General features: G+C 36.4%; 3 protein-coding genes and 1 long non-coding RNA gene across 9 annotated transcripts in view; all 4 read right to left on the reverse strand.

Annotated features, from left to right (window-relative positions):
- Window positions 1–15,743: 15,743 nt before the first annotated feature.
- On the reverse strand, window positions 15,744–19,571 carry LOC109579831 (uncharacterized). 2 transcript variants are annotated; one of them, XR_007421812.1, is made up of 3 exons: window positions 19,450–19,571; window positions 17,101–18,818; window positions 15,744–17,038 (listed from the first exon to the last, which is right to left on the reverse strand). It is a non-coding gene; the product is annotated as an uncharacterized LOC109579831 (long non-coding RNA). The 2 variants fall into 2 exon arrangements; XR_007421811.1 differs by lacking the exon at window positions 19,450–19,571 and adding an exon at window positions 18,885–19,421.
- Window positions 19,572–26,458: 6,887 nt separating this feature from the next.
- On the reverse strand, window positions 26,459–30,532 carry LOC125776552 (UDP-glycosyltransferase UGT5-like). Of its 2 annotated transcripts, XM_049449243.1 has the most exons (4): window positions 30,006–30,532; window positions 29,733–29,939; window positions 27,673–27,932; window positions 26,459–27,600 (listed from the first exon to the last, which is right to left on the reverse strand). In XM_049449243.1, exons 2-4 carry the CDS (start codon window positions 29,779–29,781, stop codon window positions 26,542–26,544), a joined length of 1,368 nt encoding a protein of 455 aa, XP_049305200.1. In that variant the 5' UTR covers window positions 29,782–29,939; window positions 30,006–30,532; the 3' UTR covers window positions 26,459–26,541. The 2 variants fall into 2 exon arrangements, with proteins under 2 accessions (XP_049305200.1, XP_049305199.1); XM_049449242.1 differs by having other exon boundaries at window positions 29,733–30,532.
- Window positions 30,533–30,686: 154 nt separating this feature from the next.
- On the reverse strand, window positions 30,687–35,920 carry LOC105230262 (UDP-glycosyltransferase UGT5). 2 transcript variants are annotated; one of them, XM_049449240.1, is made up of 4 exons: window positions 35,777–35,906; window positions 35,461–35,722; window positions 31,987–32,246; window positions 30,687–31,915 (listed from the first exon to the last, which is right to left on the reverse strand). In XM_049449240.1, the coding sequence occupies exons 2-4, from the start codon at window positions 35,702–35,704 to the stop codon at window positions 30,857–30,859; spliced, it is 1,563 nt and encodes a 520-aa protein (XP_049305197.1). In that variant the 5' UTR covers window positions 35,705–35,722; window positions 35,777–35,906; the 3' UTR covers window positions 30,687–30,856. The 2 variants fall into 2 exon arrangements, with proteins under 2 accessions (XP_049305197.1, XP_049305198.1); XM_049449241.1 differs by lacking the exon at window positions 35,461–35,722 and having other exon boundaries at window positions 35,724–35,920.
- Window positions 35,921–54,593: 18,673 nt separating this feature from the next.
- The window catches only part of LOC105230323 (uncharacterized), a 187,572-nt gene continuing 170,076 nt past the window's right edge, over window positions 54,594–72,089 (reverse strand). For all 3 annotated transcript variants that reach the window (XM_049449239.1, XM_049449238.1, XM_049449237.1), the window contains 5 exons: window positions 71,943–72,089; window positions 66,136–66,357; window positions 62,934–63,218; window positions 61,457–61,581; window positions 54,594–59,988 (listed from right to left, as the gene is read on the reverse strand). The exon at window positions 71,943–72,089 is cut by the window's right edge and continues 16 nt beyond it. In XM_049449239.1, coding sequence (XP_049305196.1) covers window positions 59,035–59,988; window positions 61,457–61,581; window positions 62,934–63,218; window positions 66,136–66,357; window positions 71,943–72,089 — 1,733 coding nt within the window. In that variant the 3' untranslated portion in view covers window positions 54,594–59,034. The remainder of the gene's footprint in view (window positions 59,989–61,456; window positions 61,582–62,933; window positions 63,219–66,135; window positions 66,358–71,942) is intronic.

The raw sequence follows: 72,089 nt of genomic DNA on the forward strand, positions 1-72,089 counted from the left end.
ACGCACTTTGTGTTGACAATAATGCTACCGCAGTGAAAGGTAAATTCAAATTTAAATATTTTATTTACATATGCATACATGTAAGTGGAGATGTGTATTTGGGCAGATATGCGTGTACGAGTATTTGTATACCACAAAAATGTCGCTTGTAGGCAGTGTGTGTATAACATGACAACAATGCGTAAGTACCTGAATATAATGTACATATGTATGACGGCGTATTTAATGTATGTGAAGGTATATGAATGTAAGTGAATGTGATTGCTCTCAGTAAATATTGAAATATACACCAGGCAAAAGATTTAGGTTTGAGAATTTAATAACAACTGCTACACAAATATATTTGCTATCATGCTGCAATTAACACAGACTAATGGACCGCGTCTTCAACATGTGTATATTCACGGAAACACCAATTTGTCATTCTGAAAATTTTCAAACAAAACTCATTTCGTATTAGATTCGTCTGAAAACTGCCAAGAGCAGTCTTTTAAGTGCTGTGTAGCCTTTACATTCATATATACATATGTATGTACAGACATCAAGTCACTTATAAATGAATTGGTTTGTTGGGTTACTAATATGTTGCCTGCGTGCATAAATATGGCCCTTGTGGCCCTTGTGTATTTATATGAATTAACATGAGGCTAACGCAAAGGTGGTTGGAATGCGCACTCGCCACGTTTCAGTGATCACTTTAAACTGGCGTTAAATTTCGCGTTTCCAACTCGTTGATTAGTTGCAGGCATACGCACTTATGACAACTTAACTGCTGCAGCCAAGTGTTGTGCTATCTTGCAAGTGGAGAGTAGTGCGCGAAGCCGAAACCCACTAAGCAGAAAAGTCTACTTAAATGGAATATACAATCATATAAGCTCATTGCAAGTGAATTAATTTTTTTCTTGAAATTCTCAACAATAACAACAATATTATTTTTTATTTGTATTAAATGTCGAGCGGACTGTGTGACTATTGTTTAATTGCCCGTCACTCTGTTGACCTGGATGACTAAAAAGCACTGACACCCTTGCGCAGCGCAGACTGCACACCGTTACTAGTAGTCACCAGTATTTTTACTGCGCTTTCCGCCCTTTTGACGGCACTCTGTACTCGCCAATAACGACGCTTTGCCACTCGTTGGCAATAACTGTGCACCTTTGGTTAAAAATGGGTCGAGGTCAGACCCACACTCACACACAGTCATCTAAAGCGTGTTTACATATACCCTTACGCACTCGCAGTTACGCTCACTTGCGCAGCTAAATACTTGTGTAGACGCACATACATAAGTGTGTGTGTGTGTGCGCACCTGAGCTTGCACATAATTAACGCAAAGTTCTCGAAAAGGTGTTCTAATGTTCAAATTGATGGCGGCAAATGCAACAGCGTGGCATTAGAATCACTGCACACCATTGGCTATAAGTTGCTGGCATTTTTTAAGCATGGAAAACTGTACGAAGGGTAATAGGGAATATGAAAATATGCAGATAATGCTACATAAATATATTTGCTACGTTTTTCAAAAGAAAAAATGAAGAAAAAAATAATACAAGGAATACAATGAGTACAGAAAAGAGACTTCAGATTTTTTCTCGAAAGCTCCTAGTAAGATATAGTTATATAGAGGCAGTGTGAACTTCTTGTCGGGCTTTCCGCATAAGTACCAAAGTACTTCTTCGGCTTCTAAGCTATAATCATCGCTCATTAACATTTCTCTTGCATAAGAGTTAGAACGAAATATATAGTTGAATAATTGTTCTCTTTAGTAGCGATTGTTCAAACACTCTACCTTTTCAATTAGCTGTAAGCGATTTCGAAGCGATTGCAAAATTCTTACAACGTGCCATTAACTTTCAGTGATTGTAGAATTTCGGACTTTCGGGTATAATTTTGTTTTAACAAAATACGAAAATACTTTTTCGACTACCAATATCATATGATTTTCTAAGATATATTGATAATCAAGGAAATCATAGATGAGCATGAGTGGTCTAAACGGAAAATACCTGCTGTATTGTATTTTTTCAGAATTGATATAAATAGTTCATATAAATCAATAGCCAAATGGCAATAAAATTCTTATACTAAATCAAAGACGATTGAGAAATTCATCCAGTTTGGGGCACAATAAGTGCCGACGGGAGAATTATTTTTTCAGATTTTATTTTCATGAACAATAAATGTTTGAACGAGAAAGTCGTTTACTGGCTTTTATCATTGATTAACTAAAATATTTGTATAAATAAAGCAAAGCTTAGTATTAGGTCTCTACAGTGAATACAATATTTAAATGGATATTTAAAATAAATAAAATGTTAATGTGAGTGACTAATGTGAGAGTGAAAATTGGAATGGAAAAGAAGTGAGCACAGCGAAAGCAAATTGAATAATACGAGTATATTAAAGAAGAACACACACTTCACAAACGCAGCCGCTCCTCTTTATAAGTATGTATATGTTTCATATGATTATTTCCGGTAAGCGCAGCTCAACTCCACGCACCAATAAATGGGTAATGTGCCAGTGGAAACTTAAGCTGAGTGCAATGGATACTCGATACGTATAAGAGATCAGCCAGAGCTGCCTTCCCACATACGTGCATATAAATATACTATACTATAAAGTGGGTAAGTTGGTAGGAGTATGGCCGAGAGGGCAGTAAATGTTGCATGAAGCAACCACTACTGGCATACACTCATACGCTGTTACATGTACGAATATTTTTATAACTGCGCCAGAGCGCGTTGGTGTGCTTTTCCCAGCTTCACTGCACTAATGAACGAAAAGTGCAAAATGCGAAGGTGGACTGATAATTTAATTATATACAGCTAATCTGATTTACATGCAGCCCACAACGGTAAAATTATTTGTGAGAGCGATGTTAAGGCAGAAGATGCTGCATGTGTATTTACGAGCGTATTTATTTCACCTTTGTGCATCGCTGGATATAATCACATAAAATTATGTTCCACGCACTTAACAAGAGTGCGCAGTATACAGTGTGTCGGAGTGGTATCTTCACTGTATGACATACTGCGTACGAGATACTGATCAAAATAACGGTTTGTTTTACTTCTTAGAAACGGATGTTCAGTTAAAGCTTAACAAGTTATATGCAATAATACTCCAACCACAAATCGGCAAATCTAGAAATGTAACAGATCTCTGAAAACTTCCTCAAAGCTTCCCAAATTGAAATGTGTAGTAAACCCAGATTTTTTTTTGGATGCCGCAATGCAATTTTTTCACTTTTTATAAGTAATATATATATAATTCACATGTTGTATATATTTCCCTGCAAAAAGTCACCTCGACTTTTTCTTTATATTAAACGTGACTCAAAAGTACTCACTTTTCTTCGGCACTGCCTCAAATTTGTATGTATATTTATAGCTACGTTTGTATGTGTGCTACTGTAACGGGTTTCTGCATCTTTAAGCAAACAGCTGTCCTCATTTGCAACTGCAAAATATCAACTTAAGCAGAAGTGCTTCCAATTGCAATTAAAGACAACATTTCGCGTTGTTGAGTGGCTAAATGTAAGTAAATAAGATAATCAAGTATGTATATAAATGCAAGTGTATGTAAATACACACCAATGTGCATATGCAGTTGTAGATTGCAAGCTATATATGTAAATGCCACCTTCTCAAGAAAATGACGTATGACACTTGAACTCATTATGCGCCAACCGTTGCCGCTGTAAAAATACATTTTTAATAAATACTTAAGTAGGTTTGTATGTGTATATTATGGCTTTAATACCTTTGTAAATACAAATTATTTTTAATTTATTTTATAGTGTGTTATTCGTAAAAGCAAAGTGGCGAAGTGAAACATCTGATTACATTACAACAGATTTTTAATGTCGTGAAGTGTGCGGCAGCTGCCTATCAAACCTCAGACACTTCGTATTTACAGCTACTGGCACTTTAGTGCACCCTTCACCTGCCGTTCAGAGCTAAACAAGGCAAATTTATATGCAAATATTTACATACATATATACATACATGTGTATGTTGTTTAATGCGGTGTAAGAGCCATAAGGATCACTGACATACATACATTTATATATAGAATAGTTATACATGTATGTAGGTACAGTATGGTATACCCAAATACACTTTATTTGCATTTACTTTGCGTATCCTTTCACCCACTTAGTGCTTACTCAATGCACAATGTGTATTTTATTTGTTGTTGCTGGTGTTTGTACTAACAACTTGCATTATTGTTTTTGCATTTACCTATACATACAAGCAACTGTCGTATTTGTTAGATTGCATTTCATTGTGCATACACACGCAAATATATGCATGTACGGGTGTATATGTATATTAGGGTGACAAGTTTTTCCCAAGTCAATTCTTTTCGCAAGTGTGCCATGAAATTTCATCTTTTGCATAAAAAAGATCCAAAGCTTCCTTAGTAAGAATGATCAAAACGGAAATTTATGCAAGATAACGAAACCAAATACGCTCGAAGCTGGTTAAAAATTGATTTTCTGCGGAAAAGGTTGATATTTTTGATTGGCCAGCTCAGTGTAGGTATGAACCACCCTGGTGTACATGTATACACACGCACAAAAGCATTATTTATGTGCGTGTGTTGCTTTTATTTACTCGGGTCTTCGTTGTTTGAGCTTTGTTGTTGCACATTTTGGTAAATTAGCATACTTTCAGGAGTCAACACCGAGTGCATTAAATGTATGTTTCTAGCTGTGTAAGTATGTTTGAATTTTAGTTGTGTTGCATTTGCGCACATTGTACGTCAGCGCAAGAAGCAGAAGAAGTAGAATAGCAAGCGTGCAAGTAAGGAGAGTAATGCTGCCAAATAAATACAATTGCAAAATAAACAACTTCCAACAAGTCTATATCCGTTAACTGTTACGGAGTAGATACGATTGTTAGTGAATGCATAAGCAACAATGGCTGTAAGTAACGTAAATGGCGGCGGCAAAAACAATGCAGCTAAGAAAGCCAAACAGCTACGAAGAGTGCATCCGCAGCACTAAAGCATGAAGAGTTTTATATACATATGCAAGTATGTATGTTTGCGCTCTGCAAAAATTTGCTATGCTCAATAAGGGCGGCGCAAGATAACAATTCAAAATAAGTAAGAAAATACTCATATTCAGATGACTCCTTTAAATCATCACGGCCAGATCTGTCCTTTAAGAAATTTGTCTTTATTCGCAGCCACAAATCATCAGATTGAACAAAACTATAATAATTTCATTCCCAGTCGTGTTGCATCCAAAGCTTTTACTTAGCTTTAAAGCGAGCTTTTTTTGAATCCAAATATAAGTAGCTTTAAAACTGTTAACTCCTCTTTAGTAGTTGTTAAATAGTTCAAGTTGTACTCTGATAATTTGTGCCTTGTTCGTTTCTTTTCCGAGTGAAATCTTTTCTGTTATAAAACTGAAAGCTGTATTTTCGACATATAAATGTATTTATATGTTGTTTTAAAGTTAATTCTCTTGCCATTCCTAGCTCAGTTCCATGCTATCCGCTTTTTATTTCTTTTCTTCTCAGTCGTATTTAGTTCTATGTAAAATTTAAATTTACTCTTCTTCGAAATGTATTTTTAACGCTACTCTTTGCCCTCGGCCATTACTACTTCATTGTTCGTTTGATCTTGTGCTTGTTTTTATTGTTGTGTTGTTACTTCTCACCATTCAACTTACGCACTAACGCATAGCGGTAGTCATAGTTTTTCTCCGGAAATAAAGAATTTCATCCATTTACAATAAATATAATATAAAAGCTGCACAAACTCGGGCATTAACTCTATCTTTTTTGCACAATAATATAACTAAAGTCCTGATACAAGAGAAAATTAGTAATTTCTGAAACCAAGTTCTAGTCTGCTGAAGACATCTACTTCGAGGAATTAAGCGATTTCTATTACATGAAGAAATCGGCCTGCTATAAGTTACTGGTTTTACATCTAATTTCCTTAGAAACACAAACAATAGCATAACAGGCGAATTGAAAAGTCCTAAGCCGGACAGATAGAGTGCGCTACTAAAATTAAATCCATATGATTTTTAGTTAGTCTTAACCTTCAAAAGGCGATTGTATAAATTTGACAGCTGTCGGATTATTAATTTGTGAATTAAATCATTTTGTGTGAAAAAACTTTTGTTATTGTGAAAAAATGGTTAAAAAGGAACTTCGCGTGTTGATAGAATATTGCTTTCTGAAGCGAAAAAATACGGTTGAAGTAGAAACTTCGATTTATGTCGAGTTTCCAGGCACTGCCCAAGAAAAATTCACCAACATGGATTGATATGCTAGGTGTAGACGTAGTGAAATGAACAACGAAAATTGTGAACGCAGTGTGCGCCCGAAAGACGTTGTTGCTGACGAAATTGGTCCAGATAGCAGACACTGCAAACATATCAACTGAACACCATATGAGAAAGCTCTGGGCAAAGTGGCTGTCGCGACGTCGACGTAACTCGCGTGCTCACTTTTGACCAACAAAAATTACGAGTTGATGACTCTGTGCAGTGTATGGAGATGTTCAATGGCAATAAAGCCTAGTTTTTTGCGTCGATATGTGGCAATGGATAAAACATGGGTCCATCATTTCACTATGAAGTCCAGTCGCCCATCCATTACATTGTACCCGGTCCAAAGCGTGAAAACACGGAACAATGGGCTTGCAAGGTTATGCCATCTGTATTTTAGGATGTCCATGGTATTTATTTTTTATTGACTAACTTAAAAAAGGAAGGACCGTCAGAACAGCGACTATAACATAGCGTTAGTGGACCATTTGAAGGACGAAATTCCCGGAAAACGTTCGCATTTGAACAAAAAGAAAGTGCTGCTTCACCAAGATAACGGACCGCGCCACAAGTCTGTGAAACCTAGGGCAAAAATCCATGAATTGGGCTTCAAATTGCCTCAGCATACACCATATTCTCCAGCGACTATTTTCTGTTCTCAGATCTCCAAAGGATGCTCGCTAGGCTTCTTCGAATGAAGAGGTGATCGCCGAATTTGAGGCCTATGTTGAAGGAAAGGACAAATCATCCTACAAAATGATTTCGAAAAGTTGGAGGGTTGCTATAATCAACGTACATATAACCTAGAAAGAAACTCTGTTGAATAAAAAACAAAGTTTGCCAAAAAAAATGTTTTACTATGGAGGGACATATCAATTGACCTGTTAATATTCCTATCAAATATCGGTGCTTACTAATGATAGTACCAAGTTAGAATCGTAGCAAGACTTAGTTCCATTTAGAGCCACACAAAACCAGTACGAACACGCTTCAATTTACTCCTCTAATAAAACTTCCAATTTAACAGAACCAGTGAAGAAATTGGTTAACTGAAGCCATCAAACACCACGCCGTAGAGACAACAACGCGCACATATGCGCAGCTCTTACAGTTGCTGTTGGCATCAGTGGCTACCAAGCTGCGACTGGTGCCATCACCACCGTAACCAACATTACTACAACACAACAACTGATAGTGAAACTGTAGCAATATCAGCAGTCAAAGCGTTGCAACTGCTCACCACAGCAACAACAACTGGAAAACACAGCAGAGCTTCAACCAAACGAGTAATAAACCAACGACCAATGAACGACTACCGACGACCATCAACCGGCAGGCAACGAGTGTAAAAACAATACATTTTTGACATTCGCAACGAAGCGAAAATTAAAACAACAACAGCTACGGTTTGAAAGGCAAACAAATCTACATTCAATATGTACACGATGGAGCTGACAAACTCACAGATTGCATCAACCAAAGTATCGAATATCCGTTGTGTGGCACGGAAAAAGTGATGCGCCAAAAGGTACAGAAATATTGTGTCATCTGCTTATTGCGACAATGGTCGCGAACGAGAGAATTTCTTTTAGAACTTTCAGTTAAATATTTATTTTTTAAAATTTCAAGCGCTTGAAAATTTTGGGCTTTTTCGGGATGAAAAGATTATACAGGAGTAGAGTAGAGTATACATCCCAAGTTGTTAAAAAGGGTTGTTGGGCAAAGGTAAGATCTTGAAAGTTTAAGGGTGGTATGTAATGAAATAGATTACAATGATTTACATTTTTTAATAGTCTGCACCAAAGGAATGAGAGATCAAGGACCGACCTAATAATCGGTGTGATATTACTGCACTGGTGTTTCTGTTATACACCAAGGTATTGAAATACTCAATTGTCTACAATTTGCGTTTGTAAATCGACGACTTATATACTCTTTGGGCAACCTTTTGCACTGTTCCGGCTGCACATATGGTACTTTAGATTAATACTATAGTTATGTGTAGATCCCCATATAAATGCGACACGTCGAGTTTGTTAGTGCAGTACCGCTCTCCTTTACGCTGGTGAAACAGCCGCAATATGGCTGGCAACGGTATATTTATGTGAACACAAACGTTTCTGCAAACGCAACACTTTAACAATAACAGCGGACAAAAGGCAAATCCTCGTACAACAACAATCCGAACCTCTACAAATGTCTGTGAGTTCGGTCTGTTCCTAAAAGGCGGTATATAACTAGTTTGAGACTAATCTAATCTCATAGCACACCCGTTTTATACTCGAGGGAAAAAATGTGGCATTCTCGTTCTTTCTGTTCATGAATTCAGTTCTTTAGTCCTTATGGAAATATAATAGTTCCTTCGCCGAAAAACACCAGTTTTTTAAAAAACTCTTTGCATCAAATAAGCTCTTTGAGTCTTCTAAGGTGATAATATTGATTTGAGCCAATTCGTCTGTTTCATCAATAGTATGAAATCCAAAATATTGCAACTCAACCTTGTTGAGGCAAGTAGTTCTATAAGCCTCGTGATTTCCACTCTGACCGCGTCAATACTAGTTATTGAGTAGCGCTTGAACGAGATCCTATTGCTTAGCGATAGACCCCTCAGATGAAGCTCTAACGCATTCTCAGTCTGAATAAATAGATTCGAGCGTGCTCTCGCTGCCTCTTTGTTCAGACTCTGGGACCATAAACTAGGACTCCCTCGATGCGAAGTAGACATTTTGTACACGTGAGAGCGTGTGTTTCGCTACATGCTCATAACTCATATGCGTTCGCAAACGCATGCAATCAAGCAAACTGACTTTGCGCAGCCGTTCGCAGAACCTGGCAATAACCCGTAGTCCTGCCAGCTGCCCAGTGAATGTGGACAATTGTATAAACTATACACGCATATACCATACATGTGTCAGTGTTTGTGAGTCGTTGCAATAACAAAAGTAGCGCTTGTAGCAATGGTCGGCGATTGTTTAAAGCGAAACGTGGCAAAACGTTAAGTTGCGGGGAGCAATGCATGGAATTCCGCACAAATGCAAGCAGTTAACACATGCGACGTGCTGAAACAGAGTTACACAGCGACGTGTTTCATTTCGCCGGCTGGCACGTTACACACACACACGAATGCGTAGTTGCGGCAGTGGCGTTGGGAGGTGGCCTGGGTCAGAGGAGTTGCACCACAATTACAAAATACCACAAAGCGTTCATTTCAATCGCTCGCAATGACAACGACCATGCCGCGCTTGGCCACCACTGTGCTGCGTTACCTCTTGCAACTATAGATACTATACATATGTTTGTGTGTGTGTGGCATTATCAACCGACAGCCAGTTTGTATTAAAATGCGTTGCATTGTCCTGAAATGTATACACTTGTACTGACAATGTGTCCATTGTGTTCGTTTGGACTTGCGGCAAGTGTGTGTGTGTGCGTGTGCGTGTGTGGTGGCTGGTGTTGACAATGCAGTTCGCTTGCGGAAGTTGTTAGAGCGTAATAATGTGATGGCATAGTTGATTTTCTTACAATTAAAATGCCATAAAACGAAATTAATTTCAAATGTCTAAATTTCATATGCTAAAGAACATTGTTGTTTGCTGCTTTGCTGTTTCGTTATAGTTTGCATTGAAACAGGCAGTATATGGGACCAAATTGGAAGCGGTTTATTGTTGGTGTACATAAAAATCCGTACAAATATTGCATTTTAGAAAGGAATAAATTTAATGCATGTATATTTAGATATATTTATTATTTTAAGATCACGGTTTTGTTTTTAAGCTCGGTGTTGGTGATTGTTGTAAGTATATCAGAGAACTGCAACGAGTATTGATAGCGATGTCTGATTTTGGTATCCCCGGGAAACTAATGCGGCTGACGTTGAGCAATACCTAAAGGTTCGTCAAGATCGGGAAGGACCTCTACGAGCCATTCAATATCTTGCGACGTTTCAGACAAGGCGACCTCCTTTCGTGTGACTTTTTCAATTTACTCTTGGAGAAAATAATTCGAGCTGCAGAACTAAACAGAGAAGATACCACCTCTTATAAGAGTGTACAGCTGCTGGCATATGCTGATCATATTCATGTCATTGGCCTCAACAACCGCGCCGTTGGTTTAATTGAGACGTAAAGTCCTCTCTCGACGAACAAAAATAAAAAAAGTCACTCATTATTCCCGTCCTGCTATGCATATGATGCAGAGACATGGACAATGACAACATCTGATGAGTCAACGAGTTGCGAGTTTTCGAGAGAAAGGTTCTGCGAAAGATTTATGATTCTTTGCGTGTTGGCCACGGCGTATACCGCATTCGACGGAAGAAAACACTCCAGCTTTGGAAGTATTCGACGCAGTACCCGCCGTTGGAAAGACCGGGTGAAGAAGGACCTGCTTTCGCTGGGAATCTCCAATTGGAAACGACTGAAGAAGAAATCAATGCAAAGCCTTTATATGGTTACCGAATATTGATTTAATCTTTTCCGGCAACATTTGCATATATTCGAAATTTAAATGCTAACTTTCCCAGTGCGTTTTAGTATACTGTGTGACTGCAACAAATTATTAAGGAAATAACTTCAAAAGTCAATGACTTATCGAAATCCTCTCGGGACAGCTGGTTGTTTTATTTACACTCCGATTTCTGCATATAACAGCATATTAAGTGCAACTGTTCACATAAGCTACAGTTCTATAGTGTTTAAGAGGCATACAAATGGCGTCTAGACACCAGCACCACATGTGGTCTACACCTGTGAAATAAAAATGATCTATGTGAGTAAAGAACAAATCTAAGGCAATTGTGTTGATGGCAGAAACAAAAAAGCATGATTAAAAAAGTTTAAATTTTCGGAAGTTCGCACAATGCCAAGCTGTGAGCAAAGACTTACTGCAAATCGGGTGCAGTTATTAATGTAGTATTTTAAGAATTTGCGTTAAGTTAACCTTTGACCTGCAAGTTGGATTTTTTTTCTAATGATAAGGAAATATTTTTCCATCAGATATTTCTAAAAGTTAAAAACACGAATACTGTCTTAACCAACACCGTTTAAAGTGCCGTAAATTAGCAGCACTGTCCACTTGTTCCTAGGTTTTTGCCTAAAAAATCATATCTATACTTGAAAGTACTAAAATACCAAAACTTTAGCTATAGAAATATCATAGCATTCAAGGTGTGTATGTGTGTGTGTGTGTTTGTGCTTTTATGTTGGCCGGAAGTCATGTACTTTCGCGCGCGTTTGGGCACCGCTAAATGCGCTGATGATTTTCCGCCGCTTTAATTCAATGTTTCCTGTTTTGTTTGCGCTGTCGCTGTTTAAGTAGTTGGGCTTCTTCAATAGCTAAGCATTCGCTAAATACCACAGTACAAATTTTTTTTTTTGTGATTTTACAGTTAACTTAATTTCCAATGCGTCGTTGCTGTGGTAATGGTGAAATGTTGAATTTTCTTAGTTTTCGGAAGAGCAAGTTCTTGCAACGCGGCGGAAAGAATGTGCTTACTTCTTTTACAAGCTAAGCATTTGCATATTTTATTAGCTCACCAATACATACACAGATGTGCACACGCTTCGTATTCTGCATGCTATTTAATTCATTATGCTGTCATGAAGTTGCGGCTGCTTATTTGTTTTATTTTATTTTTTATTTTCAAGAGATCTGCTAACTGCCTACCCATAGCACGACGGTCAGGCCGCAGGCAGGCAAATAAAAATGTTTGCCAGCGGCTTTTGATAAGCCGAGGTGGGCACATTGTAGGTTCTAGCGTTTGGTAGCACAGCTTTTAGGCGCCGCAGCTGACGCTTTGCCCTCGAGCCAGTGCGTGTCAGTGTTATGACTGCTCCGTTTTTGGTGCTGCAAATAAAGCACTTATTTCTTTCATTATTTAAATGGTTTTTTATTCATCTTTTCTTTTGCTCGGGCACTTGAAAAATTTAAATCAGCCTTGAGCTAGTTGCTCGCACATGCATGCCCAAAAAAAACAACTTTTTGTTGGTCGGTAAGAATTTAAGTGAAGCAAAATAATACATAGTAGATTAATGCGTGGGTCTTAAATTTGATGTGCGGCTTTCTTGGTAAAAATAACCTAACAGCTGCTTACAAGGTTTTGTAAATCATATCGCGATCAAAACAAGATGGTCTGACCTAACAGGGTATTAGAGAAGAGCAATCCGATGGCATTCAATAAGGTGCTGTGCTTCAGGTATTTCTAACAGTGGAAAGACATTAGTATTGCCTTAAACAGCACAATTTAAAATGTTTGGTTTCTGCCTAAAAATCATATCTTTACTTAAAAGTACTGAAACACCAAAACTTACTTAGCTGGATGAATTGATTTAAATCTATTATGTACTCAAGTATAGTAGACCGACGAAAAAGCGGCATCTTCAGCTATAAAATATGTAATGAACTACATATATGTTAAGGGAAATATACTTGTAGGTAGAATGAAGCCTTTCATACATTTAGTACTTTGTTGTTGCAAACTGATCAGTTTTCGATTTTTACGAAACAGCAACCGTTAATAACGTAAGAGCCGAACTGCCTGCCTGTTGGCAAATATATATATTTCTTCTCTTTATCTTCATTCAAAAGATGCGTCCAACCAAAGTTTGCTGTTTGAAAATTTTTCATCCATTAATATTAAAAAAGAAACTCACAGAGATGTGCTGCGACGTTCTTCGAACTCACCTATGTTAAAACGCACCTATTTCTCTATTCTCTTAGTGTGAGCGATATCACAGCCGAACTTAGCCAATGAGGAAATTAAGCACACATACCGCAGCAAGACATAGCTGGTGTCTTTAAGAGCATTCATACACCCACACATTATCACCGATTGTCCCACAATCTTACCGTTATTCCGGAATTACTTATTTTACTTCGCGTAGTTCGGTATTACTTTATTTTGTTGCAAGCGTAGAACGTTGGTATTTCCAACACTCTTTTTTGTGGTAAAACGTGACCGCTTTCGTATAAGAAAATAAGAAAAAGTTAAGGCGAAATAGTTTGTGAAGAAAATAGAAGAACTTATGCGTGCAAAGCAGAAAAAAAGCAATAAGCATCGCTTAACAACCTGCTGTACTTTCTTAAGTTGGTGCAAAGTGTCGAAACAAAAATTAAAACCGAAATAAAAGAAATTTCATTTTTTCTTTACCTTTTGCTTGTGAGTGCTTCTCCTTTGACTGCAAGGATATCCAACAGCTGTTGCCATTTCCTGATGCCACAAAGCACGCTCTAGTGGCGGTCAGCCAGTCGCGTTCATTGCTGTTCATGCACGTGCACCTGCTGTGCACCAGCTCGCGTTGACACAATCATCGATTTTGTTTGTCTCCACCGTCCGTGAATTCGCTCGCTCTCAAGGTTTCTTTTAGTTTTAGCACTTGCTTTGAACTTTATTTTCGTATTTTTTTTAATTCTTAGCGGTTTTTAATTTATCTACGTAATGTACTTTATTTTTTTTTTCCACCCTTGATGATTATTCTCATCATTGCTTTTACGTAAGTTTGAAAAACGGTTTCGTACTCTATACCTCTTTCCTGTTTTGGGCTTAAATAAGATAAATTGAAGTAGTCTGCAAAGTATTGGTAGCTATGTGAAGGCTTGCTTACCCTTAACTAGAATTAATACTATTCATGACTTTAACAGTGTTTGTTTTATTAGAAGAACAGGACTTCCAGACATAGCGAACAAAGTTCAACCAGCAAAGTTGATCGTTGGAAATATCAATAAAGGAAAGTACTAACGACGAACTTTTGGGATAAACATCTTCGAGGCTCTGTTCCCCAAAAAAAGGGAGATCTATTTAAAATTCTTCTGTTTTTTCTAAATTTGTCCTCAATGAGCCTTCCTTATATTATCAGAATATTAAAAAAAACGATTTTTCGCTACCAGGTAGCTTATGACTGTTATAATCCATTAAACCTATATTCAGATACATCAAAATTCTACTACGTACGAGTAAGCGGCCATATTTCCAATGCTTAAAAAATTATAAGTGCAACAGCACATAAGATCTCGGGTTTGAAGATATATCTAATAAAGAACGGGCTCCTTTTATTTAATATTTAATCTGTTGACCAAATGTGGCATTTTAAGCCAACAATCACCAAATTCCTGCCCAAAATTATAAAAATTCTCCTTAAAACTCAAATGCGTTACTATCGACTTTCTTTTTCTAATTTAAGCATAATTCTTGCCTCACCCACTACCACTTTAATACCTGCACTTCAACAAATCAGCCTCTATAGAACACCAAACCGAATCTCTCGTTCACACTAGCCATTTCGACGGTAGCTATCACGTTCACCCTGAAAATGAAATGGACCATTCAAATTCTTAAAACCAACATATCTATGGGCAAATTGTTTTACGCTTCATCTAACCCATATTTTCGACCTAAAATTATTGCAGATATTCTGCGTAAAGCTGCGTAAACAACAACTGCGAACCCCAACACAAGGTAACTGAACAATAGCAAGAACGTCGCCATGACTATATCCCCTGGATGAAAAATTTATTTTAAATCAGATTAGTAGATGACCAATGTGTGATGTGCTTTGATGAGATTTGTTGTGGCATTCTTTGCCAAGTTGATGGATAAAAGAAAATTGATCAACCAAAAATTTTAAAAGGTAGATTTTTTCTATTAAGCTCTCCGAAAAATGTGTAAGTCTTTAACAAAATTTTGTTCTGATTATGGTATTTTAAAGTGTTTGAAATTGCTTTCATGTACAGAAGGTCTACTCCACTTCATACAACCTTTAAATCGTACTGCCTTAAATACATTCAAAGCTGGAGTTCTTGTGTAGGTATATTCGGAAGAATCGAGGTACAAATTCGCTGAACTACCTGACACCTTATTGCCATTTTTGATATTTTTACCTTTAATATGATTTTTGAAGTGTTATTTGTGTTTTTTTTTTTCAAAGGTAGCTAATAGCAAGCATTGTGGAACGATTTTATAAATTCAGAGCGAGGTAATTTCTCTTTTACTGCAAATTCGAACTCAAATTTCCATAAGTTAATTGCTGCCCACATAATACATCCCTCGCTTTGCACTGATCCGAAAATGAAAAAGTTATTTCGAGAAGTAAATGTATAAAGGTAGGCGGTATATTGATCTTCATGTTTATTATTTTAGCCGAAAGGGTTTTACGTCGTTATTGTTGACATAAAAAGTTGCCTCAGAGCTTAGAAGGGATAGGAATAAATGTAAATTAAAGACTCACATATACATATATCAATGTGAATTGTACATTTGGTACAGAAATATATATATATATATATATATATTTATATAACTCAATTTGTTTCATATGACTAGTATTAGCATATGATTTATCTTCAAATATGCACTCAAGTGGCTGTAGGCATTTTATTGAATTTTATTCAAAAAATATTTCTACACTCAAGCTAATAAACGTTCATAATTATACATACATATGTATAAATCAACTCAAGTAGTTGCAGTTAGTTACCGTTACTTTAAAATCAGATTTATTTCATGCTTAAAGTATTTTACTATTTTCTACATAATTTTTTCGTTAAGAGCTCTTCATAATCAATTAAATTTGCATTTGACTCAATAATACAGATTTACCGATTTTTCCGATTACTGAGGAGTTTTGGGAGTATAAATGTATAGAAAAATTATTTAAATTGTATAAAGTATAACGTCGTTAGGACCTCAGCGCTTACAACTCGGAAAAGCAAGGCACATTTGTTTGAGTATACGTTCAGCACACTGATCCACTGAGATTTACCAAAGTAAACCTGTGATAGAAAAAATTTCCAAGTTATTGTATAAAATTGGTCGGCTTCGCTGGTTACCTTTCACTGTGAAATGGTTGGCGGTGCCATTGTGAGAACAACTTGACCACGAGACGGTTTTAAAGTCTGTTAAAGCAAAGGCGTGGCCACATATTATGGCGAATAACAAAACGATTTCTGAATACAAAAAAATCGTTTGTCATTCTAATTGTTATTCAAAGAATTTTCAGTCCATGTAGTACTATATGTACATACGTACAGCAGCATGCCTTTTATATTTCGGAATTAGAGAACAAAAAAATAAAATAGTCTCAATTAAGATCTATATATTTCGGCATGTGTTTGAACCAATTTTCGAATCACTTTTGCTGATATGATCGTGGTGTGGATACCATGCGTTCTAAACGTTTCAACCGCCTCTTCCGATGTCGCAGCACATTTATTCTTAGTTTATCTTATTCGTATGGCAATGAAAATTAGACGTTCGATGCCAAGTCAGGCCTTTACGGTGCTTTACTCATTGGATCGATGTTTTAAGTGTTCAAAACAGCGGCTGATTCAGGCGACGCATGAGAACTCGCATAATCGCGGTGAAGTGTAATCTGTCGTCGGTGGTTTCGGTGATTTGTTGAAGGACAATTGACAAGCAAATGGTTGTGTACCGCTCGGAATTTACTGCTCTATATATTTCTAGTGATATGGTTTCGACATATTACGTTTTTCTAATAAAACAGGCAACCATTTGCTTGGAAATATACTTTTGCTCGAACAGCTTTTTGGATTAGGCTTATTTTGAACACCCATACAATCGCCTGTTGTTTACATTCGGGCTCATATATACATACGTATAAATTCACGAGTTATCGCCTGTCAAATTATCATAAACGTGTGTCGAAGCACAGTTATCGTATTTTTTTTACCATTTCTCGTTCTTGTTCAATCGACACGAGCCTTTTTTGAATTGACAAATTCTGTGGGATCCTACGAGAAAACAAATTTCTATTAATTGAAATTTTAAAGCAATATTGAATGTATGCTAATACAATTAATGTCTATAGTTGTGTAAATCTCACGATAGGTCACATGACGATCTTGCAAAATCCAGTTTGCCACAGCATCAATAGTTTCCGTAAGCACAACAGATTTTGAATGTCCCTTTAAGAAATTCACATCGAAATGATTTACGACTTCGATTGAATTCATCATATTGTCGATAAACGTTGATCCTTGATGGGATTTCATCACACAAAATTGAATGAAGTTCACAGATGCGCCGTTACTGAGGTAATTCACATCGAAAGTGTTAAAAAATAATAGCGTAAACATATTTGCGATCTAATTTAATTTTTTGGCTATAAACTTATAGTAACTTAAAATATTCATTTCGGCCAAAAAATGAAATTAGATCGCGAACTTGATGTTTCAAGTCCCAATATATAGAAGACAACCTACGTAATTCTTTATGAAATCACCAATACCAATAAAAATATATATATTCAGATCCCATATCAACAGACCAGCAATTGTGAGATTTCGTGGAGCATAACTTAAACACAGCATTTCCGTGGCATTTTTCATACTTACCAACACACCCCCTTTAAACATTTCCACAGTGACCGCCGCTTGTCCAATGCACAATAACATAAATGTCGTTATTCACATTGTGTCGGTTCGCCTGTCGATATTCGCGATTTCGACATGCGCAGAGGGTACATCAAATCTTCAAGTGCAAGGCAACAATACATGCATGATGAGTTGCTCAACTTCCTGCGACACTTTCCTAACACTTGCAATCGCCTGGAGGTCATGTCACTGCTATTTGCACGCCGACAACAATGCCAACAACAGCAGCAGGTAGTCACCGCTGACAACATTGACATTGTTGGCTTCCTCTTGCACTACAACTTTCCTTGTGTCATCATTTATCGTTGCTTTATGGCGTACTATGCAACGACACTGGCGCGCTGTTGTTGTCAGCGCGGCGACTACACTTTTGCGGTTTTACCTTCCTTATTTCGCGACATGTTGCATTGTTGTTCGTGTTGTTTGCTGTCGTTGTTTCTGCCATGTTGACTCTAATAAAAATGAATTATCACCGTGTTCGCCGTTTCCATATATATTCGCGAGCTCTTACTGCGCTCTAATGCTCCGCTACACGTATGGCTTTGTAACTGTGTGTGTGTGTTTCAACAATTTTTTATTTGTTTTGACACTTTTCCTCTTTTCCACTTGCCAATTTGCTGTATGCAATGCTTTATTACCGCTTTTGCGTCACTTACCAATACTATTCGTTGATTTGTTTTCTCCACTTTGCTATTTCTTACTCCATTTTAGATTAAATTCTTGTGTGTTTCGTGATCAATTTTGTTCACACTGTGTTCAAACAATAAATTTCAATGGCAATCACCAAAGAGTGTTGTTTGGCACGTACCGGATCGGTATTTGGCGCTTATTTTGAAATAGTTCATATCAAGTAATATGGTTGTTAGCGTTGTTTTGCCACATTCGTCAGCATTTTTATGAAATTACACTGAGTGGAAGTTATCACTTCATTCATAACAAATTCATTATTTCACATACCTCAGGTATTTCTTCAGCGTTTTAGATGGAAATCGTGATGTTGCAAATATCTTTGAAATCAGTCTGGAAGCGGTTTCAAAATCGTGTGTTGTCAGCCGTAGTTCTTCGGTATGAGTGCAGTCTATTCAAAATCTCTGTCAGTTGACTTCAGTGTCAATATTTTATTCAGTATCCTTAAATACTACAAATACAGAGAATACTATAACTAATACTCCGTTCCAAACGAAGTGAGCTTTTCTCAACCTACTTTGCTATATAATGGGCTTCTCTGCCTGCCGCTTTAAAGTTTCTGTTTATACTCGTATACGTTTAGTTTGTTTATGAGTACAGTTACTAAATAAATAATTAATCACTCGATAAGTCGATAAGTTATAACTAAAAGGCAGCTGCGGGTAAAAGTTATTTGTTTGAATACTTGTAGTTATTTACTTTTCGTAGCAGATGTCAAAGGAATTTGCCAATGTATTTATATAGAATGTAGGTAAATCAGTCGAATGCACTATTAAATTAAACAATCGCTTGCGATTTGATTGTTTTTGTGTACATACTCGACGCTGCAAATCGACAAAAGTGCTAAGCAAATAATTAATATGGTACACACAATTAATTATCTATGCAACATTGTAAATATTTTGTTGTAATGGATATACTGCTATCGACAAATGTGCAAAACTGTTAATTTCAAAGTTTCAATTCCGCGTAATCTCGGTAAGTGCTCCAAATAGTAAGAATTTGTTCAGAATTTTAAATTTCTGAAAACTACCAACATAACTTCTATTTCTGCTTTGGCGTGCTTTTCGGTTTCGGCTCACCTTTGCCACGTTATTCCTCCGCCGATTGATCGTCTGTTTGCAAGTCGAGCGCATAAACCCAAGACTCATTGTCAGTAATGATACATTTGATGACATACTAATAGGCGGAAAGTATTATTTCTCAGACGTTAACGCGACGCAGTTTTTCGAAAAAAAGTGGGTGATTCTGGAACCAATTGTGCTTTCACTCTTCTTAGGCCCAAAATATCTTTCAAATTTCAAATGATTTTCAATGATCCTTCAGATATTTCAACGATGATCTCTGACTATTAGTCGTCGATTCTCAAGCTCCAATACTATTTATTTTATTGGCGTGTTGATCATCAGTTCATGTTGATGGCCGTCTCGACCCTCTTTGAATAATATGTACCAATCAAAAACACTTGCTTAAGACAAACAATTATCACCGAAAGCCTTTTGGAACATTCAGAAGGTTTCAACTTACGGAAAGTTGATTCTGAACACAAAATTTAATGGAATTGCTTTATTGTATAATTTCAGTCATTGTGAAAATCGCCGAATGCACTTTATGTACTTTAGAAAGACTAGCGTATACTAAACACTAATGACAGTCATACCAACCCAGAATAAATTTATTTCGATGAATTGGTTTTCGCCCGAAATTTGAACTAAAAAGTCTTACTATTTTTTGCCCACAGAGTACACTTCCTATCGACAAATTTTCCTAAATGCCCTTACGTCACTTTCAAAGTGAACTCTCTGATTAATTTCAAGTGGACAACCTGCAGTTACTAGATATTCGTATGTATGTATGTACAAATGTGCATCAATGCATATATATAAGTATGACGCATTTTGTTTGTCGTTTCGTTTTCTATGAGCCGCTATTTATAGCTGTAATCGCACTCGCATTTGTACACAGATATTACAGCTGTACATATGTATGTGTGCTTGCATATGCATTCAGTCATTTATTTGCTCATATTGTTTACAAATGCAATAAAACTTTAGTCAAAAGCACGATATGAGGCACTAGCAATGCATGTGTACACTTATAATGTCTAATATGTACTCACATACAATGTATTTATTTATTTATCTATTAAATGAAAAATAATAATACAATTATTATCTTACAGAGCAAGAAGCACTAGCTGTCAGGGCTTACGGCTTACTGCTCTAATAAAACTATATTTTGTTAGAATATTAATATATTAGCCAGTAAAAGGTAAATATAAGATCAATATTACTGTCAGTACAATTATTAAAATAATTGATGTTAGTAAAAGAAGTTATTTGGATGTAAGATAACTTGGAATTAGAGAATTAAATTTACTTTCTAAGGCCATTTGTGGACAACAATTCGGCTACCTTGTGGATGTTTTCCTCAGAAAAAACCTTGAGCGTATTTGAAATGGGCTGGTCGTCAAATAGTGCGTTTCTAGTTGCACTAAACTTAGTGCATTCATCGAGAAGATGTTTAACTGTAAGTGATGGATAAGTGCAGAATTCGCAGCGTGGTCTATTTGAACCGTCTGGCAGGTATGAGTGCGTGTCCATAGTATGCCCAATCCGAAGTCGAGTAAAAGCAATAATGTCGGCAGGTGGACGGAATATGTGGCTGCATGTTTGCCGTATTGAAGTTCGAGTAATAGTTTTGCACACTGTTCCAAGAATTTGTTTTCTGTTCTTTAAGGAAGTTATTGACGAGTAGGAAGATATCCTTCGTCACCATATAATTGAAGGTAAATAATGGCTCCCTAGCTACGGATTTCGCTTTCAGATCCGCTAATTCGTTGCCAATAATTCCAGCGTGACCAGGAATCCACATAATTTTGATTTATTTGCCTTTTTGTATAAGTTTTGGGCGCATTTTAGAAATTAGGGGTGCCTTGTTAGTAATATTCATGATACTAGCAATAGTTGACATACAGTCTGTGCAGATTATCGTCTTGTCGTTAGATTCTGAGGCTGCTAGTACTGCGTTGTATATTGCAACCGCCTCTGCCGTATACACCGATCCATAATTTGGTAGGTGCCCTGCTATTGCTGTCTTCCCATCGGCTTGGACCACAGCGAATGACGTGTGGTCCTTTGACTTTGACCCATAGTTGTAGTACATTTTCCATTCGTTCCGAAAAAGATCTCTGTATTCTTCAAAAAGGCGCTGGAATACTGTTGGGCTTGTCGTTGGCTTGGTGTGCTTTGTTAAACCGAGAAGGAAAGATGAGTAGCTTAAGTCCCAAGGTAGTGAACTGACGGGAGGCATAAAAGATGGTTTCGAGTTTATTCCTAAAATTTTAGCGTATTCCAGCACTCTGTGCAATGTTGGCGTGCGTCTTGGTGTTTTATTACATATCTTTGTGATAGTGTCATACATAATACTATTTCTGCAGAGAAAGATCTTTAGGATAACCCTCATAGTGGTATATTCAATTCTTTCTTATAATGTAGGCATTCCAGCTTCGGCTAAGATGCATTGAATCGGGCATGTTCGAACAGTTGCATGATGCGTCGAAGAGATCAGTTTTATATTACTCTCTGCACTATTTCCTTATATTGGTAAGCCATAGTCAATCTTCGATAATATTATAGCCTTAGTAACATTAATTAAAGTATTTGGATGGATAAGGAAGTATTTAGAAGATAAATATTTAATAATATTTAACTTGACAGCTAGGCTTTTTTTTAATGGTGGAGTTTTCTTCATATCGTATGAAATTCTATCTGCGCCAGGAGTTTTCTCTGACAGAGAAGATATTGTGCTTTCGAACTCTAGATAAGTGATCTCTGATTCTATTATTTTAGCTGGTGACTTAAGCTGATTGTAGCTGCGACTCAGAGTTTCATATTTTTTATCTACATATAAAAGCGGAACTAAAGTTCACGTCGCTAGAATACGTAGACCAAGTGGAGGCAAACTGTTCAGCTATCGCCTTGGGATCGAATATTGGACCAGTTGGGCTATTACGAGTAACAAAATGTATATTGACTTGGGAACGAAGAACCAGTTAGCATTTTAATGTCCTACCAAATCTTTTTAGGATTAGAACTGGGATTTATTTCTGTGGTAAGTTTTTCGAAGCACATTCGTTTTGCTTCTTTAGTTTTTTTACGAAAGATACATAACATTTGCTTTCTTGTATAAAGTCAGGTTGTCTTCTGTTCTGGAACGCTTGTATTGTCTCCAGTTATGCTGTTTTAAATTTCTTAAGCTCTCCAACTCCTTTGACCAGTATGGAACTACTTTTGTATGGGGTTTGAAACAGTTTGCGGGATTGAAAGGTGAGCTGCAGACCTTAATACTTTCTTTCGCCTCTTTATCAACATTTTGAGATACCGAGATTTGATCGCAGAACAGAATTGCCTTTTGCGTGTATTTAGACCAGTCTGCTTTTCCTGTCAGGAACTTTGGTTTAGGAAAGGTCTTTGCAAAGGATGACGTTCAATTTCGGTTACTATCGGGTAGTGGTCACTACCACACAAACTGTCAAGAGTTCGGCTATTCACTTTTGGAGCTATATTGGTAAAGCAAATAGATAGGTAGACGTGTGTAAAATAATTATGAGTTGAAAAACGAGTCGGGGCACCATCGTTCAATAAGGATTCAGAATTAATCCTCTTTGGTTGGTTCGGGAGAAGCCCCATAATGGAGACCACGAATTCATATCTCCAACCATTACGGGCTTGGGTACTAAGGAGAGAATTTGCTGAAGCTCAGCAAGCGTGAAATTTTGTTGTGGGAGAATATAACGGGTGATTTTTTTGAGGTTAGGATTTTCATGCATTAGTATTTGACAGATCACGTGGGATTTCAGACATGGTGTCAAAGAGAAAGATGCTCAGTATGCTTTGACATTTCATCATGAATAGACTTACTAACGAGCAACGCTTGCAAATCATTGAATTTTATTACCAAAATCAGTGTTCGGTTCGAAATGTGTTTCGCGCGCGTGTTTTGTTCAGCGATGAGGCTCATTTCTGTTTGAATGGCTACGTAAATAAGCAAAATTGCCGCATTTGGGGTGAAGAGCAACCAGAAGCCGTTCAAGAACTGCCCATGCATCCCGAAAAATGCACTGTTTGGTGTGGTTTGTACGCTGGTGGAATCATTGGACCGTATTTTTTCAAAGATGCTGTTGGACGCAACGTTACGGTGAATGGCGATCGCTATCGTTCGATGCTAACAAACTTTTTGTTGCCAAAAATGGAAGAACTGAACTTGGTTGACATGCGGTTTCAACAAGATGGCGCTACATGCCACACAGCTCGCGATTCTATGGCCATTTTGAGGGAAAACTTCGGACAACAATTCATCTCAAGAAATGGACCCGTAAGTTGGCCACCAAGATCATGCGATTTAACGCCTTTAGACTATTTTTTTGTGGGGCTACGTCAAGTCTAAAGTCTACAGAAATAAGCCAGCAACTATTCCAGCTTTGGAAGACAACATTTCCGAAGAAATTCGGGCTATTCCGGCCGAAATGCTCGAAAAAGTTGCCCAAAATTGGACTTTCCGAATGGACCACCTAAGACGCAGCCGCGGTCAACATTTAAATGAAATTATCTTCAAAAAGTAAATGTCATGAACCAATCTAACGTTTCAAATAAAGAACCGATGAGATTTTGCAAATTTTATGCGTTTTTTTTTAAAAAAAAGTTATCAAGCTCTTAAAAAATCACCCTATACAAGTAAATAATCGTAAATTTAAATTCTATGGATATCTGAATGTCTAAAGAAGCTATATTTGAATGGATTTCGAGGCATTTATGTGGAATGTCTTTTCTTACTAAAACGGCAATACTTTATTTGTTTGTTAAACTCTGAGGTAAAAGAAATAGCTAACTACTTATTTGGTACAAAAGCTTCTTGTAAGGCAATGAAGTGTGGTGAGATTTCTTTAATGAGAATTTCAAGTTCAGTGTAATTGTTGTAGAAGCCATTTATGTTCCATTGAAATTTATTGAACATAGAGCGAATAGGACAAAGAAGAATGAATTAAATTTCGTCATCGTCTAAAGTGGGCATAATTTGATCATAGTCTGGGTGACTGTATTGTTGAGTAATTAATGGGTTGGTTTGTGGATTCGCTGATAAATGAATGAGAGGAGTTAGTTGCTTGAGGTGTGGAATTATTAGCAAAGCTGTTAAGAGTGTTGTGGGAGGAAGACTTGAGAGAAACAAATGGGAGAGATTGAGGGTTTACTGGATTTATTGTGTTACTTTTCTCTGGAACATAATTTAGTTTTAGAGCGTAAGAAGAGGTTCCTGAAGTGTTTAAGTCGTTGTTGGCGTTTGGAGTAGGATATGTTTCAGCAGTGTTAGTACTCTTTACAGTGTCAGTGTGAGAAACTTCAGAGGAAGTTTTATTGGATTCTTAAGTTATATGAATGGAATGTGCTGTAGTTGTGTTGAGTTGTTGTAATTCTTTGATTCGTTTCGATGATAAATCAATTGGTCGCAACATGCCTTACGGTTCGACTCAACTTATTGGGGATCCGAATATTGTAGCCATCTGTTTATATGAAATGATCTTAGTTCTTCAAATTATATCTCGGTTACTTTTGTATAGAACTTAGAGAAGATTAAAATTTGTTCATGCTGACGTAATGCGAACCTTTATTCGAATGAGGTCATACAGGTTACTAAGCTGAGCACATTAATGGTATGCCAGATGGAGGCTAATCAAAAGTGCATCTATAGCAATCGTTGTCAGGCTTTTAGAGGCATTAAATTTTTATAATGACCAGAACTTTGCTTATTACATTCAAGGTCAAATATTATGTAATAGAAAATACCAAACAATTGTTACGATTTCATTATTTTTCAATAGAAGGAGAAAGAGCAATAAATAGAGTTTTTGTTACACTTTAATAATATTTTTTCTAAGATACACATGAATATACCAGTACATATACTTCTCGAACATATGTCTCAAAATTGCTTTAATTCATACTTTTGTCGAACTTGAGCAGCTTCATAAATAGAGTCCCCACAGCAACATTAAACAATTTTATAATATACATATATTTATTTAAAATTATAAATTGTCTTTTACACACCCATGGTTTCTAATAATTTCATTTCACTCGCGCGTGCAATAATTTAAAGGAAACTACACTTTTAGTATTGATTTTCAGATTTTAAAATCAAAAACAAACAAACGACACACGGGCACACGATGCATTCCACCATAAAGCACTGCGAAGAACCAAGCATGAATTTGTATGCAAATATTATTTGGAAAAGTTCTCTGGCCTTGAAGCGAATGAGATGAACAATTGCTGGAACAACAATAGCAACTAAGGCGAATGCAAATAGCAAATGCCTGTGGGTATAATAAAAATCAATGCTTTAATACATTTTTATTAGAGCGAAAGCGCCGCACAATCGCCGCTCGAAATAATATGCTGTCAACACGAATCAAACGCTCCACTGACTCTTTCTGGGGTCATTCAGCGTCAACTGTGGCCAGACTTTTGATATTTGGTAATGCATGAAGGCAAATTTCTCTGCCCGTAGCCGTGCTGGGAGTTTGCTGTTCGGTAGACTTATTGCACTTTGAATTCCAATGAAATATGACGGCGGGAGCAAGGCACACAGGTTGGCCTGATTGATGATAATGCAGCATGGCTTTGGTTGTGAGTTGGTGGGAAAACTTTGCGCACTAAATAAATGGGATTATGCAATTTGAAATTTGAAACAAAAATATATGTTCTAACACAAAGTTATTATTTTGGCAGTCAGGTGTGTTCTCGAGAGCTTGTTACTATTACGCGAAGGTATGAAGATGTGCGCCCAAAAATATATAAATTCATATAAAAATTAAAATGATATACTAGAGGAGACCATAAGCCTTTTAAATGCATTCAATTTAGTAAACCAATTTATGGTATTTTGTAATATGCCATTAAGGCACTTCGTCCACACTGGTGGGTGACTAGGTGAAGCTGATACAGTACTAGAGTATCAAGATTTTTCAGCCAGTATACTTATCCATCAATATGCTTTGAGCTTTCCGAATACTTAAATAAATATTTCTAGTAATTTTTTATTAAAAAATGTTTTATTATCAAAAACATAAACAACTGATTAATTAACAACAAACAACTTAAACTAATTCTCACATTTCAGTGCGTCTTCTTCTTGATATCCTTACGCGCAAGCACAAATTGTAACCAACCCCATACAGAACGTATCAGCAGCAAGATCAGCAACAGCACTGAAGTCAGACCACCAAATATGATCAACATGCTATCAATACTATGATATTGTATGAAGCTCAAATCTTGTCCGGCGCAATGTAAATGCCTTGCACCCTTATGCCGCACCACATATTCCACCCAATAAACTGCCAAGTCCAAAGGATTCATTGGCTGATCGCGATATTGCGCTGATATATCCGCTACACGCTTCGTATAGCTCTCATCATTCAACATACGTTCAATGGCCGACTGGAATTTCTCTTTCGTTAAACCATTGTAATCAACCCCTATACCATAGCCGCCAGTTTCGGCGCGATTCATATTGAGAAACTGATCGGCGAAGATCGGTATGCCAATAAAAGGTTTGCCATGATAAATGGACTCAGTGGTACCGAGTAAACCGCCATGCGTAATGAAGAATTTCACATTCGGATGTGCCAAAATGTCGCTCTGTGGGAACCATTCGCTGATATAAACATTATCCGGTTTACCTTCAAGTTTTGGATTTTCGAATTTCCAAAGTACACGCTGTTTTAAGCCACGGAATGTTTCAAGTATTGCCTGACGTTTATCCAAAGACATAAACTCACTACGCAAATAGGAACCCATTGAGAAGTAGATTACTCCATGATTCGCTCCGTTGATAAATCGTTCTAAATCGGCTGGTAGTGGTGAGCGTGTTCGATTGATGTGCATGCCTCCAACTTCGATCTGATTATGGACATAAGGGCGTGAGAAACTCAGCGAGACGTGCTGATTGAGCAGTACTAAGGCAGCGTTGCGACGCACCTCGTACATATCACGTTTGTTGTTGGGAAAATATTCCTTATATATAGCTGCTTGTTTTGGCAAATAATATAGATCGAGCGACATACGTTCGAAAATGCCAAATACAAAGTTAATCGCACGTTGCCACAGCGTCATGCGTGCATTGAATGACAGAAAAACGCTTGGCACATACGAAGGTGGGCTAGGTGAGCCGACCTGTTATATTAGAAAGAAGAGTAAAAATTTAATTAGTGTTTTAATAATGGGTATTCCATTTAGAATATCTACCATATCTGTGTTCCAAGCATGGGCGCCGAAGGTGCTTAGACCTATTAGTGGCACATTGTAATGTTCACTTAGTCCATAGAGCGCTTCAGCGAGAAAAACTTCACAAATAACAGCATCGAAGGTCTGATTACTAGCAAGTAGTGCTTTAACATTGCTCTCTTCTAGAAATGTGCGCGTCATATTAAGCCCCATTGCTTGAAAAATCAATACACTTTCTGCAAGACTGCTCGCAGGAGATTGCAAAATGTGCCCTCCCGCCGCTGTTACATCAATAAAATAAATAAATGTAGGCAGAAATATTTGATTAAAAGTGTTTAAAAATTGAATTAGATCTATTTTCTTTGACTATAAATATTTTTTGTTAAATCTTACATCGTGACTCATCAAGTGCCCGATAACTGAGAACAATCAAAGATATACACTTTCACATTTTGACCGAATGAAAGTATCCCCAAAAAACTCGGACATTTAAAAGAGCGACTTGATCAATTAGATGTTAGGTTAGGTTATACTTTGTTTTCATCACCATAAACAAGCGTATTTATCTAGGTTCGGTTAAGTCGCTGGGTTGATTCAAAATCGACGAATTCTATAGCAGAACACAAGAGGACATCGGAAACCGACTAGCTTCCGATCGGCTAAAATTGAAAAATGGTGTTCTTTCTAGCAAACTCATCTGCATTGCGGTTTCCGGCGATTCAGCTTCTGCTGCTTTTTCAGAGCACCTACTGCTACCCTAACGTTAGTCACTGTTTACTTGCAACTAGAATTGATTGAGAGCTCTCAATAGAAAATTTCACCCACTACTTTTCCTCTTAACTTCGACCCAACCGTATAAGAGATCACTGTACCCTTTCTTATACACTTCGCACCGCCCACAAACTTCTCGCATGTAAAATCTTCGACAAAAGGTTCCGCGATACAATGATCTGGATTGTAGGGAATGCAATCGAAGTAGTTGAGAACTTTAGTGTGTCTTTACTCACTGCGCCTCGTATACTCTCCTTAGTCTAACAGCAGTAAGGTTTCTTGGTTATACAAAAGTTTAGCAGAACGTTACTTGTAAATAGTGCATATACAGGGTTTGTCCAGAAAGTAATAGAACTGAGTCGTTTTAAAAAAATTTATAGAACCAATCGTAACTATTCTTTGAAAACTTTCAAAGCAGGCTCCTTCTGCGTCGATGCAGCAGATTTCCAAGCATTGAAGGCGTCACGGAAGGCATTTTCCGAAATAGCCTTGAGAGCCGAGGTGCATGCTGCTTGGATCCTCTCTGTCGTCTCAAAATGCTTGCCTTTAATGGGCGTTTCAGGTATGCAAAAAAAAAAAAAGTACGGGGGGACCTGTAATTACGTTATTCAAAAAATGGTGGTCATTTTTGTACATGTTTAAATTTTCTTGGCACATTTTACTAGCCACAATTTCTGGTCGTCAGTGAGCACTTTTGGGATCATCTTCGTGTACACCTTGCGCATATTCTAGCTCGCCGTCACAATGTCATGAACCACAGATTTTGATAAACTTAACATCTGGATAATTGAACGAATACTTAGTCGATGATCTGAATTCAAGACTTTGCGCACACGAGTCACATTGTCAGTGTTTATCGAAGTTGCAGGTCTCCCAGCACGGTTTTCATCAATGATCTTTTCCCGGCCCTCCAAAATAGCCTGACACAGTTTGTTAGCTAGAAACGCCCTCTACTGAATCCAGTCGGTGTGCGCACGCTCCGAAGTACAGTCGCGGCGGAAGAAAATCAGTCGTATTACTTTCTGGACAAACCCTATATGTTTTCTGAGTTAATGTTGTTTACTCTCTTGAGTCTAAGTGTGCTTTGAAAAATGCATGCAGCTCCATCGTGTGCTTTTTCAGACGGTGGTTAGCCTTTATAACTTCATACCATTTTCTATATACTTATGAGTTTCTGGTAAAGCCAGCTTTAGAAATGAACCGCATAATATTGAGCTTAGTGGATAAGTAAAACTAAAAGTATTCCACAGTCACTGGTATGCTTTGTATAGGAACAATAGTACACATTTCCATATGAACACAAAACTCACAGTCGATTGGTGACAGTTTATATGTTTCTATGTCAACATAATTATCCATTGGTTTCTTCAGCGGAAATGGTGATATGACGGTGACAGAATGACCCCTACGCGCCAACTCCTTTAACAGCGCTGTGCCGACGATATTATGTGATTTGATCCGGCTATGAAGAACGCCCAAGAAGCGGTAGGCCTGCACATTGTGGGCACACAGCAGAACTGAGGCGATTAAAATGACACTTAAGAAATGCATTTATTTATTTTGCTCTCACAATAAAAACACACCATTAACAATGTGAATATATGAAAACTATATAATCTTTAAGCAATAACAAATATCATCACACTTCCTTATTATTAGTAAACACAACAATTCATGCACGACCTCTCACAATATTTATTTAGTGTTTTGCTTTGTAAGAATAGGAATTGACTGAGCAAATACAATACATATGTGCCGTTATTTATTTAAATGATGTTTGACTGATATGCAAAGCGCACTTATGCTCTCCTCTGCTCTTTTACAACCTCTCCATATGATTGCATGTGCTTCAGCTAACTTACTTCATAATTAAATGTTATTATTATACATATTAGCATGACACAAGGCACACTCTCTTCTTGATAACAGATTTGCCTATGAAATGAATTAAAGCCCGTTAACAAACACTTGTGCTTTGCTAAATAAAAATTAGTATTGAGATAATTAATATATCCGAGTTGACAGGTGAAAAAATGCTAGAGTTTAAATTGTTGGTAGCACGAGATTTTATGACAACCAAAACATTGCGTGACATGACGATGAACTAAACAAACGACAAAATAAGCGCACCGTGTCTTGTTTTAACTTAAACCTAAATCCGTAAATAAAAAGATAATGTCAAGCGGAGTCGTTATCGTCACTTTGATTGATTTCAGCTATCTGACAAACAACTGAAAACAAACAGAACACATCAAATTTAAATATTAGAACAAAATAAAAATCATCATTATTTTTCTTTGATTCATTACGTTAAGTTATTATCATTAAAATTAGCTTAATAATTATGAACAAGCAATTTCAATAAAATAAGCATTAAATAATACAAGTTTTCACTATTACAATTTTTGAAACATTTTAAATTAATTCTCACATTTTAGTGCGTCTTCTTCTTGATATCCTTACGTGCAAGCGCAAATTGTAACCAACCCCATACAGAACGTATCAGCAGCAAGACCAGCAACAGCACTAAAGTCAGACCACCAAATATGATCAACATGCTATCAATACTATGATATTGTATGAAGCTCAAATCTTGTCCGGCGCAATGTAAATGTCTTGCACCCTTATGCCTTACCACATATTCTACCCAATAGACCGCCAAATCCAATGGGTTTATTGGCTGATCGCGATATTGCGCTGATATATCCGCTACACGCTTCGTATAGCTCTCATCATTCAACATACGTTCAATGGCTGACTGGAATTTCTCTTTTGTGAAACTAGTGTAATCCACACTTATACCATAGCCGCCAGTTTCGGCGCGCTTCATATTGAGAAACTGATCGCCAAAGATCGGTATGCCAATAAAAGGTTTGCCGTGATAAATTGACTCAGTGGTACTGAGTAAACCGCCATGCGTAATGAAAAATTTCACATTCGGATGTGCCAAAATGTCGTCCTGTGGAAACCATTCACTAATATAAACATTATCCGGTTTACCTTCAAGTTTTGGATCTTCGAACTTCCAAAGCACACGCTGTTTCAAGCCACGGAATGTGTCAAGTATTGCCTTACGCTTCTCCGCAGGCAAAAATTTGCTACGCACATTGGAACCCATTGAGAAATAGATGACTCCATGTTTCGATTCTTTAATGAATCGTTCCAAATCGGCTGGTAGAGGTGAGCGTTTTCGATTAATGTGCATGCCTCCAACTTCGATCTGATTGTGGACATAAGGACGGGAGAAACTCAGCGAGACGTGCTGATTGAGCAGCACTAAGGCAGCGTTGCGACGCACCTCGTACATATCACGTTTGTTGTTGGGAAAATATTCCTTATATATAGCTGCTTGTTTTGGCAAATAATATAGATCGAGCAGCAAACGTTCGAAAATGCCAAATGCAAAGTTACCCACACGTTGCCACAGCGTCATGTGTTCATTGAATGGCAGTAAAGCACTTGCCACATACGAAGGTGGGCTAGGTGAGCCGACCTGTTATATTAGAAAGTAGAGTAATATTTAATTAGTGTTTTAATAATTGGTATTCCATTTAGAATATTTACCATATCTGTGTTCCAAGCATGGGCGCCGAAGGTGCCTAGACCTATTAGTGGCACATTGTAATGTTCACTAAGTCCATAGAGCGCTTCAGCGAGAAAAACTTCACAAATAACAGCATCGAAGGTTTGATTACTAGCCAGAAGCGCTTTAACATTGTTCTCTTCTAGGAATATGCGGGTCATATTAAGACCCATTTCATAGAAACCTCGCACATTCTCTACAATACTTTTCTCAGTAGTTTTCAAAAGAGCAGATGCGGTGTCTACAAAAAATAAATTAAAATATTTGTAAGGAAAATTATTTGTTTTGAAGTTAGAAATTCTATTGCTCTTTGATAGCGTTTTGCTAAGAAAAAATGTCTAGTTATATGAGTCATAATTATTAGTACAATATTAGTTTCTTATAAAAAATTGCTTATGAAAGCAATTACGAAATTATCTAGTTAATTTCCGTACAAACAATTACTATAATATGTTGATGCAAGAGCTTTTTTCATCTAATTTTAATTAGATTCTCGATTTCTGATTTGCGTGACAGTTATATGCTAGATTCGCAGCTCTCTATATACTTATCACTGAATATATCGCGTGTATTCCATACGAATATTTACATAGTTATATATGTTACATACGTAATATACGTTTTACCACAGTGTGCAAAAAATAGCAACACTTTTTAATTTAAACTTCGCGTGGAAACCCATCCGTCGAAATATTTTTGTTCTACGTTGGTATGACTGTCATTAGAGTTTAGTAAACGCTTGTCGTTCTGAAGTACATAAAGTGAATTCGGCGATTTTCACGTGAAATATTGAAATTATTCAATATAGAAGTTCTATTAAATTTTGTGTGCGGAATCAAATTTCTGGTGCCGAAACATTCAGAATCTTTCAAGAGGTCTTCGGTGATAATTGTTTGTTGCGAGCAAGTGTTTTGAACGATATAAATTATTCAAAGAGGGTCGAGAACGGTGATCAATCGGCCGAATAACGTGGCAAAGGTAAGCCGAAGCCGAAAAAAGCAGGTCAAGGTAGGTCAAAAATCAAGAATAGACACTTATTTTCAATTGTCAACAAGGAATACTATTTGAGTGTTATGCGTCGTGTGTGCGACGCTATTCGTAAAAAGAGGCTGGAATAATGGACCGACAATTCTTAGTTTTTACAACACGAAAATGCACCGTCTCATACTGCATTATTTCTTCGTGAGTTTTTTGTCAAAATTTCCAAGCAATAGTGTGCCATGTTTAGCTCCGTGCAAGTTCTGGCCATTTCCGCTCTGGGGCGTCAATTGAAGCCATTAAACGTGAATCGCTATGTGCATTCAAGGTTATTCCAGAAATTAATTTTAACAACTTTTTCGAGGATTGAAGAAAATATGGATATGCGTGTTTTGAGCCGAGGGAATTACTTTGAGAGGAACGACATAGATTTTGCAGTAAAAATTTATTTTAAAATTATAATTATTTATAATTTAATTTATTATTAACAAAGTCTTCCTATTTTTTCATAGTGGTATGTATTTTACAAGATATAAGTTTGTGCGCTCTATATGTTTTAATTAAACAAACTTTTATCTTATCGAAATTATTGGAAATGTAATATTAGAGTTCGTAAATTAAGAGTTCAGAATTCCGCCCAAAAAGGGCCATAACCTTATTTTAGCAATCTTAATAATACCTTTAATATATCTTTATAACAAAATTATCTCAAATTTGTTAAGACGTTCCTACACCTAACATAATATTAGAATTGTTAAACAGCTGGTTGACTTATGGTCGTAAGGATTCGGCAATATGTAAGACATACGTACTAGAAATACTTTGTGTACATACTTAATATGAGACATGCTAAACTAGAATAGGGGTCCTTGAGCTACTCTAGATCGCCTTTAATATTTTTCGAATTTCGTTCTTTTGGCTTATATGTCTTCAAATTAATTAAATTAAGCGGAAATATTTCGATTAGCATGATGTAAATTGATACTAAATATTCATAAGTTCAGGAGGAGAAGGGCAACAAATCACCACATATACCTATATGTACTTCAAAGATAGACTTCAGTTTACACTTGAGATGATGCCGACATTCTTATGTTAAGTTGTGAAAATGGCAGAAATCGAACGACAATTTCATCTACTTTCCATACACAATCCGACCATAAATTGCCACGCAACTGGAGACTGAATATGTGGAGCTCAGTGATTACGAAAATTTGTTACCAAAAGTATTGATAAAAGTCTGAAATAAGTTATTAACATGCGCAGAGAATTTTTTCATGATACTAGTGTAGCTCTACATACTACCTTGTATAACCTTCGAACTTTCAGTTTACTTGTTACCGCATGTATCGGTCAATTAATGAGTTAATGACTAGTTAGTGAAGCTCAGAGAGAGAGAGAGAGTATGTGATGAAATTAAGTGAACAAGTTTTCTTTAAAATATAATGGTTAAGTGCTGAATATGAGTAAAATTGGCCAAGACCCTTTCCTCATATTACCATACATGTGTCTAATAAATTAAGTTTCTTTGGTTGAGTTTACACCGCCAAATTAAACTAATGACCGCAGTCCAATCAATTTGGCATACTAAAATTCCTTTAGAACGATTTTTCTGTGTTATGCGTTGCTTGAGTGTTAACAAATGTTATGAAATTTTTACAAAGTCACTTATAGTTTGTCATTATTGATATTTCAATATTTTTTAATTACAATAAGCTTCAAAATACAAAGTGCAGGTACACACATAATCAAATACGATACGATAATAGAGAACCGAGATAAGTACATATAAGTCTACGTCTAAGCTTATGCACTTATGCGTGTTCATGCATGCGCAGCGGTTATCACAGTGAATTTGTCATTTGTGTATTTACAAAAACAAAGCTTGGTCAAGCGTAGACCTTATGTTATGTTGAATTACACAATGGTTTAAAGTTGTATGTTAAAGCAAACAACACTCAAATTCTTAATGCTTTTGTTATTAACGCTCTTCCGCAGTGACAACGTCGTTGTTGTTGTTCTCTTCTAATCACGTTTGAGTAATGTCGCCATTCTACGATTCTACCGTCCGTAACGTGGATATTTACGCAAATTGGATTTTTCTCGTAGAAACGAGTTAGCTGTTCACTTGATTACTATGCAGCGTGGCCAGACTCGATATTTTTTTTGAATTAAAACTTAAACTTCAATATATGAAATACTCTTAAACTTACTATTAATTACAGTTGAATACAATTATTTATAAACAGGTGGGCAACATTCAATAATTGAATTACAGTTTTGATGTTTTCCATTACAAAAAATTAAAGCGGAAAGGCTAGCTGTGTGCATCAACATCTTTTCACAAATAGAGCAATGGCAACATTGCATAATGTGATCAAAAGAGCACAACTGATTTCTATGTTACGTTGTCACTACGGAAGAGAAACACATCGGTCACTAACTGAAGCTTAAGTTCTAATGTTCACAGCACTCACTCTCCATGACTGCCTTAATAGTAGGTATTTCAATGTCAAAATGATTCTCCATCGGCTTCTTTAGTGGAAATGGTGAAATGACAGTCACCTGGTGACCTCTACGCGCCAGCTCTTTCATCAGCGCTGAACCGACGATGTGATGCGATTTGGCGCCGGTATGTATAATGGCCAAGTAGCGGTAGGCCTGCACATTGGCGGCACACAGCAGAGCTGTGGCCATTAAAATGACACTAGGAAAGTGCATTTATTTATTTGATACTCACTACAAAAGCACAATATTAACAAAGTGGAATTTATGCAAACTATTTAGTTTTACTTAATAAGAATAAATGTTCTGATATTCTCGCAATATCACGCACTTAAAAAACTACAATAAACTACTGCGACGATCACTGCGAAATAATCTTAGCGAATGTTGCTCGTTTTAAGAGAACTGACTGACTGCCCATTATCCAAAAAAATATTCTTTTATATATTTCGATACATATTCATACATATTTGCACATTGTGTACGAATAGATTAGTGCTGAATTCACAGCTGATTGTATATTTGTAAACAGAATGTATACCTGAGAAAATATACAAATACACAAACATACATATGTATGTTTTGAAAGTAGCTATACTCTTCCCGCTCTCACGCAATGTTTACTGTAAATTGGACAACGATTGAGAGAACCAATAATTTATTGTGAGTGGAGCGTCAAAGAGTAGAATATACTAATGATGTTAGCAATCTACCCAGTAATTATACTAGAGGCTACAAAATGTGATATGATGTAATCGCCGGCACCAACTGCTAATATTTATCGATTATGATGGCACTCGCAATACTTTACTCAAGTCTGATTTGTTTTAAAGCTATTTTGAGTGTGGGCAAATATATTATAATAGTCTGCAGTAAATATCCCATTTCAAAGTATTTTGAACTCAAAAAATTATGTATTGTCTTGATTTCTCTTGGTTTCAAAAGCCGTGGAAACTCGTTTCGCATGATAAAAACATGAGCAAAATACATTGAGCTGCTTAAGGTTTGGAAGTTATATAGGGTCTAGCGCAAGTTTTCACCCGATTTCTGCAGACTTGAATGGTTTTTGTACGATTTTGACAATTTTCGGTCATGAGATAGTCACCCGGAGTTCAACTGGTCCCGTCATCCTGATCAATTATATATAAATATATATATCGACCACACAGTATAATAGTTTTGTTCAGGTATCTGTGGCTTATATCACCTAAATCAATCGAGATGGATATAGAGCTTTATATATATATATCCATTTCGATTGATTTAGGTTATATAAGCCACCGATACCTGAACAAAACTATTATACTCTGTAGCAACATGTCATTAGAATATACATATTATCAGTAATCTTGTTAAGAGAGCCATACAAATGATCACAAACAAATCTGACTCTCTCGTTATCGCGCTTAAGAGCCTACTTTTTTCTCTTTGTATAATGTAGTATGCTTAAGTATGCCGGCATTAATATCTATAAGTACATATATACATATGCATTCACTTTACCTAGTGATAAGACTTTCTTAAGTGCAGAATGCTTCGCGTACGAAATGCTGAAGAAAGGTATTTTAATAAGTCTGATAATATAGAGTCTACCTCAACCATTGTATGATAACAGCAACACCAACATCTTCGCCGAATCATGCTGACCGTAATAACTTATATTCATTTCATATCATATGCATTTTTGCCAGATCACGCTGACCGTACAAACATATATGTATTTATTCAAAATCATGAGCACTGATAACATATCAAGAAACGGAGAAATACGACAATTGTAAACAAGTTTTAATATTTCGGTCATTCAATACAGGTTATTGCCTACAGATTTTTTACTTATCTTACTCTATAATTAATGTTCCGGATTATATCGTTGTTTGTTGTATTTTTATTCCCCATATTAAGAATGAGACAAAATATTGCATACTGGTTGCAGGCACTAGAGAGAACCGGTTTTTTCATTAAGGTAAACTTTTCGGCCACAATTGCCGAAAGTTATTTGATTATGTTTTTATAATCTTTGTTATACATACATATGTATATACATATACAATATATAGTATATAGCGATTCTGATAGCCGCTTTTTAACGGATACATTTGAACATACACTTGGTAAGCACAGTGCACAGTTGATAAACCGCTTTGTTAATTACTGATTTGTTTTTTAGGTGCATGTAAACTTAAGTTGAAGTTGATTTTATACAACTGAATCTATTATTCGTCGATTATGATATACCACCGCCTTGGTATGAAAAATGAATGGGCTATCAGTATTGGAACGGTTCCTAAGCGTAATTTATAACAAAAGCTGAGAAAGTGATGTTTCATTAATGAGAAGATTGAGTGGCCCAAATTGGATATTCGAAGCGAAGTCAGATCGTTCTCCAATTGGTGCTTCCAACGGAGTGGAGGTCTTCCTTACTTAGTCCGAAGTAGCACCTGTTGGCAAGAGATATTCTGCGTTAGATTTCGAGGCTGCAATTGTTGTTTATGTTGATACTGGTTCCAAGATAGACGAAGTTATCTACGACTTCAAAGTTATGACTATCAACAGTGACGTGGGAGCCTAGCGACGACTGTTTGTTTGATGACTGGAGATATTTCGTCGTACCCTCGTTCACTACCAGACTCTTTTCCTTCGCTTGCTTATCAGTCATCGCGGTTTTAAAATCGACGAAGTGGTGGTGTGTGTCAATCCTCTTTCTTTTCCACAGCTCTTTTCCAAGATTTGGCGCATGGTGATTGTCTGGTCAGTTGTAGACTTTCCAGGCGTAAAGCCAAACTGATAAAGTCCAATCTCATCCCGCACGTGTTGTGGTCGCTTGTAACGTTGCGAGGTAGGCAGTTTGTTTGCTCTCCACTGCGACACGGCACTCCTCGCCCACACATCCCTTGAATGCCGTCCCACAGTTTCCTTATACCAAGTTGCTGATAAGTGCGCTCAGAGAGCAGGAGTGCAAGTCGAGTAGAAAACTGTTCGCCTGCCTGTTTTGATTGCAGCTTCTCGACGTCGAGCCTTCCTGGCGTTTTTTTTGCTTTTTACATATGATATATTATAAATAAACGAGAATGACCACATTTTAAGCACTAGTCTGAAAATATACACATTATAATGAAAAAATTTATGCAAAATATGCAAATACATATCAGAAGAAAGAAAGATGAATTTCAATGATTTTAAGCGACGAACGACAAGAAATGTCAAAAATGTAAGTAATAAGTTTATCCAACGTGTTTGAGAATCGATCAGCAAATATGTATAAGTCCAAATATTATATATGGACGAAGATACAGAAAGTAAAAAAACAAAAAGCACACGACGAAGGCATATTTCTGGGCATTTCATTCAGATTTCTCAAAAAAGTTCCTGAAATTGAAAAATAAACAAAGTACCGAATGCAATGTACAAAGAGTAGCAGCGCTCGGAAATGAATTGAAAAGCGAGGAAATGAGTAGAAAATATGTATTGGCAATAAGGGGGGGTTGTGCATTTAACTTCGTGCTAACAAAAAGGCACGAGCAGCAAACGCAATCAACAATTGTCAAAAGGCAGGTTGCTTACGCACAAACACACATACATATATGTACATAAATACATTTTACATTTGCATACACGTTGAAGTGCGCATAATGTCGCTTCCGCTGAAAATTTTATTTATTTATTATTTCTTTTAACAGACAATTTCAATTCTTTATGAACCGGAAGCAGCGAAAAATATAAAATATTTATAGATGCATCTCAAAATGTATTTAAATTCGATTGAATTGTCGCCATTTTGGAAAAATACTCGCTTTCATCTATTTGTGCATACGCACTTTGAGATATACCAATAAAGTCTTCCGAGTAATTTGAAGTGATTGTTATGCAGTACTATAGACAATAATGATGACTCCGATGTCTCCGATTTACTGTGACCCGACTAATAATAATAAGAAATCTCTTTAAATATATAATCTCTCCCTTCCGCTTTATAAAAAGTGTTACAGTAGTCGGATTTAGTAAATATGCATCGTTTTGTTTGATAATCTGTTTCCATCTAGACGGCAACTTCATAATACCCCCTCGTAGAAGCTCTCCTTTTTATTTGCGAAGAACTCGGACAGCCACTTTTCAGAACCCTCTTTTGAGTTCAATTTTACACCAAGAAGGTTGTTCGCCATGGATAGGAACAGGTGGGAATCACTTGGATGATTCCCTTCCAATCCCACCAAACACACAGCAAACCCTTTCTAGCCTTCAATATCGGCTTAGCCACTGTTTGGAATGATTCACTGGCCTTTGACCACGACCGTTTTCACTTGATATTGTCGTATGTGATCGATCTTTCGTTGCCAGTCACCATCCGCTTCAAAAATGGGTTGAGTTCGTTTCGTTTCAGCAGCATATCGCAGGCGCTGATTCGGTCCAGAAGGTTTTTTTTGCGTCAAATTATGCTGCACCCAAACAGCAAGCTTTTTGGTGTATCCAACCTTCTGCAGATGGTTTAAAATGATTTGCTGACTAACTCCCATCTTCTGGGCGATGTCACGAGAAGTCACATGCCGATCTAACTTGATGTTTTCCATGTTTTGATCGGTATTCGTCGTCACAGGTCTTCCGCCGGCTGGCTTATCCATGGTGTCGTTTTCACCCACTCTGAATCGTCGAAACCATTCCTCCGCAGTTCGAAGTGATAGTGTACCTTCACAAAACACCATTCATCTCACGGAACATTTCTCGAGCGGATTTGCTTTTAACGAAAGAAAACTTAAAAATAGCGCGAATTTCGGCGTTAGTGAACTCCATGTTTACACGTCAACCCATACTTGTGTAATCATAAGAAAAAGAAATATTTAGTTGAAAGAACCTATATTTTGGGAGACGCTGAAGAATATGAAAACCGTGAAATTGCTATGAGAGTGTTGAAAAATATTCAAACTTGGCTCAGTTGTATGAGATAACTATTTGTCATTATGCCGAACAAAAGTCTCAAAACTTATGAGAGCAGCTGAAATAGTTCACCCAATAGCGAAGTTTGCTGGATTTATACCAACTTTTCGTCTTCTAAAACATTTTAATATGAATTTAATTGAAAAATTCCAAGGTTTCAAAAACGCTTTCCTTCATGAATATTTTTCTTTAAGTAACCTAGTTCAAAGAAGAAGAAAGACGCATATGTATGTATTTGTCATAATTTAAAGATTTTGAAAAATCAGCAAGATCGAAAATGAACAGCATAATTGAGGCAAATTTGCAGCTGAAAATGCAAAGAAATATCATTCCTGATGTTTCAACTTTGAAGTATTTGACTAACCTGAGTAATTGAAATAACTTTCTTCCTGGAAAAATGTAATGTAGAAGTGAAGAGGGCCAACCACTTTAACCTCTTTTGCAATTACCACCAAGTTCTGGTTGCTTTCGGCAGTTTTCTGCCTATTTTTGAAAGTGTTACGAGGTTTTATCCACTTGCATGGCAGAATAAAACGTTATTTTGTGTTTTTTCAAAATTCAAGGGTTAGAAAAGATTTTTCTGCTTAAAATTGTCTGTGATGCATAAACTAAAAGAAGGCTTTATTTTTAGTCATGAATGCGGGTAATGGTCGCAGAAACTAGTCAAGATACCGATTTTTGCAACATGACGGTTTTCTACAAAAACTATGTTTTTTCCGAAAAAATTTACACTTTAAAGTACTCCATAATGGTGAAAGATGCTGTTCGACAACTAATTGCATCACAATCATTCGGTGATTTTTTTACTAACATGCAGTCTAAGAGTTTAGAGTATACAAGCAGCAAAGCAATTAGCGTGCAACGCAACAATCAAAAGTTGAAATCCAAACTCATTTAGGGAAAATTGAAGCGAATTTCTCTTTAAGCGCAAGCAAGCTAATAATTTCGAAATAATAACAGCGCCGCAGAACTCATACGCTCGCACACACGAAGTCTACGAAACGCTCGTGGCTCTTATAATATGCAAAATGTTTTGCGTTACTTAGCAAATAGTGAGCGCAACCAGCGAAATTTCACATAAGAAGCGGTATGCAATTCATAATTTCCACTTGGCAAGTGCGCACATGCAACATTGCAGTACTGCGGAATGCCGGCGGTGCTACCGCGAATTCAATTTCTATTTAATTGCAAGCAACCAGTACGAGAATGTTTCAAAAGATATTACACGCTGAACGCACATCACATGGTGAGTTGTGAGAATTGTTGCGGAGGCGAATGCGCTGGCTGCGCCAGTCGAGGCGAACAATAACGGCAGCCTTGATGCTATGGTGTTAGCGAACAACAGGCGGTCCTGCAACATATGCGCCATTGTGTGGCTATGTACAAGTATGTGTGCGACTGGTTGCAAGCTGGCGCTAAACACAAACGGCAAAAGGCAAGTACAATGAAAACTGTGAGTGCAATGAAGAAAAGTTGCCTGCGTTTGTGCTTAAAAAGTAGCAGTAATAATAACATTTGGGAGGAAGAAGTTGCCTCAAAGAGAATGCTGCTCAAATTCTTTCTTCTCGCATAATTACTAATGTTGCAGTGCAACCGTGTGCTCCGAACGAATTTAAGGCATTTCAATTATTATCTTTTAGTAGTAAATGGTTTGCTGTTCGAAAATATTCTCTAGAATGAGAATGGGTTGAGATTTTACGAATTTTCAAATACCTCGATGTAAATTTTACTATGTTCCGGGTATACAAGTACAAAATGCGGAAGAAGGTCAATATGACATTAGGTAATAAGCCAGATTTTCTTCTTTCAAGTGTTTCTCTCATCATCTAACTGGTTTAGTTTAGTAGCAGCTATACACGTTGCTTAATAGATACGTGTACACCGATCAGTATATATCATATCTGCATATATGTACACACACACACATCCGATGGCAATTTTTCACATTTGCCTCTGTAAGCTGGTTTGTGAATGTTACCAACTTACTTACTTAAAAGCGCTTCAGTTACAGTTTGTGCCACTGACAACAAATCACTGCCACTTTGTAACGCCTCAAAGGTTCTTCTGCTTCCCGTTCAAAGTGTCTGAATTCCGATGAAGCTAAAACTGATGTTCGAGTTGACGAAGGTGCGGCGATAATAACGAGCCGGACATATGTGCGTGCGGCGACACAAAGGCAACCAAACTCTACATATATTCCAAAATTTCTCACTTATGCTGAAAACACACCTACATATATGTAGGTAGGCCACCGTCTGAATAGAATGCAATGTCGAATGAAGTAGATGGCATAGTCCTAAATGCCATGACTTGTATGCGGGCAGACCTGTTGTCTATTGTGACAGTTTTTTTGGTACATCGTTTTTATCCTCTTGCAAAATGTTGCTGCAGAGCATAACATTTTTGTTCAACTAACGGTTGTATGTATCACCGAAGACTATTCGAGATAGATATGGGGTTATGTATATATAACTCATCATGAAGTTCAGATGGTAGTATCTATATGTATCGAAAATGAATTGAATTGGGTCAATACTTCTTTAAGCCCCATATACCTAATATAACGATTTTTCCACTTTCTGGTGACTTTATACAATAAATAGTGGCCAGCATGCGAGTTATCTCTAAGAAAAGGAGGAAGAGTATAAAATATTCGATTGCACCCGAACTTAGGTCTTCCCTACTAGTTGCCTTTACTTTTTTTCCCGCTCATCACTTTTGGCAATTCGGGCACTCGAAACACTTTCCCGGCGATCCTTCGACACACTGCCATATGCATAACCCATTTTTCATAGCACTTATTTTTTGCGTAGCACAGTACTACAGCTGCTGCCTCCGCTGATATTTCCTGGCCAACTCGTCCACTTCCCTGCTCCGTTGCAATGCTTCGCCCAAGCGCAATTCTTATGTGCATACACATATCTAGTATGTATGAATGTATGTAGGTATGTCAGCCACTTGAATGTCGTAAACGCCCGCATATCTGCTCTATTTTCAGCATTTCGTTTTAGTTGTTGTTGTCATACTGCAGGTGTTTGCTTTGCAGCACCCGGCCATTGAGGCCAAACATGGCGCAAAGTCAGTGCAAAACTGTAGCAGCAACAACAATGCCACACACGGTCTCTAGCGTCCGCAAAAGTGTTGGTAGTTTTTACTTGCAAAATTTCGCTGATACATGTCGGTCTCCAACTAGTCAGATCCCTGCTGTGTGCAACCGTAAATTGTATCCGTTTTGGGCACATAAATTCTGCGCAAAGACCAACCAAGTTGTTTGTACTCCACAACAAAAAAAAAAAAAAAAGACAAGTAAATGGAGAAGTTTTTATTAATTTTCAAAAAAGTGGTGGGTTAAGGCTTGTAGTGCGCTTTGATTTGTTGAATTTATTAGCGCATCTTTAGTGTATGCTATTTTTAGGTGTTTGTCTTTGTTTCTGGTAAAATAAAAATATCTATATTTTCCCCGTCAATAAAAGATTCAATTTAAGTCAGCTCCGATACCTTAAATACCTCAGAAGATTAATAACTGCATAATACACCTTCAACGATTACGTAGACCATAGATTTTTTTGTACCTTGTATATTCCACTCAAAGAATCTCCTTATTGCTCTAAACGGTTTAAAAAAGTTTGAAAACACCTCCGATCTTCATTCTTCCCTAAGCTCCTATATACCTCATCGAAATATGTATTATCGAACTTCCGTTTCATTTTATGTCGCATATATCGACCAATATGGGAGCTATCTTTGCTAAATGGAGTGAGCGCGTTTTCTCCTAGCGCTGCATCTCTACACCCAAAATGTGTAAAATCAGGTGAACTATTGATCTATATGGGTGATATGCTTTTTTCAAATATCCGGTTGACTTTATTCCATATACATATATTGTTGATGATTTATGACCTTAGGTAGCTTAGTGAAACTCAGAGAGCAACTGTTTCTGTCCATAATATGTAGTAATGCCAAAATTAGATAAAATCAAGCGCTATGTTAAATTGAACACCTTATCATAAGCCTCATCTCATTTTTTGAACAATGGTAGTATCACTAAATTGGGAAAAGAAAGATTCCTACGCTTTGACGAAAGACTAAGATAATTGCACTTTGGTGAGGCACTCAATTTTCATTAAAGCTACCAAACCAAAAAAGGTATAAAAGCAAGTTGTCTCTGAAGAGAAATGCACTTAAGCTGCATGTTGTGCTAACAATAATATAAAAGTCAAGCCAACACACATACAAAACGTGCTAAAGAGAAAGGAGAACCGCGGCTAAGATGGCGAGCGAGCAGTGATAAAAGCCAAAGCTTGTACTTTGGAGAAAATAAGCGCAGCAATGCGAAAGCGAATGTTGATGTCGCGGATAAAAGCGGAAAATGCGAGAACAAAAGAAGTATGAAAGGTTAAAGAAGAAAAGCCATGCAAAAAATTAAAACAAATATTATTCACAATTAGACGATGTTGTGCCCATTTCGCTTTTACTTGTAAATTCTTTGTCAGCAGTCGCGCGCGAGATAAAGCCAGCAGAAACAAAGCATCGCCGAAAAGCAGCTGCAAGCACTGTAATTGTATTGCAGATGCATTAAGTGAGTATGTTTCACGCGTTCCGAGCTTTGCAGCTGGCGCTTTCAAGGCTAATCTCATGTATACTCACACATACACACTCAAATAAAAGCATTTAGTTACACACACAAATGCGTAAAATATGCACTTAAACAATGGTATATGCAAAGGTATATGCAACTACAACAAAGGTAATAGCGCTAAGGATTGCGCTTACTTGTATGGGCTGAAAGAAATTAAAACAATTCTTAGAAAGATAACAATGTGACGCTTCTTTTTTATACACCTTAAAAACGAATACAAAGGTTTTCATGTGAATCAGCTATTTGGCTTGGCCGTGACAAATAACGGTGCAGGTTTCACTAATGTGAAACCTTTTAAAGATTAGCTGTTCGGCAGGAAAAATAAAACTTTGAACGAAATAGATTGTGCTTTAAGAAAAGTTATATGCTACCATTTTCTTGTCTACTTCGACTTTATATTTCAGTAGCCATTAAGCTAGCATGCAAGATCTAAAACTCCTCGTTGTAAACTGAAAAAGGCGTTTCCAGCAATATAAAATATTTGCTGCTTGGGTTGTCTTATTGAATCATTAATAATCACAATTATTTTGTAGCGTTCAAGCAGGATTTTTTACATGCAAAATCGCCTTTCATCGTTTCTTGGTTCTTAAACGTTTCAACTGGCTACTGGACCAACTCCCAAAGGTACTGCGAGCTTTTTCTGAGCTTACAACCTTGCCAAATCTTTGTATTAATTACTGAATTATAGAAAATTTATTATTTAATTATTATATTAATTAATTTTGTTATCTCCTATGCATTTGTTTGGGTTTTCAATTTGTTTTGAGCCAGTCCGAGCAATTAATCAATTTTCAGGTAAAGCTTTTTGAAGTAAGAAAACTAATTCAATGTCAGCGCTTGAATATGTCTGAAAACCCATAAGATAAACTTGTATGTAAAATATCACTAAAATATAAACTGCTACTTCAAGTGCTCAGCATCGTGTGTATATACATAGATGGTAATAAAATTTTGTACGCAATCCACTAAACAGCCGCAAGTTGCCGTCAAAACGTAAGCCAAACGACAAGATATTAACAAAAAACATAAAGTTAATACTCAACCGCGCAATGAATGTAGGAACATAAAAAGGACAAAAGCAAAATATAGATGTCACGCCCGATGTTAGATCAAGTAATTTAAGCTCTTGTAACAGCAATGCTAAGATGATTAAGTATAAAACTTTCAAAGCTAATAAAAAGTCAACAATCTAAATAAATTAACACACCCCACCTATTAACGGAGACTCAAGTGGGGGCGAAAGAGTTCAAAAAGCTGTGTTGTTGTATTGGCATGCTTGTGGGCGATGCTTTGTTGTTGGTTGTTGTTAATTTTGCGTTTCAACTCAAAAAGAAAACAATTTAATTATTGCAAAAGTTTTAACACTCATGCGCACAAATCCCTAACAAATGCCATTTTATGCCACGAATTTCACTCCAAAGTATTTGTGCGCCTGAAAGTATGCTACTACGTGCCACAAAAGCTTAGCGGGAGTGAGTTTAATGAGTGAATAAGCCTGAAAAAAGCATTCTTCAAAGTATCTTCAATTCAACGGATACTAATACACACACATTTATTAACATGCGCACATAATTATGTTAAAACCAGATTGAAGAAATAGAACAGAAAAGGAATTTAAAATTTTTCCTTGGCAAATGCAGGAAGACGCGTGTGAAAAAGTATTGGCTGCCAATCGATTAACTTGAAAGTTTGTATGTTCTTGTGTGTGCGTGTTAAAATACTAACTACTGAGAGAGATAAAGTATTTGCTTATCTGCTGCAAGTGCGCCATAAATGTTAAGCGAAAAAGTTTATCACATTACATTAAGATCGTGACATGAATATTGTATTTGATAAGTATTTTATCATATCATATATGAGTGATAAATATAATTTATATTGGCGTTCACTGTACCTAAAATTGAACGAATGCATTTTTTTCATTTCTGTATGGCAGCTATATGCTATAGTGGTCCGATATGGGCGGTTCCGACAAATGAGGAGCTTCTTACAAACAAAAGAACGTCTGCAAAATTTTAGATCGATATCTCAAAAAACTGAGATACTAGTTAGCGTATATACAGAAAGACGAACACGGTGCTCAATTGACTCAGCTCGTCACGACGCTCATTGTCTTTTTGACATGAAAGTCATCGGTCACCATGACTTTGTTCCTCCAGGAAAAACCGTCAACGCCAAGTTTTACATGGAAGTCTTCAAGAGACCCAAACGGAATGTCAATCGGGTCCGACGAGACATCGCAGCCAATTGGAAGATGCACCACGACAACGCCACGGCTCACACTCCTTTCTTGTGAAGAGCTACCAAACCAAGACCGGTATTCCAACTCTTCCGCATCCGCTCTACATTCATGACTTTTTTGTTTCCTTCCCTGAAAGGGCCGATGAAAGGCAAGCATTTTGAGACGACAGAGGGGATCCAAGCAGCATGCACCTCGGCTCTCAAAGCTATTCCGGAGAATGTCTTCCGTAACGACTTCAATGCATGGCAATCGCGTTGGCAGTCGGCTCAGTCCTAACGGGTGATTTTTTTGAGGTTAGGATTTTCATGCATTAGTATTTGACAGATCACGTGGGATTTCAGACATGGTGTCAAAGAGAAAGATGCTCAGTATGCTTTGACATTTCATCATGAATAGACTTACTAACGAGCAACGCTTGCAAATCATTGAATTTTATTACCAAAATCAGTGTTCGGTTCGAAATGTGGTTTATCGACAAATTTTGTTCAGCGATGAGGCTCATTTCTGGTTGAATGGCTACGTAAATAAGCAAAATTGCCGCATTTGGGGTGAAGAGCAACCAGAAGCCGTTCAAGAACTGCCCATGCATCCCGAAAAATGCACTGTTTGGTGGGTTTGTAACGCTGGTGGAATCATTGAGACCGTATTTTTTTCAAAGATGCTGTTGGACGCAACGTTACGGTGAATTGGCGATCGCTATCGTTCGATGCTAACAAACTTTTTGTTGCCAAAAAATGGAAGAACTGAACTTGGTTGACATGTGGTTTCAACAAGATGGCGCTACATGCCACACAGCTCGCGATTCTATGGCCATTTTGAGGGAAAACTTCGGACAACAATTCATCTCAAGAAATGGACCCGTAAGTTGGCCCCAAGATCATGCGATTTAACGCCTTTAGACTATTTTTGTGGGGCTACGTCAAGTCTAAAGTCTACAGAAATAAGCCAGCAACTATTCCAGCTTTGGAAGACAACATTTCCGGAAGAAATTCGGGCTATTCCGGCCGAAATGCTCGAAAAAGTTGCCCAAAATTGGACTTTCCGAATGGACCACCTAAGACGCAGCCGCGGTCAACATTTAAATGAAATTATCTTCAAAGTAAATGTCATGAACCAATCTAACGTTTCAAATAAAGAACCGATGAGATTTTGCAAATTTTCATGCGTTTTTTTTTAAAAAAGTTATCAAGCTCTTAAAAAATCACCCTTTATTACTTTCCAGACAAACCCTGTAGAGCTTGCTAGCGTTGGTACCCTTGCTCCGATTTCATCAAGTTGGGTACGAGTCGGTACTCCGCTGTATTCCTGCGCTCTAGTATTGGATCTATGAATATCCCGTGAGCTTTGAATGAGGGAATTTAGGCAGCTACAATCCTTCTTTGTCCGATTGAAATACCGAGGGTCGTCTGAACAACCTCTCCAAGATTCACTTCGCCACAATGGTAGGTGCTCAGCACTGTCCAATAGACTCACATGCGGTATCGTTGTATCGAAGAAGGTTGAATCAGCTAAACACTTTCTTTTGAGCTGTTCAGCTTTTGCCAGATTGAGATCGAGACATCTCTGCAGACACATCTTTGCCGAATCTAGGGATTGATTCTAGGCACCCTAAAAAATATGTGGTAAGCTCAGATCGCTTCTTCGATCTATAAACGATCTAAACAGTGGAGTTTTGGACATCACAAAGAACCAGTATTGATAGCTATACAAGTGTGATCCTGTGTTACCCTTGGTATACGCTCTATAGCCTAATCTAACCTAACCTATGCCTGCACTTATCCCGTAGCAAGAGTTCATCCACTTTGCTCAATCTAAAATACTCTCGTTTAACAAAATTGCTTACATAGTGTGATGCGATTCGTGAAATCCTGCCCATTCATTCATTTATTCAATTTCGTGCAAACTTACAGGGTGCCTTTCAACAACAAACGTTATTTACTTTTTTCTTGTTGGTTAATTTGGACGATTTTCTTTGCATGCTTGGTTATCTGTTTTGTGGAAAACTCTGTTTATTCTTTTTATTTTTGTTGCTCTTTGTGAACTTGTCATTTGTCGTTCGCTTTGACATGCTGATTTCAAATGTGTACTTTACTGATTCTTGTTATTGTTGAAGTTGAATTCATGTTGAAAGTTGTTGTTGTTGTTTTTGCTTTGGCTGTAGTACATAGTAGCGATTGAGCGCAATTTGTCTTTACTAATGAATTCAATTTGGCATTTCGACAAGCAATATGTAAAAAGTGAATAGGAAACAGAAAAGTTAAGAAACCTTGCTTCGTAGATACACGTACACATACACAAGCACTTGCACACATATAAACAGTTGATTGCCATGTTGCTATTGTTTGTACCAAAATGAAAGCAATAAAGTGTGTTTGTGTTGGTATTGAAGTGTATACGAGTATGTTTGTGTGTGTCATGAAATAGCGGCAAGTTTGTTGGACAGTGCCATATATCACTCAAGCTATTGACGTAAGTATTTTGTTTGTCTCCCAGCTTAATAGTAAATTTTAATTTTATTTGGACAGATATATGCTCTTATTTCAGGAGAATTATTGCAAGGTATCCACTATGATATTTCGTTCAATCTGTTAATACTGTTATAGGGGATTCATACAAACTTTATTTATGCATTTATCGGCTATTATATCACTTTCTGTAGAAAGGGACATCTGTGGAATCAAAATTTTTAAAGAAAGGGCCAGGCCCTGCCTTCTAAGAGGTTTAATGTACACATCTACAAACCACTTATTAAACAATAATTAAATTTGATCAGAACAGATTCCTTAAGCAACCTTACCGACACGATCAAATTTGCTGAATTCGGAATTTTTACCCCGCTCACTACCCAATAACGGTTTTGTTTAAAACAACCAAAAGTACGATACATCAATAACTAAGTGTGCCAGGGCATATAGTTTTACACTCGAAATAGAAAAGTCTTTATAGCAGACGGTGCCAAATTCGGATCGTGTGCTTGACACATTTAGGTTAAAACCCATATGGGTCTTACTCGACCGATTTCAAATTTGGTAAGAAATATTATCCTGACATTTCTACTATTCACGCACCCAGATACCGATTACGTAAACCTTAGCTCATATTTAAAATTTTTTACCGAAAATATCGATCAATGTGTCAGATTTATTATTGAAATTGAAAAAGAATTTTCCCGAGAGTATAAAATAGAATATTCGGTTACTTTCGAAATCAGCCCTTCTTTATTGTTTCCACTAAACTTGTTTTTGGACCTTTTATTTGCTCATAAACTGTGATAACTTTTAGTATTTTCATTATTAAATAAAAAGTGCGGCGATTACCATAACCAATATCCACGTTGAGCTTAAATGATGTTCTGGTGAGCAAAAGTGGAATCACACTTGTTCTTAGTTCCCTTGAGAAATGACACTGAAATATTTTTCACGGTGTAGTTAAGCATAAAGGTAATCATGTGTTTGTTCAATTACATTGTAGTTGTGTCACATTGTTACCATACAACCGCCATATTCCAACAATTGCGCTCCACTCTCATAACCTCAATTATTAATGTGCGCACTTATGGCCACCAACTCCGCTTTAGTTCGGTTCAGTACAATTCAGCCACTTCTGGTGTAGCTAGGGCGCGAGCAATTAAAGGCCACAAATACAACAAAATATTTTAGTGGCAGCAACAGAGGCAGCTTTATCGCATTATATATAGTATATGAACAACTTCAGGTACCTCGTAGTAACAGCCGTTGATTTTATGTAAGGCACACGACGCTTTTTGTTGTTGAAAATTGCTGCTGATATTAGTTCGCAAATGAGTTTCAAAACGTGGCGTGTGAAGTGTTAAATTATATTGATGTAATGATTTGTGTTATGTTGCATTTTTTAAATTTTAAATTACACTAAAGATTGTCAAAATATTTTAATTCATATATTTTTTTTCTTTTCATTCTGAACACGAAATAGGAAGTTTAGAGAAGCTTTTAGATTAAACTTAAGACAATTTCTGAGGTGTATTAAGTAGAATTTTACGCTTTAAGCATATAATGTGCAAATATGTTTTCCGGTAATCAAACAGAATATGGTCGGACGAAAGCATGCCCAACGATTGGTATTTAAGTGTGCTCTGTCCAATCCACATAAAGGGAGACCCTACAATCTGTGCCAACTACCGTGGGATAAGCCTCCTCAACATCGTGTATAAGGTTCTATCAAACGTATTGTGTGAAAGATTAAAGCCCACCGTCAGCAAACTGATTGGATCTTATCAGTGTAGCTTTAGATCTGGCAAATCAACAACTGACCAGATATTAACCATGCGCCAAATCTTGGAAAGAGAATCGACACACAACGTCTCTTTGTCGATTTCAAGGCTGCTTTTTATAAACGAAAAGGAGCTACCTTTCGTATCCCATCAAAATAATATGGCTATGTGAAGTGACGTTGAACAACATCAAAAGCTCCGTCAGGATCGAGAATGACCTCTCCAAGCCATTCGATACCAAATGAGATTTCAAACAAGGCGACCGTTTTTCGTGTGACTTCTTCAATATACCCTTGTAGAAAATAATAAACAGAAAGGTACCATCTTCTATAAGAGTGTAAAGTTGCTGGCGTACGTCTAAAAACCTGCGCCGTTAGTTCTGATTTCTCCAGAATGGATAAGGCAGCGAAGCAAATGGGTCTGGTGGTGAACGAGGTCAAGACGAAATGTCTCCTGTTATCAAACAAATCGCGACTGGCCACCCACGTCACTGTTGACAGTCATAACTTCGACTTTGTAGAAAATTTCGTCTATCTTGGAACCAGCATTAACACCAACAAAAATGTCAGCCTCGAAATCCAATGAAGAATATCATTTGCCAACGATTTATTGTCCTTTGGGCGTTGGTCACAACGAATATTGCATTCGATGGACCGATGAGCTGTACGAGTTATAGGTCATGTCGTCCGAATGGACTAAAACACTCCAACTCTGAAAGTTTTCAACGCAGTACCCACCCGGTGAAGCATAGAAATAGAAAGACGTCTTTCGTTGGAAAGACTAAGAGGAGAAGGGCCTATCCTCGCTTGGAATCTCCAATTGCTGTCACCTTGCAAAAAGAAGAAACGACTAGCGCCCTGTGGTTAACTCGGCTATATCTCCACCAGTAAAGAAGAATCAAACAAATATTCCGAAAACCAAAATACTTACAAAAATTTTTTATATTTTTTTAAGTACTTATGACCTCATTTTATCTATCTACTAGTTTTTTCTGTATCAATAAAAAGGTGCCACCAAAGGAGTTTCACCAGTTTTCTTGCCTCAAAAGCTTCCGTTGCTTCCTCGGTTGGTCGTAATCTTCAAAGAAAAGTCTCGGCTTGACACATAGATGGCGCTACTTATTAAATTTAAAAAAATTAAACACTACAATTTAATACACATGATTTTTAATCTTACCTTTGAATGGTGTGTGGGTATAAATTTGGCTGCTGTGAGTTAAGTAAAAAATGGAATTTCGCTTGTTAATAAATATTTATTTTTGAAAGAAAAAAATACGAGTTGATGACTCGGGGCAATATTTCCAGACATTCTAGTGTTTTGTTATTGAACCGTTTGAAGGACGAAATTTGAAGAAAAAGATAGTGCCATTTCACCAAGACAATGCACCGTGTGAGAAGTCAGTGAAAACGAAGGCAAAAATCCATAAATTTTTCCTTCGAATTGCTTCCGCATACATCGTATTCTCCAGACCTGACCCACAGCGACTATTTCCTGTTCTCAGACCTCCAAGGCATGCTTGGTAGGAAGAAATTTTCGTCGAATGAAGAGATGATCGTCAAATATGGTATCGAAAATTGAACTGTCGCTATAATCAGAGTATTACCATTGAAGGGAATTTTATTGAATAAATGAAACGAGTTTTGCCAAAAACAAAAAAAAAAACTCTTAACGGCATAGAGCAGCGCTTTCAGGGGTTTTCTCACATTTTATTAAATGAAAATTCTTTAATAAGCAATTGCTGTCCCAAATTCTTGAAATGGCATCGGATGACCAAAAAGTTTCTGTTTGGTCCATTTGAAAATCAAACAACCTAGAATAGCTACCCACACCTCTAAATTTTTCTACTTCTCATTTATTTTTGAGTGGTTATTTGGCAAGCAAGGTATGGGCTCGCAATAATTAACAATATCAAGGCAATCATTTGCGCTGAAGTCATTCTTATGCTACCCAAGATGATTGAAAAAGTGTTGGAAATTTAATTATAAAGGATTAAGTCAAATACTAATATGTAAAATACCTATAACCACATATGCATATTTAGTATAGATGAAAATAATGCCCCACGTACATATGTAAGTCCGCAAAACCTCCAATAAATAAAAAAGCGATTAAATTTCTTTATATTCTTTTCAATATCCATTGTGATTTATTTCTTCAAATTTGCTTCCTGTTTTTGTTGGTTAGTTCTTTTAGTTTTTATTTCTTTTCTGTCTTGTGTTTAACTTCTTTCAAACGTCACCATACATCGTTTATGTATCGCTATCTTTGTGTTTTAAATATATTTGGATTTATCACTTAACAATTTCTCTGGATAGTGCTTTAAATAACGTAAAATATTTGCATCTTCAGTATTTGTTTACGTTTCAGTTCCCACAATCCATTTAGTAAATACAAACGAATCAAATGCGCTACACTAATACGTACATATGCAGATCAGCTCGTATGTGTTGCTGCAATTGCTGTTTCGTTTCGTTTCATCTTTAGCGACATGTAGTACATAATTTACAAAGAGTGAGTTTTTGTTGTTGTTGTTTTTTATATTATTATGTCAAAGTTTTATTGAAATATTAATTAAAATTAATTTAATTTAATTTACTTAGAGCTACTTAATTGGTTGGTTTTCATTAGGTCTCAGTTTATTTTCTGTCTTTTTTTTGTTGTTTTTATATATTTTCTAGCTCGATTTTATGTTCTTAAGTGTTGAAGAATTTTTTCTTTTAATAATTTTGATTTCCTAAAAATTTATTTAAATTATCTTAAATAAAATCGTTAATTTAGTACTAAGTATTTAGTATTCAGAGATGTTACAATTCTATATAGTATTCACTTAATCTACATATTTACAGTTGTTTTTAGCACAAATTAACCTTGTTGCATGTTAGTTGAAAAATACTCATCTTTAAGACGTTTAAGTGAACAACTTGGAGCAAAACTATACAAGTACATATTCTTATACACAAGTATACAATTGACACACTTACACAACTATATTTGATATGAAAGACAGACACACACACAAATACAAAGTTGCGAAGACATTATAGTAAGAATTTTCACTTCTGAAGTGCGTTCTGCTCGCGGTTTCAACATATAAATTGGCATTCCGGTTATTGGCGAAAAAGTTGCAAAATATTCAGGGACATTTTTAGTATTTTATGAAGATACTTGCGTGTTTGTAGCATGTTTCTGCAGCAAATGCTGGGCAACAGACTTTCATAAAAAACAAGAAAAATTAAAAAAAACTGTATATTTAATGTTTTCCTATGATTAACACGTCACGTGGTGTAGTGACTGCATGCGAAATTTCTAAATTTAACTCAATTCGTTTACAACATGTTGCAGTATGAAATGTTGCGCAACATATTTGTTGCTAAATACTGTGATAACTGATTATTTTTGTGGCAAAAGTAACTTTTTTTATATGATAAATCCTCCAGTTCCAAGATGACATGCTCAAGAAACAAATGTTGCCCACATGTGTTGTCAAGAAGTTGCCAAAAATACAAATCAGTATTTAAAAAAATGTAAAAAATAAATTTTTAACAAACACATAATGATATTCAGAGAATATTTTGCATATTTCGATATGGGATAAAAATATTTATATTATCTGACACATTTGGTTACATATTGGGTTGAACTGAACTAAGCCACGCATAGACCAACCAGTTTTGGTCCTTTGTAGTGCCAGATAGAGTTCAGTTTCTAGGTCCAAGAGAAGTAATCACCCTGTAGGATGCCTGCGCTTGACGCGAATTTTAACAGACTCTGCGGACTCACTACCGATACCTCCTCCAGTGTATCATACCGTGGGCACTCCGGATGCTTATAGCGTAAAAGAAATATACGTACCAAAAAAAACTTTTTTCGATGTTCAGTTCAATTTTTCAACTCATATGAATTTCACTAGAAAAATTCTTAATATTGAGTGCTGCAGAAACGCCATTGAAAAATTAATAAAAAAAACTTCTACAAATATTTTAATATTTTTCATAATTCCATAAAGTGCCCAAAGCCAAAAAAATGTATAAACAAGCAATTTGGTATACAAATCGGTTGTCTTTCGTCAAAAGAACTTTAAATGACCATCCATCACTTTCCTAACACTATTTACACTGTCTGGGTGAAATATTGGCATACAAAATTTACAATTAAAGTTAATTAGTAACTATAATTTGGAAATATTGTGGTTTGCATGTGTGCTGTAAATTTGTTGATAAAATGTGCGTATGTATGTGTGCAGTGCCAATTTAGCGAATTGAATGCTGGAAGAAGTGAGTTGAGTTATGCAATTGCGAAGTGAATTCCGTTTTTGGCCGTCTACTTTCATACATATACACACACATATTTGTGCAAGTTTGTTGTGTTCGCAATTGCTTTTGATTAAATTTTTATTTTTTTTTTAAGAATTTGACGTTTTATATGAACTGTTTTTCATGGAATGGAAAGTTCTCATATATAATACATGTATTAGTACATTAGCTATATACCTATTTATATGTTTACATTGAAATCTGTTTATTTACAATAATTTACACCTTTATACATTATGTATTTCTCTATTTCTGTTTGTATTTGTGTTTTTTCTTAAATACACAATTGGTTTCTCAAGTAACTATTTATACAATTATGAAATTTACACAGAAAGGAACATTTAAATAGTAATATACTATCAAATTAGCTTTCAGATTGCATACAGATATCTCAATTCACCTTTTAACAATCGGTTGTGTAATTAAGCTTTAGTCTGGGTCTATGGTAATATTCACGGGACTTTTTGGAGCACAGTTGGCGTAAACTGTGAATTTGTTTCAGAAATTCTGTTAAAGTCTCTAATTCATTTTGTATTTGTTGTTAAGCTAAAATGATGAAGACTTCCAGATATTGATGGCGGACGTGGTATATGGAGCTCATCGAGTTATTATGTATTTGATTCATTGAATTTGGAGAACTTATTGAAAGACCGTGTTTATAGTCATCTATAATGTGAAATGCTTGAGAGATAATTTTTAAACATCCAACGTCGTAAGTTGAGGACAAAAAAATATATAATTTTAATAAAAAATTTAATACTATTTTGTTAGGTCCTTGGAAAAATTGTTTCAAAGTTATCACTGAATATGAATTATCGTCACCTAAAGTGCAAAATAACGTAACATAACTTTTCATAAGTTTAAAGGCGAAGGAAAACGATATAATAGAAACCACTCATATTGAAACCAAATTTCCATATCCAGATATTCAAGCATTATAGAGACTTTTTTTATAAATAAAACGATGCAAGTGGCTGAAACTATTACTGGTCAAAGGTTAAGCCCCATTTACAGAATTATTAAAGATTATAATTCAAAACTGTTCATTATAGCATTTATATCAGAAAATTAGCAAACCTTACGTTGAAAAATGCAACGAAATTTTACGATGAGTTTTTACAAGGTCTCATAAATCCAAACACATTAGGAAGACAAATAAATATATTTGAGAGAGACGGTTGTGTTTAAATTACATTTCAAAGCAAAAGAAAGAGTAGTATAATTTCACTGATGTGCCTGGCTATTTCAGCTAACGAATGTCTATAATCCAGTATTGCTAGAGCTTTGTGATGGTTTCTAACAAATAGAGAGATGCAATTGATTGACGGACTTTTATACAACCAAAACTTACAGTGGATGAGCATGTTTGCTGCTCCCCAGACACACAAGGAGCGCTTCATTCAGGGCTTATCAAAAAGGCGAGAAAAAATATCTAAATACCGAAACGAATTATTTGCTCTACCATAATTGTGCTATTGAACGCTATTTATTTCTTTGAAAATCTGTTGGATTTTAGCTTGATTTCCAATGTATTTTGTTGTTTAGTTTGCATTGTGACACTTAATTATTTTAAACGCATTCAGTTCTTTTTTAGAGTTTTGCAGTTTCGCTATTCTACAGCGTCTTTCAATTAGTTGTGATTTTTTTCAGTAATTTCCAGTTTTATATTCGCTTTTATACATATCTAAGATGATTTTTTTATAATTTCTTTAAGATATTTAAATACTATTCATCTAAATTTTACTTTCTATGCATTTATCTAATTATTCTAATTACCTAAGTATTTGCATTTAAATAACTTGCCTATGCACTAGAATTTAGAAAAGTAATTAAGTTTATATACATTACTATACAATCCTCTGCTATATACACTTATCCCATGGCCTTAAATTGCTGGCTTTCCTAGTAATAGAATACATTTAATTCATACCTGACCGTACTGAATTTTATCACCGCTTCGAGCAAATACGTTTTGAGCGCATGAAAAAGTTTCTAAATTTTCTTTAAATATTTGTAGCTTTGCGATAATTTTTTATGATTTAAAAAAAATAAAATTTGACATATGATCAAGCGACTTAAAATAAATTTTGGAAATAATACTAGCAAATAAGTATTAGATATGTGAATCGCGCTAGTAATTCAGGCGAAAAATATTCAAATTAACTATTTTTTTAATGCACATTAGTTCTTTATTCAACTGTGAGCAGTCAATTTCTTAGAGAATTCCTTGGCGCACAAGTTGCGTATACGCCATGTGGCTTCAAACAATTTAATATGTGCTTTTATGATATGTAGCGCAATTGCTTTAAAGTTGTTGAAAATTCATGTCATAAACAATAAATATAAAAATAAATAAACAAATTAAATAGAATTACTAAATGTTTGATTTTCTTACATAATTGCACGTTCATTATTTTTATTGTCTTACTGTGCCAATGTTATTAACTTTTATTTCATGATATGTGTGCGCATAATAGAAATTTTCATTGAAAATCTATTATTGCGATTTTGAAAATTTTAAAATTGCTAAATTTTAATTTTGAGTTAAGTGTTTAACTTTTTTTCGATTTTACGTACTTTTTAAATATTTTGGTTTGCCAGCTGGATTGGCTTATGCAATAAAATTCTACGAATTGCGAGAGCAACAATTTTAAAGTACTAAATTTTGTTAGAATTTTTTTTTTTAAATAATAATTTTATGAATATTAAATTTACACATTTTTTGTAGCATTGCGCCTGCATGTAGACAACATTTAAATACATCAAAATAATGAGAAAGCGATAAATATATAATGACATGCGAAGAAGAGTTAGAAAACACGAGTCGGGGAACTAAGGAATAATGAATAACAATAATTTAATTATTAAAATTTTTTGGTACTGAAAATTAATCGCTATTATTAAAAGCGAATTGAAAGATTAATTACAAGAAGTCACACAAAAAAAGCTTTTGAAAAACTAAAGATCCTTGTTTCAACGATTTTCTATATGTGAACTACTACACGCGCAACTCACTATATTATTATATTAGAAATACAATCAGACCAATTTAAATATAAAAGTTATACTTTCCAATTTCCCACAACTCATACCCAGTCTCTTGCGATATAATTGAATCCCGAATAGGCTTAAGTATGCCTAAAGCGTGCCATGCGTTTGCGCTACACGCTTTTAGACGCAACTCTCCTGCTGCGAGTACATGAGCGGCGTTCGTACCGTCACAATTTCACGCGAATACGATTTGCCAATGGCCGAGAGACCGGACAGCGAACTGCTCGGGCTTGTCACGGCCGCTGTTGTTGTAGCCGAGCCCAGACCGCTGCTATTGCTCGACACCAACATTTGACCGGTGACTTGCTGTTGCTGCAACTGCTGTTGCTGCTGCTGTTGGTGCTGCTGATATGTGGGCGGCATTGGCAGCGTGCCATGATGATGATAAATATTGCCACCAGCGCCATGAACCACACCCGCAGCCGCCATCATTTGCAGCATCGACGAGGCGGACGTATTGTGTTGCTGATGGGCTTGTTGTTGCTGCTGCTGTTGTTGTTGCTGTTGTAGGTGCTGCTGCTGTTGTTGTTGTTGCTGCTGCTGATGATGATGGTTGTGCGGCAGTGTATGATAACCGCCCGGATGGGAGGGCATTGTGTACATCTGCACCGCGCCGGGCGACACCGTCGATGGTGTGCCCTGTGAGGCGGGCGAAGAAATGCTTGGCGGGAAGGGCGATATGGAGGCCGATGACGAGCAGCCAGCATTTGCCGTGCCACCCGTCGTTGTTGTTTTGTAGTGATCTATCTGCGCGTATATCGTCGGCTCTTCAAAGTAATCGTACGTTGGTGGTGGTGGTGGTGGTGTTTGTTGCGCCGACGCCGTTGGCTGCTGCTTGAGGCGTTGTAATGTGCTCGCACCGGCATTGGCCGGTATGTTGGGCAACATCTTGCGTACGCTGGAGCCGTGCGGCAGTGTGCCGCCGATAGTGACGGACATGTTGTTTGTATTTATGCCGGCGCCTTGTAGCAACATGCTGCTGCTGCAATCGACTGAAATGGACTTTTTAGGTATGCCACTAGTGCTGGCGCTGCCGGGCGCCAGTGTTAGCTCCGCATAGTGCAGCTCATCATCCTAAAATGAAAATGTGGTTTGGAAAGTGTTAGAAACATTTTTTAATTCAGAGAGCTATGACTGTGTGGGGTGTGAATAGAGATTTCTTGTCAATATGTACATTTTTTAATGAAATTTTAAATATGTATTTAATAGTAAAATAAATTTTATTATATATATTGCTCTGTAATATCAGCAGCAGTGAATATTGTTTTGAATCAATCTGAAACTGAAAAAAATGAAAACATTATTTTCAGCTGCAGCGAAGCTAATATTCTTCACAGCTGCACTTTTGACTGCATAAAAAAGTATAAAAAGATCTTTATTCTTACTTTGATCGGTCAGCTATAAGCTACTCAGTCCCAAAAAAGTGCCAAACTTAGGGCATATTAAGTTAGGGTATAAAGAGGGAATATGAAACTCGAAATGATCATTACGATTGAGCGGCTATAATTCTTATTTATTAGCTATGTAGTTAGAAATGAGGGCTTAAGCTAAATCTTTTTCATTCAAGCAATCTTCAGGGTGATCTGTATGTAGTATTATAAATAATACTACTGAGAAGTGGAAATAACAAATCTAGGGTCCTTTGGCAAGTGTGGGTTACTCAGGTTTCCTTAAAGTTTCTCCAAGTTTAACAGGTCGAAGGAAGTTTTTGTTTTGTTTTTCACATAACCTCAATTTTCACAGGTAGTTTAAAAATTTTTATTATAAATTCGCATTCTCTTTTTTTTCATTATTTTGTTGGCTTTTTATGCTTGTAGCAAACTTTTCTTTGAGCAGATAAAAGTCCGGGGCATAAAAAAGTATATGAATAAAATTACGTTAAGCAAAGTCGCTTGACACTTTTCATGCACAATTAATGCAAAGTAATTCCACGAAGTTATTAAACATTCAATTTTGTTGTAAAGCAAAGTAATTAAAACTTTGGTTGATTGTCTACAAGAAATCATCCTTGTGCTAGCACGTGTAGCTACCAGTCAACTTTGGCGCTGCGCGTATACCTACACCTACAGCCATAAACATATGTACATACATCTATACTTCTATAGGCTGCCATCTTAACACCATTGTAACGGCATATCTTCCTACATTTTCTCAGCCATTCACGGCGTTTTCTATCTTCATTATCGACGCACCAGTTGACGGTGTCTTTGGCAAAACAAAAGCCCACCGCTAACTTGTCCGTCATCCTTAGGCATGTAAGTGTGTGTGTATGCGTTACCAGGCCAACTCAAGCCACAATCGATGTAGAAAAGTGTACAAAAGAGAAAGGAAATGTAGCAAAGTAAGGAAGACAAAATAAATAAAAACTTTCGAATCTAAATAAAAAAAGCAAGAAAAACGTCGTAAGAGTTTCCTCAAGAGAATGATAACAAAAGCACTCACTTACACACAACATTGATGAATTAATTTTAAGACAAGAAAGCATCTACACGGTGTCTGTGCGTTATATGAGAATGCGCATGTGCGTGCATTTGTCACTCACCTTGTTGCTTTTGTATGCGCCAAGCTCGTCCGTTAGTGGTTTACAGCTAATTTCCGCTTCACTTGTCGTGGACAGATGGCCGGATGGTGTTTGTGTTGCTGATTTCTGTTTGTATTCACCATCGACTGCAAAGAAAGGCTCGTTTTAAATTATCGCATAATATTATGTGTGGTTGTGTGTTGGCGTATATTTATACACTTGATAGTTTAGAATTCGGCTGATTTTTGAAATTTTCAAAAGTTTGCAGATTTCTAATTTTGCTTAAAAGTTTACCACTCATGAATAATCATGAACTTAGCATGTTTGCTAAGATGTAGCAAGATTTTCTCGATAGCAGGTCACTTCGTAAGACAGAATTGAGGTTCGATTATAAGAAAAATGTCTATATTCCCATTAAATCTGCTCAAAAAAATTTGTTTTATGAATATTTTCGTAGCATTCGTACAGCGTATAATATTTTTGCTCTCCCAACGGTGGCTTGTATGTAATATATGATGCTCATCTGTCTGTCCGTCTGTCTGTATATATACGAACTAGTCCCTCAGTTTTTAAGATATCGTTTTGAAATTTTGCAAACGTCATTTTCTCTTCAAGAAGCTGCTCATTTGTCGGAACCGCCGATATCGGACCACTATAACATATAGCTGCCATACAAACTCATACAAACTGAACGATCGGAATCAAGTTCTTGTATGAACTTTCACATTTCACAATGTATCTTCACTAAATTTGACATGGATTACTGCTTATGGTAACACTATAATATCCAAAAAAATTATTCAAAACGGATTACTATAGCATATAGGTTCCATACAAACTGAACACATAGCTACTAACAGAAATACACCTGTGAAGGGTATTTAGCTTAGTTTTATATGAGCTTTAATAACTATAATACCGAACTTATTTCTCTTTTTTTTAATCTGCGTTTTAATGTCATTTGACAAAGAGCGAATAATATGGGCTTGAGCCGCCTACCTTTAGGTTGATTGATTTTCTGGAAACATTTTAAATTAATTCTGAACGCACATTTCCAGAATACGCCTTTAAAAGGCATTTCGTTTGTATTTAAATATGTATGTAGTATGTGTACCAAGTTCCTACAGTTACGCGACGTTTGACTACCTGTGAGTCTACAACAAAGTGTTGTGTACGAATGAATGAATATTCCTGCCACTTATAATGCCGACAACCTTTTGGCCTACATATGTACAACTGTGCTGTGGGCCCAATCACCTCAAGCTCGTCTGTGTTTTCATTTGATGGCACACAAACATTGTGACATCTGAAATACGACAACTCTTGCCATAAGTACGATGCTTTCTTCACTCTGCACTCTGCCATTTATCGTGATCTACTTATATGCAAATACACAAATATTTATGTGTGAAGACTGTCTGAAAATGCATCTCTGCATTCACACACTCACACGCATTGAGGCCAGTTGACTGTTTTTTTGCTGGTTTTGCTTACTCACCTTCATTGTATGGCACGACATCGGGATTCTTCTCGTCGTACATCTCCTCCGAATGACTTAATGGCAAAGAGATTTTGTCCTTAATTTGTAAATTGCCTGGTCGTGAGAATTTCGCATTTTGATGTTGATATTTTTGCTGTTGTTTGTGTGAACGTAATTTCAATGCTGCAATAGTGCCGATGGTAATGCACACCAATGCCACCAAAATGCCAACGAAAATGCCCACCGACAGTATGGGTGTGAGTTCGAAATTGGATTGTGTACCCTTATAGGACGTCAGCGCAACTATAAAGAAGAAGAAAAGAGTAAGAGAAGTAGTAAAAGTTGTAATGGTAAGCTTATTGTCAATACTGCACTGTAAATGCAAGTAAATGTTGACCACAGGTTAACAAAAAAAAGAGGGGACAATAACTCAAGCACAAGCAAGGTTATGATAAAACATGGGGTTTTCGGTGATAACAGGCTGGATCGAGAATTTGGTCTGAAGACGAGTAGTTTTTCGTTCGTTTGTATATCTATAGATTGCACTGTTGTCTAAGAAAATAATTCATACAAAGTTTCTGGAAGATATCACGTCTAATGAAACAGTTCATATGCCATGGTGGTTCGATATCAACGATTCCGACAAATAAGCAGCTTCTTTAGACGGAAAGGACGTCTACAAAATTTCAGATCGATATTCCAAAAACTCAGAGACTAGTTCGCGTATACATAGACGAACGAACAGAGAGTTGGACATAGCTAAATCGACTCAGCTCCTTACGCTGATCATTTATACCGGGTTTTCCAATAGTCATATAAGCTCCGGTTCAGGTAAGTGTTACTAAAGATCGCGATTTGTCGATACTTATACGTTCTCAAGGATTAGAAATGTCTCAAACTATAACCTGACCGATTTAGAGAAAGTATTTGTGCTTGCTTCTCAACTGAACTAGATCTGAAGCCATTGGATCACCGTAAATGTCGTAAATTTACTGATTTTGTCTTGAAACAATTTGAAAACGAAAACGATTTTTTTAAGAAAGTCATCTTCACCGATGACACTTACTCAGATGAAATGAGTGGTGCGGTTAATAAAAAAAGCTTTACATTCTGATGTGAAGAAGATCCATCATGAACAACCATTGCATTTAACAAATTGACAGTTTGCTCTGATCAGCTAAGTACTTTGTACCAACTTGCAAGTGGTAGGTACTTACAATACGTTTCTCTTATTTTGGTGTAGTTGTTTTAATTTAAAATATGGTCAAACCGAATTAATTGACAACTAGCTCTTTAAGTCTGAATCTGGGATCATCACAAGGTTTAAGCAAATGGCAACGCTTTACTTTAGCTAATGAAAAACAAAAAGCGCACTTTGAAGAAATACTTTTATAAAAATCAGTCTACGCGCACCAGATCTCCTTTTGCAAGACTCTTTAAATTACAATATTTAAGGCGAAAGTTTGTGTTGCTGTGGCGGTCATCGTTTTACAACTTCGCCGCTTCGGCTTCTAATTAGTATTGCAATTTACATTATTTTATACGCTCTTCTTTCACACATTTTCAACGTTTTTACTTCACCATTTAGTTCTACTTTTTATATGTTTTTGCTTTTAATTTTCTTGCAATTTTTTATTTGACTGACGCTAAGGGTTTCCGTCATTTTCATTAAACCTAATCATTTTAAATTTTCCACTTCCTACAGCTATTTGGCGGGGCGATCACCTTGCAATTTATCTCCACTTCAGCCATTTGCACAACGGATAGGCTAACATGTATATATACAAAGATATGCTTCTATCCTTTCTTCACTCGCTCGACAGCTACTTAAGTCTCGGCAAAATCCAATTTTCTATTCTAAATTATACGCCAGCGCACTTAAGTGTACACTCAGGCGTTTAGCCGACCCACGCTTGTGCGACGCTACCTAGGCGTTTTTGCGGTCTTCACGTTTACTATCTTTTCGGATACTTTCTTCTGCATAATTTAAGGCGAAGTGCTACTTGCACAAAAAAAAAAATAAATAAACGTGGGAAATAAGTATATAAGCGCATAAATTGAAATGAGTTCTAGGTTCCAATTTTCCTGAACTTCCTTTTTTCAGGTTTTTGATTCTCCTCGCAATTTTTTACTTTTCTTGTAGCACAAATAACGCTTATAAGCTCCCGCAAAGGAAACTGCACTGTAAATGCTACCTTTTTTAAAGCGTACAAAAAAGAGGACTTACTTGACGAGTAAACAACCCAAGAAAATGTAAAATATATATTTTGAAATATCGGGTTAAACGTAGTTGGGGTAATGAAAAAGGATTGCCCGCATTTTTTCCTCATTTTCCCTTTACACATTTCTACAAGCATACATTTAGCCGTCTTTCAATTCGTTAAGTCTGCATTGTTATGCGAGGAAAATGTCTTAATTTCAATTATGTCAGAAAAATTGGTTTACATGACTCAACGAGCAAGGCTTTCATGCTGCATGATTTGAATTAAATGCATAAATGCCGCTTGAATTTTTAAAGAGAGCGGTTTTTGACCGCAACTTTTAAAGAGGTGTACTTTATCGGACACAAGTGTCCGAAGTTTACTTACAAATTAACTTTTAATGCAAATAGGGAAAAGGTCTGCGTAGAAAGTGAAAAAATTGAGCTAGCTGCTCATTCTACATGAGATTTGGATTTAGATAACTTAATGCTGTATGCAAAATGAAACTGGTCTTCCAAAAATTTTGAAACTCCGCTTTTTAAAGCATAAGTAAATGAAATCTGTGCTCAGTTTTTAGCAAAGTGATATATTTGGCAAAATAAAAACAGTTCGTTGAGCTTTGTGAGCTGTAGAAACCTATCCGTTCGCTTGTATGTTAGCTAGAATACATTAATCTTTTTAATAATTACATATCTAAAACAGGGGAGCTTCCTTAACTTCCTACGCATTAACTGTGTTGGTCTGAATTATACATTAATGACTAGATATCGAGTCAAATTCAATGCATCTAGTAAGCTCTAGTTAGATAAAAGTCTCTTCTCTTAAATTTATCATAGTCGTTGCCCTAATAGATATGTAAATTGAGCAACGAGTTGTTCCGGGGTTTCCTTTCGGTTATACCTCACATATTGAGCCTTCAAATTTATTAAAAATCTTTTGCTCCATTTTATGTCACGGTAACACTTAAATTCATTCACTTTTCATACTATCCAAATAAATCAAAATAATTTCGCAAGTACCTGTTTGCTTCTCCGCCGCTTTCAGCGTATAGCCTTCCACCTGCACCGCTTCGCTACGTCCGCGCAAGTTCACTGCATAAACAAATATGCGAAAGAGACGGCCAGAGTCCAGTCCAGTGACACTTAAAAGTGGATATTTTGATGAGATATTGGCTTGTAACTGGCCACTATGCTGATCGAAAATTTCCATTAGGAACCATTGCCGTAAGCCGCCGTCAAAGCCTGTATTAAAGTAAACAATTAATTAATAGGACTGAAATAATGACTAAGGTTAAAGTAGTTGCTGAAACTTATATATAGTGTATATGTCATTAGGCAGCAGAACAATCCCTCGGTTACCTAACAAGATCTATTGAAAGTTATTTCATATTAGATCAGGGTACAATTTTAATGCATAACAATCTATCCTACTTTAATTGATGTAAACATTTTTTGCTCTGACTTTCTCGAATTTATAGAAGAGAAAATTTCTAAGGAGAATATGAGATTTGCAAGTTAAAACAATTTTTTTTTCATTGAGTTATAAAATTTCAAAGGAAAAGCTAAATTTGCCTTAAAATAGTCAAAATTCAACCCTTAATAACTTCTAATTGGCTTAGTTAACGAATAAAACTGTAAGAGATTATTTTGTAGAGCATATGATTTCTTACAAACGCCATTCAACAAAGTTCAGTTGGAAGTATTTGAAAGCGAGATATGAATATTTCAATCTGATAATAGAGACAAAGCAGAAAACTGTTGGACGTAGGACCTTTCTATTAAAATTAACAGCTCATACTTGCAGAGTCTTTTTTATAAGTGTCTATAAAACAGTTTTTAAGAAAACGAAGCGAAAAAACACTCTTTTTTGAACCACTTTACCAAACAAACTGATTTTTTACTTGTGAAGTGTATTATAGCTGTGATACAACCGAAGTTAACGATTTTTTATTGCTTAATGAAAAAAATTTCCTGTTTTTGAATCTCAAGCAGTGCGACGGTATAAAATCTTCCACTAACTATATCTGCATTTTTTTATATGCCTTTATATAATTTTCGAACGTTCTCTGCTTATTTTTATTAATTTGTAAATTTGTAACACTCGCCCCTTGAAATGCTGCATTTGTCAACGGATGAACTATATGCACAAAGCTGAATGGAAGCCTTAAATATTCTGATTTACAGAAGTTCAATGATAAACTTGTATCGAACAAATTTGATTTGCGAGAGAAAAAGTTGAATGCAAGGCAAATAAATAAATAAATTCGTTTACATTTTTGTAGGGTCTTATATGTAGATTTGTCATACATATATATACATATATACAGATACAAAAAGCTGATATCGAATATCACGCTGGCAATGCTAGCAGCAGAAAATCCAACGAAAACAACTAGAGAGAATATCAAAGCCCAAATAAAACAACTCAACAATAAGGCAATCAGCAGCAACAGAACTTTGTTCCAACAAACAACAAAAGTGCTATGCACACACAAACATACATACATTTGCACATACCAATACAAATAGGAAATTCAAGCAGCCAAGACAAGTCAAGTAGTTGAAGCAAACTTTTCGCCTTGTTGGCCTTATTAACCCCAAAACTCGACACTAAATCGAACAACCAAGACGGCGGACTACAAACAAACACCTACATACCAATAGACTGACAGACTGACGGCTTAAATGCCAACTACACGTACGAGGGTACAGCAAAGCCCTCGATGTCCTCACCGGAAAGGTAGCTACATATAGACTCGCCCACTGGTTGGCTGGCTGCCTGGTCGGAGAGCTGCTTGCCTTACACTTGCCAGCATTTTATATGCACATATATACAAATAAACAAAGGGTATAACAATAGCAACAAAATTATTGACAGCTACAATAATTACAACAACACGTTAGCGAAAAAGGGGCAACAGCAAGCGGGTTGATGGAAAGTTACAAGACAGTGAGTGCATATATGAGCATACATACATTAGAGTGGGTCGATTTACAGGGAGCCCAAACCAAAAAACGGTAAAATCGCATATCCAGAATGTTCTACTGATCGTTATGAAGGACTCTCTCTAAGAGAGTATGGGACTAAAACCGGTTTCGAGCCAATAATATTTGAGGCGAAGTTTTTCAGGGATCATAAAAATTTGTTTGCCAGTTTTTCAGGTGTTCGAATGAAATTTAATACGTTGCTGCATTTTTATATTCTGATGATCATTTGTCAGAATTGGTCAACATACATATCTCACCTACAACAAATTATTTAGAATTTTTAAACTTCGCTTTCAAAAATCGCTGGCTCTAAGCCGGTTTTTGATCCATACGACCGTCTCTAACACTAATATATATACATACATGTATGTATTAAGTATGTATGTTTGTATGCTTGGCGGTAGCGTAAAGCAACTAAATAACTGTAACTACAGCTGGAAGTGCAGCAAACTCATACATACATACACACCTTTGCGTAACATATTTGCAAGCATGTGAACTGTACCGCAATGTGGCATGAGTGCCGCCCCATTCTACATTTCGTACGTTTACTGCTGCACCATCTGAGTCTCATTTAAAAATCATGAGCAACTTGAGTGCACTCTTGCATTATGTATGCGACACTCACTCACACGCTCGCACATACACTGACTCACTCGCATTTGAATGCAGTTTTGCAACGCTTCACATTGCTCACACACACTCATACAAATGCACTTTAAACCGATTGTATGTACTATATAAGTGTATGAATGTAGTTTTTTTTATATTTTCTTGTTTTTACCAATATTCAGCAATATATGGAAGTAAGTGGCGTCATATATGTACATATGTGAAAGTTGCAACACTTTCACCTTGACAAAAATTCGCGATAAATTGCTGGCACTAGCAATTTGTAAATGTATCCCAAATCAAATTGTATTATGTCTGTATGTATGTGTTGGCAAGCGTAAATGAGTAGTAGTGTCTTAATTGTCCAACATTTGGCTGTGTCAAGCTACTATATTCGTTTACAGCGCAATAATTTCTCGAATGCTCTTCCAGTGGATGCTGTCAATATTGAGCATTCTCCTTTATACTCGGCAATATCTCACCATATCTGACCTAAGATATTTCCAGTAAAGGGCCACTTATTCAGCGTTTCAACATTAATAAGTATATATGGCGATGCAGTCAGTGAATCTTCTACAAAAATGCATGTATCAATACTTTATGAATTCACTCGACAACATAGTCAGTATCGTGTTTCAATTAATGAACGACTCAAAACCGCATATATACGTATCAGCTGACACGACCTATCTTATGAGAGCACATATAAATGAAAACTCATCATCGCTTCTAGCGTCCGTAACGTGGATATATATTATTTTTGATCTTTCACATTATGAAAAGTTAAAGCTGAAAATCTAGATATGTGCAAAATCGTTTGAACGAAAGAGAACAAATGATTTCTACTACGCAACGGACAAAACTTTTGACAAATTTCGTTTGATACGGACGGTAATTACAGAAAGGCGGCATGTCACTAGTAATTACACTAACACTACCTTTACAGAATTAGGCAATCGTCAAAAAGGGATGAAGATCTTGCAAACTAAGAAAGCAAGAAGGAAATTTTTAAGTATCGGGCACAGCTAATTAGAATAAGTTCGAAGGAATAATGGATAAGGGCCATTGTATGAACGGCAAAGTGATGATGTGGACAGATAACGTAGTCGTTGGTGATGCCACAGAGCCAATAGGTTATTCGAAATAAGTTTTTGCCAATGAAATAATTAACAAAAATTACTAGAAGCCAGATGAATATCAGAATGGACCAATAACGCCAGCATTTCATAAGGAGCAGACTAGAATACGCAGAATCTTTAAGTTAAAATGCGGTAATACATATAACCTTGTTAGTAAGTATTTGATATCAAACACTTTTTAAGTCCTTTCGATTTGGTTGGTGCATGAAAATTTTAACCCAGAAACACTCTGATTATTTTAGTTGAAATATTAAATGTCTTACGCTTTGTAAAAAAAATCCGCTTTTCGAAACATTCTAGCACAAAAAAAAAAAAAAATTTGTTAGCTAAGAAGTCACCATAATACGAGTACGTCTTCAAAGTCCTAACTATATAATGTGCTCCAGAACTCTAACCTCCTAAGGAATTAAGGAGCCATGGTATCACATTTAAATAACCGTTATATGTAAAATGTGGTTGTCAACAGAATCAGCTGCTGGCATACTTAAAGCTAACAAATTACGTATAGATCAATAGTGAGAGAGTGGCACAGTACTACGGAAATAGCCTTTACTTTATACATCTATAGCATTACATAGCATAAAAACGAATCTATTCATTCAGCGAATAAGAAATTGGGTTTACAAGTACAGGATGCGACGAACTTTCAGTTAATGCAGAGTGCGATATTTCCGCGCTACCTGCTCTTTTCAGTTACAATAATCAAAATCATCTTTAATAGATTTCTTCCTGGAAAGTACTTTTAAATTAAAGGTTGTAGCAACGCACTAATCTCTTAAAGTAAAAAATTAATGCTTTATCGACGAAATTTAGTACATTTTCAAAAGCATCGACCAAATTTATAATAGTAAAACTAATTAGCAATCATTTAAAGGTAAAATGTTTTGAATCTTTCTAAAATACCCGTAACTCAAACTAGTTAAGTGATAAGGGGCCTGAAAGATATTTCAATCACGCATTATCCGTGTTAGATAATTAAATACAAAACAAGGCTAAACAACTTTACTCAACGCATCTAAATGTAGGTTAATCTATTCTCAGCAAGTGTCCAGTTCATTCGTATTTATTGACTTTTTAGTTTCTTTTGACAAAACTTTTCTCGACTTGACTTATTCATTTACACTCTAACTCATAATGTGGTTTTATTAGTTAGTAGCCTTTTAATTAAAAGAAAATACATAACACGCAAATAAAAACACAAAAGCAGAGTGTGCGCCAGGAGAGTGAGTAAGAAAAGAAACAAAAGAAGCTAGCAAAAGTCTTAAACAACTTTGATGAGCCAGAGAAGTGGCCACTTTAGTTAATCAATCCACAGTTTTAACTTGCAGAAACTTTAACTTGCTGCGCATTCTATTTTTGCTGCGTTGTTTTCTTTCTTATTGTTTTCTTTTCTTCTGCCATGAGCTTATTAGCTGAGTTTTTACAATGCGTTTCCTTTTTGTCCTGCCAAACCAACGGGGTAAAGTTAAAGCTACCACTATGTGAGCTTTGCCAAGGATTTATCAAGAAGTGAGCGTAGCAGGAAGATGAATAAGCTGAAAGTGTTGCAGTATTTTAAGTGAATATAGTAGAGTTTAAGCTGACCTCATTTCTTTACGCTCTACTAACTTAATTACACTTGTGAGTGGTGTGTCGAAGTATAATGGAATCCGTATTTCCTAAAGCGAACCGATTTAAATCTGATTGACTTGCCAATTATTTTTCCACCTTTTACTACAGTCAACACATTTCAAGAATCTATCAGCGAGCTTATCATGAAATTCCAAGTTACACACACAATGAGAAATATTTTGAAACTGAGAGGATTCTTATTGAATATGGTTTAAAATTATTATTTAGGTGCAACTAAATATCTATCAAGTATAACTTTTAAATTGAAGATAAGTCTATGCCCTATAAAGCCTATTGGTGTTTTACCCTCTGCATATAAGTTATAAGCAGTCTATATCATTATTGGCACTGATGCTCCGGAGAACCATGACATGCATAGAGCTTACATTGTAGGAAATTCATTAAGAACTATTTTTTTTTGTGTAGATCACTATTTCTTGAAAGTAACTTAAGCTAAAATCAGACAATGCCACTTACCTTCCATACAATAGACCTCTAACGAGTCAGATGTCTGATTGAAAATGGTGCAATTCGCTGGTATTTCTGGCTTGCCAGCTGCAATCAAATGAAAGACGCAAGGCTCTCTCTGCTGACCAACATTGTTATCCGCCCAGCACATGATGG

The sequence above is a fragment of the Bactrocera dorsalis genome, chromosome 2 (assembly GCF_023373825.1).
Source record: "Bactrocera dorsalis isolate Fly_Bdor chromosome 2, ASM2337382v1, whole genome shotgun sequence".
NCBI classification, from domain to species: Eukaryota; Metazoa; Arthropoda; class Insecta; order Diptera; family Tephritidae; genus Bactrocera; species Bactrocera dorsalis.

Coding starts and splice junctions, on each gene's coding strand:
- LOC125776552 (XM_049449242.1), bottom strand. CDS start 29,973: ATGCATTTCTTAAGTGTCATTTTAATCGCCTCAGTTCTGCTGTGTGCC. Junction 27,933..29,732: donor TAAACTGTCACCAATCGACT/GTGAGTTTTGTG, acceptor TTGATGTAACAG/CGGCGGGAGGGCACATTTTG. Junction 27,601..27,672: donor ATGCTTGGAACACAGATATG/GTAGATATTCTA, acceptor CTAATATAACAG/GTCGGCTCACCTAGCCCACC.
- LOC105230262 (XM_049449240.1), bottom strand. CDS start 35,704: ATGCACTTTCCTAGTGTCATTTTAATGGCCACAGCTCTGCTGTGTGCC. Junction 32,247..35,460: donor TATTAAGGCAGTCATGGAGA/GTGAGTGCTGTG, acceptor TATTTTTTGTAG/ACACCGCATCTGCTCTTTTG. Junction 31,916..31,986: donor ATGCTTGGAACACAGATATG/GTAAATATTCTA, acceptor CTAATATAACAG/GTCGGCTCACCTAGCCCACC.